Source organism: Zea mays, chromosome 4 (assembly GCF_902167145.1).
Source record: "Zea mays cultivar B73 chromosome 4, Zm-B73-REFERENCE-NAM-5.0, whole genome shotgun sequence".
In the NCBI taxonomy this organism is placed as follows: domain Eukaryota; kingdom Viridiplantae; phylum Streptophyta; class Magnoliopsida; order Poales; family Poaceae; genus Zea; species Zea mays.
The window spans coordinates 163,088,074-163,159,980 of NC_050099.1; the positions used below are offsets into that span (position 1 = coordinate 163,088,074).

The 71,907-nt window shown below is 47.1% G+C and overlaps 2 protein-coding genes and 1 pseudogene across 4 annotated transcripts; all 3 read right to left on the reverse strand.

Moving 5' to 3' along the window:
* Window positions 1–23,526: 23,526 nt before the first annotated feature.
* LOC103653942 (putative RNA recognition motif containing family protein) lies at window positions 23,527–26,123 on the reverse strand. Of its 3 annotated transcripts, none has more exons than XM_008680754.4 (5): window positions 25,971–26,123; window positions 25,475–25,593; window positions 25,321–25,396; window positions 24,865–24,948; window positions 23,527–24,778 (listed from the first exon to the last, which is right to left on the reverse strand). In XM_008680754.4, exons 2-5 carry the CDS (start codon window positions 25,585–25,587, stop codon window positions 23,840–23,842), a joined length of 1,212 nt encoding a protein of 403 aa, XP_008678976.1. In that variant the 5' UTR covers window positions 25,588–25,593; window positions 25,971–26,123; the 3' UTR covers window positions 23,527–23,839. The 3 variants fall into 3 exon arrangements, with proteins under 3 accessions (XP_008678976.1, XP_008678974.1, XP_008678977.1); XM_008680752.2 differs by having other exon boundaries at window positions 23,729–24,778; window positions 25,475–25,645; window positions 25,971–26,064; XM_008680755.3 differs by having other exon boundaries at window positions 23,729–24,778; window positions 25,835–25,982.
* Window positions 26,124–30,230: 4,107 nt separating this feature from the next.
* On the reverse strand, window positions 30,231–34,915 carry LOC100285726 (oligopeptide transporter 4). Its single transcript, NM_001158617.2, has 6 exons — window positions 34,291–34,915; window positions 34,069–34,166; window positions 31,938–32,516; window positions 31,539–31,791; window positions 31,225–31,407; window positions 30,231–31,112 (listed from the first exon to the last, which is right to left on the reverse strand). Exons 1-6 carry the CDS (start codon window positions 34,840–34,842, stop codon window positions 30,495–30,497), a joined length of 2,283 nt encoding a protein of 760 aa, NP_001152089.2. The 5' UTR covers window positions 34,843–34,915; the 3' UTR covers window positions 30,231–30,494.
* Window positions 34,916–54,308: 19,393 nt separating this feature from the next.
* LOC103655624 (polyubiquitin-like) lies at window positions 54,309–56,378 on the reverse strand (annotated as a pseudogene).
* Window positions 56,379–71,907: the final 15,529 nt, after the last annotated feature.

A 71,907-nucleotide genomic window follows, 5' to 3' on the forward strand; every position in this document is an offset into this window, starting at 1 on the left:
TTTGATGAGACTAATGGCTCTCCAAGAGAGCAAGTTGTTGATCTTGATGATGTAGATGAAGAAGATGTTCCGACGGTCGCTATACGAACCATGGCGATTGGTAATGTACGACCACAGGAACAAAAGGAGCAAGATCAACCGTCTTCCTCAACAATGGTGCATCCCCCAACTCAAGAAGATGAACAGGTTCATCAAAAGGAGGCGAATGATCAAGGGGGAGCACAAGATGATCAAGCAATGGAGGAAGAAGCACAACCGGCACCTCCAACTCATGTCCGAGCGACGATTCAAAGGGATCATCCCGTCGACCAAATTTTGGGTGACATAAGCAAGGGAGTAACTACTCAGTCTCGATTAGTTAATTTTTGTGAGCATTACTCCTTTGTCTCTTCTATTGAGCCTTTCAGGGTAGAGGAGGCCCTGCTAGATCCGGACTGGGTGTTGGCCATGCAAGAGGAGCTCAACAACTTCAAGAGGAATGAAGTTTGGACACTGGTGCCTTGTCCTAAGCAAAATGTTGTGGGAACCAAGTGGGTGTTTCGCAACAAACAAGACGAGCACGGAGTGGTGACAAGGAATAAGGCTCGACTTGTGGCAAAAGGTTATGCCCAAGTCGCAGGTTTGGACTTTGAGGAGACTTTTGCTCCTGTGGCTAGGCTAGAGTCCATTCGTATTTTGCTAGCATATGCCGCTCACCATTCTTTCAGGTTGTTCCAAATGGATGTGAAGAGCGCTTTCCTCAACGGGCCAATCAAGGAGGAGGTGTACGTAGAGCAACCCCCTGGCTTCGAGGATGAACGGTACCCCGACCACGTGTGTAAGCTCTCTAAGGCGCTCTATGGACTTAAGCAAGCCCCAAGAGCATGGTATGAATGCCTTAGAGACTTTCTAATTGCTAATGCTTTCAAGGTTGGGAAAGCCGATCCAACTCTGTTCACTAAGACTTGTGACGGTGATCTTTTTGTGTGCCAAATTTATGTCGATGACATAATATTTGGTTCTACTAATAAAAAGTCTTGTGAAGAGTTTAGCAGGGTGATGACGCAGAAATTCGAGATGTCGATGATGGGCGAGTTGAACTACTTCCTTGGGTTCCAAGTGAAGCAACTCAAGGACAGCACCTTCATCTCTCAAACGAAGTACACGCAAGACTTGCTGAAGCGGTTTGGGATGAAGGACGCCAAGCCCGCAAAGACTCCTATGGGGACCGACGGACACACCGACCTCAACAAAGGAGGTAAGTCCGTTGATCAAAAGGCATACCGGTCAATGATAGGGTCGTTACTTTACTTATGTGCTAGTAGACCGGATATTATGCTTAGCGTATGCATGTGTGCTAGATTTCAATCCGAGCCTAAGGAGTGTCACTTAGTGGCGGTGAAGCGAATCCTTAGATATTTAGTTGCTACGCCTTGCTTCGGGCTCTGGTATCCCAAGGGGTCTACCTTTGACTTGATTGGATATTCAGATTCTGACTATGCTGGATGTAAGGTCGATAGGAAGAGTACATCGGGGACGTGCCAATTCTTAGGAAGGTCCCTGGTGTCATGGAATTCTAAGAAACAAACCTCCGTTGCCCTATCTACCGCTGAGGCCGAGTATGTTGTCGTGGGACAGTGTTTCGCGCAACTACTTTGGATGAGGCAAACCCTCAGGGACTTTGGCTACAATCTGAGCAAAGTCCCACTCCTATGTGATAATGAGAGTGCCATCCGCATGGCGGAAAATCCTGTTGAACACAGCCGCACAAAGCACATTGACATCCGGCATCACTTTTTGAGAGACCACCAGCAAAAGGGAGATATCGAAGTGTTTCATGTTAGCACCGAGAACCAGCTAGCCGATATCTTTACCAAACCTCTAGATGAGAAGACTTTTTGCAGGTTACGTAGTGAGCTAAATGTCCTAGATTCGCGGAACTTGGATTGATTTATAGCATACATGTGTTTATGCCTTTGATCATGTTCCTTATGCATTTTGTTGCTTAGTTATGGTGCTCAAGTTGTACAAGCACTCCCTGGACCTCACAAGTCCGTTGCAAAGTGATGCACATGTTTAGGGGGAGATGTGTTACAACTTGACCCTTTGAGACTAACCATGTGCTTGAGTTTGCTTGATTTAGTCTCGAAGGAGGATTGAAAAGGAAAAGGTGGACTTGGACCATGCAAGACTTCCACTGCACTCCGATGAGAGGGTAACTTATTCCAAGTTCATCTTTATGATCTTATTGCTTTTTACTCTTAGTTGAAGATTTTGGTGAGGCAATGGGGTTAAAGGGCCAAAATTGATCCCGTTTTGGTGCTTGATGCCAAAGGGGGAGAAAATAAGGCTAAAGCAATAAATGGATCAGCTACCACTTGAGAATTTTGAAAAAGTAGAGTTAGAGTTTTTGTTTGTCAAAATACTCTTGTTTGCTTCTTATTATCAAAAGTTAGTCTCTTGTGGGGAGAATGGTTGATTATGGGAAATAGGGGGAGTTTTTGATACTGTGATCACTTTCTATCGGAACAACTCTCTTTATGTCTCTACAAGTGTGTTTGCCTTAGAGTTAGGAAATTGAGGTCGATTTGCAAAAACAAACCAAGTGGTGGCAAAGAATAATCCATATATGCCAAATTTGATTCAAAATAAATTTGAGTTCTTATTTGAATTGATTTTGCACTTGTTCTAGTTGCTTTATGTTGTGTTGGCATAAATCACCAAAAAGGGGGAGATTGAAAGGGAAATGTGCCCTTGGGCCATTTCTAAGTATTTTGGTGATTGAGTGCCAACGCAAGTGTTTTAGTGTTCATCTATGCAATGTGGTGGACAAAGTGCAAATCATGTCAAAAGGTATGTTTCCAGACTTAGTACTTGGTTTTAAGGACTAATGTATTGTGTATAAGTGCTGGAAACAGGTAAAGAACAATTGGAAATGTCTTGGCTCGAGCAGCCAAGACTCTGCTCAGTCTGGGAGCACCGGACTGTCCGGTGGTGCATCGGACAGTGTCAGGTGGTGCACCGGACAGTGTTCGGTGCGCCAGGCTGGCTCGTGCGAACTCGCTGCTCTCGGGATTTCATCGGTGGCGTACGGCTATAATTCACCGGACTGTCCGGTGTGCACCGGACTGTCCGGTGAGCCAACGGTCGGCCGGGCCAACGGTCGGCTGCGCGATCTGCGCAAGACACGTGGCCGATCCAACGGTCGGGAGGGGGCACCGGACTGTCCGGTGCGCCAACGGCTCTCAGGCGCCAACGGTCGGCTACGCCACAGAAGGAAAGAAATCCGCACCGGACTGTCCGGTGCGCCAGGCGACAGAAGGCAAGATTTGCCTTCCTGGAATGCTCTTAACGGCTCCTAGCTGCCTTGGGGCTATAAAAGGGACCCCTAGGCGCATTGAGGAGTACACCAAGCATTCTCTAAGCATTCCTAAGCACTAAGACATCGATTCCGCGCTTTTGATTCCTTGCGATAGCAATTAGAGCTCTAGTTGAGTTGTGAACTCATTGAATTGTGTTGTGAGCTCTTGTTGCGACTTGTGTGCGTGGTGTTGCTGTGATTTCTTGTCTTGAGTGTGTTGCTTATCCCTCCCTTACTCCGTGTTTCTTTGTGATCATCTAAGTGTAAGGGCGAGAGGCTCCAAAGTGTGGAGATTCCTCGCAAACGGGATATAGTAAAGCAAGCAAAACACCGGGATATAATAAACCACTGTGCCATCTCTGTGATTGATCTCTTGTGGTTATTGTGTTTTGTTGAGACTCCTCTCTAGCCACTTGGCAATTATTGTGCTAACGCCTAATCAAGTTTTTGTGGATTAAGTTTCAAGTTTTACAGGAGCACCTATTCACCCCCCTCTAGGTGCTCTCAGGCGGCACTCGGTTTTGATAAAAAAATGGCGTAATTGGATGGCAACTCTCCTTGCAACGACATCCTCCAAGGTTCTACTAAATGGGATACCCACAATTTTTTCGACATGCAAGAGACCTTCGCCAAGAAGACCCTTTATCCCCTATGCTCTTCATCTTGGCTATCGACCCGCTACACGAAATCATAGAACTAGCGGCGCAGAAAGGCCATGTTCACTCAATTCTCCCAAAAGCAGCGGCTTTGCGATGCTCTCTGTATGGTGATGATGCTTCTCTATTTGCAAATCCAAGTCAACAAGAGCTAACCCATATTACGAGGCTACTCCATATCTTTGAGTAAAATAGAGATCTTCCCAATCCGCTGCACAGAAAATATGGTAGCTGAAATCGGGTAAAGCTTCCCTGGTAAAATTGCAAGTTTTCCAGGTAAGTATTTGGGTTTGCCTTTGCACACCCGCAAGCTTAGAAGGATTGATGTCCAACCTCTAATCGATAAAATTGGATGCTGACTGCAAAGTTGGAAAGGAAAGGTCGTGAGACTTCGGTGAAATAAATTCTTTCGTCGCAACCAATCTATCATCTCATTGTATTCCCATCTCAGAAATGGCTAATCAAGAAAAATGACCGATGTAGGAGGAGTTTCCTATGGAAAGACCATAAACCAGAAAAGGTTAATGGAGGTCACTGCTCGGTAAATTGATTTAAGTTTTTGTCTAATCTTGTGAATGAAAAGGATTTAGATTTCGTGACTTTATCTTTCGTGGTAATGCCAAATATCAGAATCTGTGTGAGAACCTTTATGGTGGGAAGGACTTTTTGTGGCATTGTAATTCTACTCGTGACAGATCTGGTGGCATGCTTGTTGGGGGTTAATCTTCTCTCCTTCAATATTGGAGAAATAGAGGAAAGAAATTACTTTGTTAAATTTAAAATAAAAAATAAAACAATTGGTTTTTAGTGGGTCTTGGTGTCTGTGTATGGAGCGGCCAATCGCAATCTGAGAATGTCTTCCTTAACTAGTCCAACTATGTACAAAGAAACCTTACCTGTTTTTATAGGTGATGACTTTAATATCATACGTGCACCTCATGAGAAGAACAATGCTAATTACAATGATCAATGGCCTTTTTTTGTTTAATCTGTGATGCCTTTAATTTGAGACAGTTAGAACTTTCTGGTCGATTGTATACTTGGGCCGACAACCTACGACTTGCAACTTTCAAAAAAAGTAGATGGATCCTATCTTGTATAGTTGTATGGATCAAGGTTTTTATGGTAAAATGACCAACATAAAAAGAAACATTGTTTAGTTAAATACTCCTTTCGTCCCAAAATAGAGTTTTTTCTAGCTCTCTTTTTTCCATCCACACTCGAATGAATGACAATGAATATAAACATACATATAAACTACATCCATATATTAACTAACAAATAAATATTTAGTCTAAACTTAAAATAAATTATATTTTAGGACGAAGGGGTAGAACATTTTGTGTCATCTAAAGGATCAAGGCGAGTTGGAAATTCTGAACTTGGACAAACATAACAAGTGCCTTCAAAGTGAATAGTTGTTTAATGTGCAGTAGGCTGATTTCTCATCGGAAAATTTTGAATCAGCTCACATTCACACACCCCTTGTCACACCCGGATTTCGGGGCACCAAGACCCGGGCGCAAACATAATCACCAGGTGTGCTGGGACCAAGTCTCACACATATGATGAATCATGGCACAGGATCGAATGTCACATCTTGATATATAACCGGAGTTCTATACAAAATAAATAATTACATTATAAGGAGAAAACGGTCCAGCAACCCAAAGTTGACTGGGAGACGACGACCTAGACCTCTCACGAACTCGTCACAGCATCCTTCATGCGCCTCATCCTGTGGTACCTGTTCTTGACCTGTGGGGGGGTGTGAGACAGCAAGAGTGAGCTCACATACGTTCATCGCTCAGCAAGTTGTGGGGAATAATGTGAATGAACTCGCCAAAGGTGGGAGCTCATGTGAAGTGTAAGGCTTACCAAAGAGGATGGTTAGAGCTGAGCATTGCTTTTAAAGTTGGTCAAAATTTTATTAGCAGTTACTAAGTATAAGTAAATACCAAACCCAATTAAGTAGTAGAACAAAAGTAACAACATCACCTGCGATGCAATGCATATGACAAATTGAATTTAGTTCCATAAATTAATCATGTGAGGGTCCGAGCTGCTCATGACCGTGAGCACGGCTAGTATACCAGTTTTACACTCTACAGAGGTTGCGCATCTTTACCCACAAGTCATGTTACCCATCTGCCAAGGGATCGCGACTTCCCATACACCTCTACCGAGGAGGCGAGGCAGGGTAACACTACGAGGCCTTTACAAAGTTCCACTAGCTTCAGAAAACCCGCTACAGTTTATAGGAAGCTCCAATGCAGGAATCCCTTGCAGGATCGCCATCGCAGCAAAATCCTCCCGAGGGCCTCCCTACACTGACCACTCCCCTACTGCCCTTGCCCCTTTTAGGTAAGGTAGTCTTCCACTAGCTTTCCTAATTAATCGGCCAAGGGCGTCCCATTAAACCCTTGTGGTAGCACTGTTTTCCTGGGTGGTCGCTCCATGTTCCAATTAACATAATGATCTTATCATGAACAGTAATAATAAACAAATAATAAAAGTATGATCATGAATAATGTATCTTCATACCCAAAACCACATAAAGCACTAGCAAGTACTACCCAAAAAGTTCAGTGGTAAACAAGGTATAAAGATAGACAAACTAGGGTAACCTATTGGGTCCCATCAAAATTAACCTATGCATATCATTATGATTAATTAGAACATGAGTGGGTAAAAAGAAGTGATCAAGGGCACAACTTGCCTGGGACTTGAGATTCCAGGTACCAGGATGATCTTCAAATTCTCGTGACCTCACTGCTAGTCGTAGTAATACAAACATACATGGTATAGGCAAAATTAACATCACACCAAACATAAGAACAACTGAATAATAATAATCTACGCGTTGCTACGAGACTAACGGAACTTGAACGGATCAAATCAGAGTTAAAACGGAGGAGATACGAATTTCCTAAGGTTTTATGTATTTGATACGAGGTTAATTAAGAAATCAATTTTAATACCATTTTCATGTTAAAACAGAGACACAGGGTGATAAACAACATTATTACAAAATTATAGAAACTGAAATGGATTAATTTGGACTTAGTATGCATTTTCTATGAATTAAACAAATTCTAGCATTTATTTTTGCATAAAAATCATTTTCTAATTCCTTTTATCTGATTTATTAACTCCTTGGACTGGGCGCACAAAACCGGAGGACTGCAGGGGGCTCTGCGCAATGCTTCCTAGACTCAAAGAACAGCACCCGAGGATTGCGGGTTGTTTTCGGGGAAACATAAGGGCTCTTTAATAAAAATGCGTCGCGAAGGGGTATTCTTGGATCTCAGCCGTTGGATTCCGGTTCTGTGGCCCAGATTAGATCCGAGCCCCGGTAGGCACTAGAGCCACAGGATCAGCGATCTACGGCCCTAATTCCGCTGGGTGAAGGGATACACTGGATCAGATCGGGACCGTAAGTCAGCGATCCTACGGCTACAGACGTCGCATGGCAAAAACCAATCTAGGCCGTCCAAGACCCATCAGACGGTCCGCACCCTTCTTCTCTCCCACGCGAACAGCCGAGCACCCAAGAACACGCGCACGGCAGCGAAGCGTCGATGTGCTCCCTCCGGCTACCCCACAATCCCACATCTCTGTATAAATCCGAACGCGACAAGTGTTACACAACGTGGGAGGTACGACGGACACGATGGAGGGGCACTCACCTCGTTTCACGGCGACAACAGGTCTGGCCACGACGCCTTGCGGTCCACGGAGGAGCTGCACGACCACCGAGCAATTCCGAGCACCACAGCGGGTCAATCTTCAATTAACCTCACACACAACTCCGCTAAGGTACGAACCACCACCGTATAGCTCAGTTGAAGCCCGACTCTCGCCGCTGACGGGAATCCGCAAAGGTGTCCTCTCTACCTCCCCGCGTCTGGCGACGGCGCGGTCCGTCGAGATGCCGAGTCGCTGTGTCCCTCGTATTCGCGCACGGCTTGAGCACCCGGTGGATTCACGAGTTGGATGACACAGGGCACGGCGCGGGTCCTTATAGACGTGGGCGCGGATGGCCGAGTCAGCCAGGGCCGAGATTTTCGGCACGGCAGGTACCGCCTTCCGCCATGCCAAAATCACCGGCGGATTTCCAGCCGAGCGCGCCGTAGAAGTTGTTGAGGGGAGGAAGGATAGAGCTGACGGAGTCCGTGCGCTAGGTTGGGATGAATCCGACCTACGGGTCCCACCTGGCGGCCACCACGCGGAGGCTGACGGGGAAGTGGTCACGCAAGCTGGCACCAGGGAGCCCGCGTCCGCGAGGAAGACGGCGATTTCTGTTTCGCCCGAGCGCGCGGATAGGGATGAGTTGACCTGACGCGGCGGTCCCACGAGTCAGCGTGGAGCACGCGCGGATGAGTACGTAGTTGCCCGGGAAACCGACATGTGGGCCCCACGCGCCAGTGAGTCCGGGCGCGGTGGCGATGGGCTAGCGGGGAGAGCACGGGTAGTGGGCCGAATTGGTTAGGAACCGGCCCAAACAGCATTTTGACCTTTTTCTTTTTATTTTCCCACCTTCTTTTCTTCATTTTCAATTTCAAACTCATTTAAAATTTAAATTCCATTCTTGTGGCCATTTTATACTTAGGTCTATATTGTGCCATTAAAATACTGACTTTGAAGATACATATTATTTATATATATATATATAAATTTCTATATTCTTTCTCTTTCTTCTCCTTTCACAATTCAAACTCCAATTTGAATTTAAATTTGATTTCTATGACAACTTGTCTCCAAATTAAATATCCCACTTGAATATGACATGAGATAAATTAATCTATTTTTAAGAAATTTTATTTGGTGATGGCTAATGCTTTTCCCCTTCTCCACATTTCTTTAGAATTTTTGCTTTCCAACAATAGAATTTAAATCCATGCGTCTATTAATATATTAACAATACCTTTATTTTATTAGCCACAGATGCACAATCAAGTAAAACTCCGCATGATGCCAGGTTTATTTAGATGTCATTGGTTATTAAATCCCCCTTTTGATGGTGTTTATTCACATGTGATATTAAGTAGAGATGGTACACACATATAGATAAAGGAAATATTCTCTCTTCATACGATTTCTAAATTTAGGTGTTACAAATCCTACCCCCTTAAAAATAATCTCGTCCCCGAGATTACTAAGAAGAGGAACATAGTTAGTTGGGTTTGCTTCAAATTGGTTACAGTACCAATTTCCTTTTTTTTCAAGTTCTTTAATGGGTATCTCTTATGTCTAGCCCTCTACTTGGCAAGATGAGAGATGGTTATGATAAGAAAGACTAGGTGTAAGAAAGACTCCATCCTTCTTGTCGATGTGGATCTCCTTCTTCTGGAGTCTGATTTAGGAACCATCGGTCTTGGTGTTAGATACTATCATCCGAGTTGGGATAACAATTGTGGGTACATGGGGTAGGTAGGTTAAACAGAGTTTTGCTTTGCTTTTGAGATAAATGGGTTGGGAAACCTATAACATAGGTTAGGTCGTGATTTCACGGACGAGTTGGTCTAAGACACCAATTTAGGTTTAAAACCCATTTATAGGAATATGGTCTAATCTATGTTACTAGTATTAACGAAATTGTTTAAGTAACTCCTTTTAGATTAAATCATATTATATTAGGTAGGATCTAGATTAGATTGGATATAACTAGATTAGACTAGTTAAAATCTAATTAATTTATTTTGGACTAGATCATGGTTGTTACTCTAGAGTGGGATATATATGCTTATTAGGGCAAGATGAATCCATAAGGATAAGGTAGTATCTTTTGAGATCAGTTAGATCTATTAAGATGAGATAAATTTTTTTTTAAGATAAGATGAGATAGATACGGAATACTAGATATTATATATATATATATATATTTAGGGGAATAATCTAGTTTATCTAGTTACTTTTGTAAACATTTTTTTATATGTATATGCAGATGTGATTGTGGACATTACTCCACAACTAATCACACTCAATCAAAGATCCAAATCAAACAAGTATCATAAGAACAAACATTCAAGCATATAGATACAAAAAAAATAGTTTTGATTTTGTTCCTAAGAGTAGGTCTCCTATTCCTAAAGTCACTTTAGGCACAGGATTTCAAAGTGTGAAATCCACTTTTGTCTTTAGAAGGAAAAGGTAAGAATAATCAGAGTAAAGCGGAAATAGATGAGAAAAGATTAAGAAGAGTTTAGAAAGAATCGGAGTAGCAGAGGTAAGTAGACAATGGTTGTCCAGTTCTATCTAGGTTTCGTCCTACAGTCAACATCCCTCTGATACCACTTCTGTCACACCCGGATTTCGGGGCACCAAGACCCGGGCGCAAACATAATCACCAGGTGTGCTGGGACCAAGTCTCACACATATGATGAATCATGGCACAGGATCGAATGTCACATCTTGATATATAATCAGAGTTCTATACAAAATAAATAATTACATTATAAGGAGAAAACGGTCCAGCAACCCAAAGTTGACTGGGAGACGACGACCTAGACCTCTCACGAACTCGTCACAGCATCCTTCATGCGCCTCATCCTGTGGTACCTGTTCTTGACCTGTGGGGGGGGTGAGACAGCAAGAGTGAGCTCACATACGTTCATCGCTCAGCAAGTTGTGGGGAATAATGTGAATGAACTCGCCAAAGGTGGGAGCTCATGTGAAGTGTAAGGCTTACCAAAGAGGATGGTTAGAGCTGAGCATTGCTTTTAAAGTTGGTCAAAATTTTATTAGCAGTTACTAAGTATAAGTAAATACCAAACCCAATTAAGTAGTAGAACAAAAGTAACAACATCACCTGCGATGCAATGCATATGACAAATTGAATTTAGTTCCATAAATTAATCATGTGAGGGTCCGAGCTGCTCATGACCATGAGCACGGCTAGTATACTAGTTTTACACTCTGCAGAGGTTGCGCATCTTTACCCACAAGTCATGTTACCCATATGCCAAGGGATCGCGACTTCCCATACACCTCTACCGAGGAGGCGAGGCAGGGTAACACTACGAGGCCTTTACAAAGTTCCACTAGCTTCAGAAAACCCGCTACAGTTTATAGGAAGCTCCAATGCAGGAATCCCTTGCAGGATCGCCATCGCAGCAAAATCCTCCCGAGGGCCTCCCTACACTGACCACTCCCCTACTGCCCTTGCCCCTTTCAGGTAAGGTAGTCTTCCACTAGCTTTCCTAATTAATCGGCCAAGGGCGTCCCATTAAACCCTTGTGGTAGCACTGTTTTCCCGGGTGGTCGCTCCATGTTCCAATTAACATAATGATCTTATCATGAACAGTAATAATAAACAAATAATAAAAGTATGATCATGAATAATGTATCTTCATACCCAAAACCACATAAAGCACTAGCAAGTACTACCCAAAAAGTTCAGTGGTAAACAAGGTATAAAGATAGACAAACTAGGGTAACCTATTGGGTCCCATCAAAATTAACCTATGCAGATCATTATGATTAATTAGAACATGAGTGGGTAAAAAGAAGTGATCAAGGGCACAACTTGCCTGGGACTTGAGATTCCAGGTACCAGGATGATCTTCAAATTCTCGTGACCTCACTGCTAGTCGTAGTAATACAAACATACATGGTATAGGAAAAATTAACATCACACCAAACATTAGAACAACTGAATAATAATAATCTACGCGTTGCTACAAGACTAACGGAACTTGAACGGATCAAATCGGAGGAGATACGAATTTCCTAAGGTTTTATGTATTTGATACGAGGTTAATTAAGAAATCAATTTTAATACCATTTTCATGTTAAAACAGAGACACAGGGTGATAAACAACATTATTACAAAATTATAGAAACTGAAATGGATTAATTTGGACTTAGTATGCATTTTCTATGAATTAAACAAATTCTAGCATTTATTTTTGCATAAAAATCATTTTCTAATTCCTTTTATCTGATTTATTAACTCCTTGGACTGGGCGCACAAAACCGGAGGACTGCAGGGGGCTCTGCGCAATGCTTCCTAGACTCAAAGAACAGCACCCGAGGATTGCGGGTTGTTTTCGGGGAAACATAAGGGCTCTTTAATAAAAATGTGAAAGTCGCCTAGAGGGGGGGTGAATAGGGCGAAACTGAAATTTACAAATATAAACACAACTACAAGCCGGGTTAGCGTTAGAAATATAAACGAGTCCGCAAGAGAGGGTGCAAAACAAGTCGCGAGCAAATAATGAAGGGTGACACACGGATTTGTTTTACCGAGGTTCGGTTCTCTCAAACCTACTCCCCGTTGAGGAGGCCACAAAGGCCGGGTCTCTTTCAACCCTTCCCTCTCTCAAACGGTCCCTTGGACCGAGTGAGCTTCTCTTCTCAAATCAAAGCCGGGAACAAAACTTCCCCGCAAGGGCCACCACACAATTGGTGCCTCTTGCCTTGATTACAATGGAGTTTTGATCACAAGAACAAGTGAGAAAGAAAAGAAGCAATCCAAGTGCAAGAGCTCGAAAGAACACAAGCAAATCACTCTCTCTAGTCACTATGGCGTATGTGGAATTTGGAGAGGATTTGATCTCTTTGGTGTGTCTAGAATTGAATGCTAGAGCTCTTGTAGTAGTTGGGAAGTGGAAAAACTTGGATCCTATGAATGGTGGGGTGGTTGGGGTATTTATAGCCCCAACCACCAAACTTGACCGTTGGCTGGAGGCGTCTGCTCGATGGCGCACCGGACAGTCCGGTGCACACCGGACAGTCCGGTGCCCCTGCCACGTCATCACTGCCGTTGGATTCTAGCCGTTGGAGCTTCTGACTTGTGGGCCCGCCTGGGTGTCCGGTGCACACCGGACATGTACTGTTTGATGTCCGGTGCACCGGTATGGGCAAGTCTGACGTCTGCGCGCGCTGCGCGCGCATTAAATGCACCGCAGAGAGCCGTTGGCGCCGAAGAGAGCCGTTGCTCCGCTGGCACACCGGACAGTCCGGTGAATTTTAGCGGAGCGGCTGCCACGCGAAACCGAGGCTGGCGAGTTCCGGAGGCCGCGCTTCCTTGGAGCACCGGACATGTCCGGTGCACACCGGACAGTCCGGTGAATTATAGCGCGCCGGCTTCCGAGAAATCCCGAGGGTGAAGAGTTTGAGTCTGAGTCCCCTGGTGCACCGGACAGGTACTGTTCACTGTCCGGTGGCACACCGGACAGTCCGGTGCGCCAGACCAGGGGTGCCCTCGGTTGCCCCTTTGCTCCTTTATTGAATCCAAAACTTGGTCTTTTTATTGGCTGAGTGTGAACCTTTTACACCTGTATAATCTATACACTTGGGCAAACTAGTTAGTCCAAAGATTTGTGTTGGGCAATTCAACCACCAAAATTATTTAGGAACTAGGTGTAAGCCTAATTCCCTTTCAATCTCCCCCTTTTTGGTGATTGATGCCAACACAAACCAAAGCAAATAGAGAAGTGCATAATTGAACTAGTTTGTAAAAGGTTGCTTGGAATTGAGCCAATAAAACTACTTACAAGATATGCATGGAATGTTTCTTTCTTATTTAGCATTTTGGACCACGTTTGCACCACATGTTTTGTTTTTGCAAGTCCTTTTGTAAATCCATTTCAAAGATCTTTTGCAAATAGTCAAAGGTAAATGAATAAGAGTTTGCAAAGCATTTTTAGGATTTGAAATTTTCTCCCCCTGAATCAAATGCTTTTCCTTTGACTAAACAAAACTCCCCCTAAAAGATATCCACCTCTTAGTGTTCAAGAGGGTTTTGATATATCATTTTGAAATGCTACTTGCTCCCCCTTTGAACACAATAGGATACCAATTGATAAATACTTCTTTGAAAATACTAAGTTTTTGAAATTGGTGGTGGTGCGGTCCTTTTGCTTTGGGCTCATTTCTCCCCCTTTTTGGCATGAATCGCCAAAAACGGAATCAGTAGAGCCCTTAAAGTAATTTCTTCCCCTTTGGTCAAAAGTAAATGAGTTAAGATTATACCAAAGACGAAATCCGGTCCTTTTGCTTTTGAGCTTTTACTCTCTCCTCCAAGGATGAAGTCCTTTTCTTTGATGCTCATTTCTCCCCAAGGAATAGAGAGTTGCTCGGAGTGATGGCGAAGCATGAGTTACGGAGTGGAAGCCTTTGTCTTCGCCGAAGACTCCAATTCCCTTTCAATATACCTATGACTTGGTTTGAAATAGACTTGAAAACACATTAGTCATAGCATATAAAGGAGATATGATCAAAGGTATTCAAATGAGCTATGTGTGCAAGCTTAGCAAAAGAAATTTCTAGAATCAAGAATATTGAGCTCATGCCTAAGTCTGGTAAAAGATTGTTCATCAAGTGGCTTGGTAAAGATATCGGCTAATTGATCTTTAGTATTAATGTAAGAAATCTCGATATCCCCCTTTTGTTGGTGATCCCTAAGAAAATGATACCGAATGGCTATGTGCTTAGTGCGGCTATGCTCGACGGGATTGTCGGCCATTTTAATTGCACTCTCATTATCACATAGCAAAGGGACTTTGGTTAATTTGTAACCGTAGTCCCGCAGGGTTTGCCTCATCCAAAGCAATTGCGCGCAACAATGTCCTGCGGCAATGTACTCGGCTTCGGCGGTGGAAAGAGCGACCGAATTTTGCTTCTTTGAAGCCCAAGACACCAAGGATCTTCCCAAGAACTGGCAAGTCCCCGATGTGCTCTTCCTATTGATTTTGCACCCCGCCCAATCGGCATCCGAATAACCAAGTAAATCAAATGTGGATCCCCGAGGGTACCAAAGCCCAAACTTAGGGGTATAAGCCAAATATCTCAGGATTCGTTTTACGGCCGTAAGGTGGGATTCCTTAGGGTCGGATTGGAATCTTGCACACATGCAAACGGAAAGCATAATGTCCGGTCGAGATGCACATAAATAAAGCAATGAACCAATCATCGACCGGTATACCTTTTGATCCACGGACTTACCTCCCGTGTCGAGATCGAGATGCCCATTAGTTCCCATGGGTGTCTTGATGGGTTTGGCATCCTTCATCCCAAACTTAGCAAGAATGTCTTGAGTGTACTTCGTTTGGCTAATGAAGGTGCCCTCTTGGAGTTGCTTGACTTGGAATCCTAGAAAATACTTCAACTCCCCCATCATCGACATCTCGAATTTCTGTGTCATGATCCTACTAAACTCTTCACATGTAGACTCGTTAGTAGACCCAAATATAATATCATCAACATAAATTTGGCATACAAACAAGTCATTTTCAAGAGTTTTAGTAAAGAGTGTAGGATCGGCCTTGCCGACTTTGAAGCCATTAGCAATAAGGAAATCTCTAAGGCATTCATACCATGCTCTTGGGGCTTGCTTGAGCCCATAAAGCGCCTTAGAGAGCCTATAGACATGATTAGGATACTCACTGTCTTCAAAGCCGGGAGGTTGCTCAACATAGACCTCTTCCTTGATCGGTCCATTGAGGAAGGCACTTTTCACGTCCATTTGATAGAGCTTAAAGCCATGGTAAGTAGCATAGGCCAATAATATGCGAATTGACTCAAGCCTAGCTACGGGTGCATAGGTTTCACCGAAATCCAAACCTTCGACTTGTGAATACCCTTTGGCTACGAGTCGAGCTTTGTTCCTTGTCACCACACCATGTTCATCTTGCTTGTTGCGGAAGACCCATTTGGTTCCTACAACATTTTGGTTAGGACGTGGAACTAAATGCCAGACCTCATTCCTCGTGAAATTGTTGAGCTCCTCTTGCATCGCCACCACCCAATCCGAATCTTGGAGAGCTTCCTCTACCCTGTGTGGCTCAATAGAGGAAACAAAAGAGTAATGTTCACAAAAATGAGCAACCCGAGATCGAGTAGTTACCCCCTTATGAATGTCGCCGAGGATGGTGTCGACGGGGTGATCTCGTTGGATTGCTTGGTGGACTCTTGGGTGTGGCGGCCTTTGTTCTTCATCCTCCTTGTCTTGATCATTTGCATCTCCCCCTTGATCATTGCCTTCATCTTGAGGTGGCTCATTTGATTGATCTTCTTCTTCATCAACTTGAGCTTCATCCTCATTTTGTGTTGGTGGAGATGCTTGTAAGGAGGAGGATGGTTGATCTTGTTCATTTGGAGGCTCTTCGGATTCCTTAGGACACACATCCCCAATAGACATGTTCCTTAGCGCGATGCACGGAGCCTCTTCTTCACCTATCTCATCAAGATCAACTTGCTCTACTTGAGAGCCGTTAGTCTCATCAAACACAACGTCACATGAGACTTCAACTAGTCCAGTGGACTTGTTAAAGACCCTATATGCCCTTGTGTTTGAGTCATAACCAAGTAAAAAGCCTTCTACAGTCTTAGGAGCAAATTTAGATTTTTTACCTCTTTTAACAAGTATAAAGCATTTGCTACCAAAAACTCTAAAATATGAAATATTGGGCTTTTTACCGATTAGGAGTTCATATGATGTCCTCTTGAGGATTCGGTGTAGATATAACCGGTTGATGGCGTAGCAGGCGGTGTTGACCGCCTCGGCCCAAAACCGATCCGATGTTTTGTACTCATCAAGCATGGTTCTTGCCATGTCCAATAGAGTTCGATTCTTCCTCTCCACTACACCATTTTGCTGAGGTGTGTAGGGAGAAGAGAACTCATGCTTGATGCCCTCCTCCTCAAGGAAGCCTTCAATTTGAGAGTTCTTGAACTCCGTTCCGTTGTCGCTTCTTATTTTCTTGATCCTTAAGGCGAACTCATTTTGAGCCCGTCTCAAGAATCCCTTTAAGGTCTCTTGGGTTTGAGATTTTTCCTGTAAAAAGAATACCCAAGTGAAGCGAGAATAATCATCCACAATAACTAGACAGTACTTACTCCCGCCGATGCTTATGTAAGCGATCGGGCCGAATAGATCCATGTGTAGGAGCTCCAGTGGCCTGTCAGTCGTCATTATGTTCTTGTGTGGATGATGAGTGCCAACTTGCTTCCCTGCTTGGCATGCGCTACAAATCCTGTCTTTCTCAAAATGAACATTGGTTAGTCCTAAAATGTGCTCTCCCTTTAGAAGCTTATGAAGATTCTTCATCCCAACATGGGCTAGTCGGCGGTGCCAGAGCCAACCCATGTTAGTCTTAGCAATTAAACATGTGTCGAGCTCAGCTCTATCAAAATCTACTAAGTATAGCTGACCCTCTAACACACCCTTAAATGCTATTGAATCATCACTTCTTCTAAAGACAGTGACACCTATATCAGTAAAAAGACAGTTGTAGCCCATTTGACATAATTGAGATACAGAAAGCAAATTGTAATCTAAAGAATCTACAACAAAAACATTGGAAATAGAATGGTCAGGAGATATAGCAATTTTACCCAAACCTTTGACCAAACCTTGATTTCCATCCCCGAATGTGATTGCTCTTTGGGGATCTTGGTTTTTCTCATATGAGGAGAACATCCTTTTCTCCCCTGTCATGTGGTTTGTGCACCCGCTGTCGAGTATCCAACTTGAGCCCCCGGATGCATAAACCTACAAAACAAGTTTAGTTCTTGACTTTAGGTACCCAAATGGTTTTGGGTCCTTTGGCATTAGACACAAGAACTCTGGGTACCCAAACACAAGTCTTTGAACCCTTGTGCTTGCCCCCAACATATTTGGCAACTATCTTGCCGGATTTGTTAGTTAACACATAAGATGCATCAAAAGTTTTAAATGAAAGATTATGTTCATTTGATGCAGTAGGAGTTTTCTTAGGCAACTTAGCACGGGTTGGTTGCCTAGAACTAGATGTCTCACCCTTATATATAAAAGCATGATTAGGGCCAGAGTGAGACTTCCTAGAGTGAATTCTCCTAATCTTGCTCTCGGGATAACCGGCAGGGTATAAAATGTAACCCTCGTTATCCTGAGGCATGGGAGCCTTGCCCTTAACAAAGTTGGACAATCTCTTAGGAGGGGCACTAATTTTGACATTGTCTCCCCTTTGGAAGCCAATGCCATCCTTAATGCCCGGGCGTCTCCCATTATAGAGCATGCTACGAGCAAATTTAAATTTCTCATTTTCTAAGTTGTGCTCGGCAATTTTAGCATCAAGTTTAGCTATATGATCATTTTGTTGCTTAATTAAGGTCATGTGATCATGAATAGCATTAACATCAATATCTCTACATCTAGCACAAATAGTGACATGCTCAATGGTAGATGTAGAGGATTTGCAAGAATCAAGTTCCACAATCTTAGCATGAAGAATATCATTTTTATCTTTAAGATTGGAAATTGTAACTTTGCAAACATCAAGATCTTTAGCCTTAGCAATTAAATTTTCATTCTCTAATCTAAGGCAAGCAAGAGATACATTCAATTCATCAATCTTAGCAAGCAAGTCAATATTATCATCTCTAAGATTGGGAATTGAAACATTACAAACATGTGAATCAACCTTAGCATTTAAAATAGCACTTTCATTTCTAAGGTCGTCAATCATCTCACGGCATGCGCTTAGCTCACTAGACAATTTTTCACATTTTTCTATTTCTAGAGCATAAGCCTTTTTAACCTTAACATGTTTCTTGTTTTCTTTAATTAGACAATCCTCTTGGGAGTCCAAAAGGTCATCCTTTTCATGAATAGCACTAATCAATTCATTTAGTTTTTCTTTTTGCTCCATGTTAAGATTGGCAAAGAGAATACGCAAATTATCCTCCTCATCACTAGCATTATCATCACTAGATGATTCATATTTAGTGGAGGAGTTGGATTTAACCTTCTTCTTTTTGCCGTCCTTTGCCATGAGGCACTTGTGGCCGACGTTGGGGAAGAGGAGTCCCTTGGTGACGGCGATGTTGGCGGCGTCCTCGTCGTCGGAGGAGTCGCTTGAGCTCTCGTCGGAGTCCCACTCGCGACAAACATGGGCATCGCCGCCCTTCTTCCTGTAGTACCTCTTCTTCTCCTTTCTTCTCCCCTTCTTGTCGTCGCCTCGGTCACTGTCACTAGACATAGGACATTTAGCAATAAAATGACCGGGCTTACCACATTTGTAGCAAACCTTCTTGGAGCGGGACTTGTAGTCTTTCCCCCTCCTTTGTTTGAGGATTTGGCGGAAGCTCTTGATGACGAGCGCCATCTCCTCATTGTCAAGCTTGGAGGCGTCTATTGGTTGTCGACTTGGTGTAGACTCCTCCTTCTTTTCTTCCGTCGCCTTGAATGCAACGGGTTGAGCTTCGGATGTGTCGCCAAGCTCGTTGATTTTCCTCGAGCCTTCTATCATGCACTCAAAACTTACAAAATGCCCGATAACTTCCTCGGGGGTCATTTTAGTATATCTAGGATTACCACGAATTAATTGAACTTGAGTGGGATTTAGAAAAATGAGAGATCTCAAAATAACATTTACCACTTCGTGATCGTCCCACTTCTTGCTCCCGAGGTTGCGCACTTGGTTCACCAAAGTCTTGAGCCGGTTGTACATGTGTTGTGGCTCCTCCCCTTTGTGAAGCCGAAACCGACCGAGCTCCCCCTCGATCGTTTCCCGCTTGGTGATCTTGGTGAGCTCGTCTCCCTCGTGCGCGGTTTTGAGTACATCCCAAACCTCCTTGGCGTTCTTCAACCCTTGTACTTTGTTATATTCCTCTTTACTTAGTGAGGCGAGGAGAATTGTTGTGGCTTGTGAGTTGAAGTGCTCGATTTGGGCTACCTCATCCTCATCATAGTTCTCATCCCCTACGGATGGTACCTGTGCACCAAACTCAACAACATCCCATATGCTTTTGTGGAGCGAGATTAGATGAAATCGCATTAAATCGCTCCACCTAGCGTAATCTTCACCATCAAAAGTTGGTGGTTTGCCTAATGGGACGGAAAGTAAAGGTGTATGTTTGGAAATGCGAGGGTAGCGTAGGGGGATCTTACTATACTTCTTGCGCTCTTGGCGCTTAGAAGTGACGGAGGGCGCATCGGAGTCGGAGGTCGATGTTGATGAAGTGTCGGTCTCGTAGTAGACCACCTTCCTCATCCTCTTGTGCTTGTCGCCTTTCCGATGCGGCTTGTGGGAAGAAGATTTTTCCTTCTTCTCTTTGTGGTGAGAAGAAGATTTCTTCTCCTTCCCTTTGTTGGAGGAGCTCTTCTTCTTCTCCCTCCTTTTGGTGTGGGACTCTTCCGATGAAGTGCTCCCGTGGCTTGTAGTGGGCTTTTCGCCGGTCTCCATCTCCTTCTTGGCGTGATCTCCCGACATCACTTCGAGCGGTTAGGCTCTAATGAAGCACCGGGCTCTGATACCAATTGAAAGTCGCCTAGAGGGGGGGTGAATAGGGCGAAACTGAAATTTACAAATATAAACACAACTACAAGCCGGGTTAGCGTTAGAAATATAAACGAGTCCGCAAGAGAGGGTGCAAAACAAGTCGCGAGCAAATAATGAAGGGTGACACACGGATTTGTTTTACCGAGGTTCGGTTCTCTCAAACCTACTCCCCGTTGAGGAGGCCACAAAGGCCGGGTCTCTTTCAACCCTTCCCTCTCTCAAACGGTCCCTTGGACCGAGTGAGCTTCTCTTCTCAAATCAAAGCCGGGAACAAAACTTCCCCGCAAGGGCCACCACACAATTGGTGCCTCTTGCCTTGATTACAATGGAGTTTTGATCACAAGAACAAGTGAGAAAGAAAAGAAGCAATCCAAGTGCAAGAGCTCGAAAGAACACAAGCAAATCACTCTCTCTAGTCACTATGGCGTATGTGGAATTTGGAGAGGATTTGATCTCTTTGGTGTGTCTAGAATTGAATGCTAGAGCTCTTGTAGTAGTTGGGAAGTGGAAAAACTTGGATCCTATGAATGGTGGGGTGGTTGGGGTATTTATAGCCCCAACCACCAAACTTGACCGTTGGCTGGAGGCGTCTGCTCGATGGCGCACCGGACAGTCCGGTGCACACCGGACAGTCCGGTGCCCCTGCCACGTCATCACTGCCGTTGGATTCTAGCCGTTGGAGCTTCTGACTTGTGGGCCCGCCTGGGTGTCCGGTGCACACCGGACATGTACTGTTTGATGTCCGGTGCACCGGTATGGGCAAGTCTGACGTCTGCGCGCGCTGCGCGCGCATTAAATGCACCGCAGAGAGCCGTTGGCGCCGAAGAGAGCCGTTGCTCCGCTGGCACACCGGACAGTCCGGTGCACACCGGACAGTCCGGTGAATTTTAGCGGAGCGGCTGCCACGCGAAACCGAGGCTGGCGAGTTCCGGAGGCCGCGCTTCCTTGGAGCACCGGACATGTCCGGTGCACACCGGACAGTCCGGTGAATTATAGCGCGCCGGCTTCCGAGAAATCCCGAGGGTGAAGAGTTTGAGTCTGAGTCCCCTGGTGCACCGGACAGGTACTGTTCACTGTCCGGTGGCACACCGGACAGTCCGGTGCGCCAGACCAGGGGTGCCCTCGGTTGCCCCTTTGCTCCTTTATTGAATCCAAAACTTGGTCTTTTTATTGGCTGAGTGTGAACCTTTTACACCTGTATAATCTATACACTTGGGCAAACTAGTTAGTCCAAAGATTTGTGTTGGGCAATTCAACCACCAAAATTATTTAGGAACTAGGTGTAAGCCTAATTCCCTTTCAAAATGCGTCGCGAAGGGGTATTCTTGGATCTCAGCCGTTGGATTCCGGTTCTGTGGCCCAGATTAGATCCGAGCCCCGGTAGGCACTAGAGCCACAGGATCAGCGATCTACGGCCCTAATTCCGCTGGTTGAAGGGATACACTGGATCAGATCGGGACCGTAAGCCAGCGATCCTACGGCTACAGACGTCGCATGGCAAAAACCAATCTAGGCCGTCCAAGACCCATCAGACGGTCCGCACCCTTCTTCTCTCCCACGCGAACAGCCGAGCACCCAAGAACACGCGCACGGCAGCGAAGCGTCGATGTGCTCCCTCCGGCTACCCCACAATCCCACATCTCTGTATAAATCCGAACGCGACAAGTGTTACACAACGTGGGAGGTACGACGGACACGATGGAGGGGCACTCACCTCGTTTCACGGCGACAACAGGTCTGGCCACGACGCCTTGCGGTCCACGGAGGAGCTGCACGACCACCGAGCAATTCCGAGCACCACAGCGGGTCAATCTTCAATTAACCTCACACACAACTCCGCTAAGGTACGAACCACCACCGTATAGCTCAGTTGAAGCCCGACTCTCGCCGCTGACGGGAATCCACAAAGGTGTCCTCTCTACCTCCCCGCGTCTGGCGACGGCGCGGTCCGTCGAGATGCCGAGTCGCTGTGTCCCTCGTATTCGCGCACGGCTTGAGCACCCGGTGGATTCACGAGTTGGATGACACAGGGCACGGCGCGGGTCCTTATAGACGTGGGCGCGGATGGCCGAGTCAGCTAGGGCCGAGATTTTCGGCACGGCAGGTACCGCCTTCCGCCATGCCAAAATCACCGGCGGATTTCCAGCCGAGCGCGCCGTAGAAGTTGTTGAGGGGAGGAAGGATAGAGCTGACGGAGTCCGTGCGCTAGGTTGGGATGAATCCGACCTACGGGTCCCACCTGGCGGCCACCACGCGGAGGCTGACGGGGAAGTGGTCACGCAAGCTGGCACCAGGGAGCCCGCGTCCGCGAGGAAGACGGCGATTTCTGTTTCGCCCGAGCGCGCGGATAGGGATGAGTTGACCTGACGCGGCGGTCCCACGAGTCAGCGTGGAGCACGCGCGGATGAGTACGTAGTTGCCCGGGAAACCGACATGTGGGCCCCACGCGCCAGTGAGTCCGGGCGCGGTGGCGATGGGCTAGCGGGGAGAGCACGGGTAGTGGGCCGAATTGGTTAGGAACCGGCCCAAACAACATTTTGACCTTTTTCTTTTTATTTTCCCACCTTCTTTTCTTCATTTTCAATTTCAAACTCATTTAAAATTTAAATTCCATTCTTGTGGCCATTTTATACTTAGGTCTATATTGTGCCATTAAAATACTGACTTTGAAGATACATATTATTTATATATATATATATATATAAAAATTTCTATATTCTTTCTCTTTCTTCTCCTTTCACAATTCAAACTCCAATTTGAATTTAAATTTGATTTCTGTGACAACTTGTCTCCAAATTAAATATCCCACTTGAATATGACATGAGATAAATTAATCTATTTTTAAGAAATTTTATTTGGTGATGGCTAATGCTTTTCCCCTTCTCCACATTTCTTTAGAATTTTTGCTTTCCAACAATAGAATTTAAATCCATGCGTCTATTAATATATTAACAATACCTTTATTTTATTAGCCACAGATGCACAATCAAGTAAAACTCCGCATGATGCCAGGTTTATTTAGATGTCATTGGTTATTAAATCCCCCTTTTGATGGTGTTTATTCACATGTGATATTAAGTAGAGATGGTACACACATATAGATAAAGGAAATATTCTCTCTTCATACGATTTCCAAATTTAGGTGTTACACCCCTCTAGACTCTAGTTGCCTGATCGGTGCTTCACCCTCCCATACTTCTTTTCCCTAAACAAGATAGGAGCAAAGTTGAAAAAAAATAACTAAGATGATACTTCCAGCACAGATGGTAAAACAATTTGTGTTAAGAAATATAGAAGACAGCTCAAGTTGTAGCTTCATGGAAATAATATTCAAAGAACAATAAAATGTTGCTACTACAACTTTATAACCTCTATTATGCTCAGAAACGACATTGAAGGATATCAAAATCAACAGCAAGAGCTGAATAAACTATTGCCCGAAAGCAACACTAAAGGGTGAAAAATTTAGCTGAAGAGCTGAACAAAACTATTTATGCAAGAAGGATGACAGATCCAATAGAAAGAGCTGAAATGAACTATCATCATCACCCCCAATCTAGATTTACAATAACATATCATAGAAAACCCTCAGCAGAATCAGGCTTCTTGGGACTGTTGCTAGAGTTCCCGTCAATAGTGGACACGGTGACCGGAATAGTGACAGGGCTTCCTGGGACATGACTGTTTGCAAATTCACCTTCGCATTGATTATGCTCTCGCTCACTTTGCTCTGTCATTAGAACGCTATCATGAACATTGGCCTTGGATACTTCACTCTCGTGGCAGCTAGGATTCTTCTCAGCTGTATCCATGTTTTCTTGCATGTGAGCTACTACTGCTATTTCACCCTCGTGATTTTTATGCTCCTCTATACCCGTTTTAGAGTTACCTGCTACATTAGTCATTTGACGTTCACCCGCCTGATGCTCACTCTCCTGACAAGTCATTTCAGGACTTTCTTGAACAGCGTTCTTTGCAGAGTCATCTTCATGGCGCTTCCACTCTTGCTCATCCGCTTCAGAGATTTCAAGCAAATCAACTTTTGCGGTTTCACCGCTCTGATTGGCTCCCTCCTGCTCAGCCATCATCCTTTCCTTTATCGACTTGCTAGCATCAGTTGTAGTGGTTGCAACCTTGTTGTAGGCATCAGTTACCCATGCTGCACCTGTAAGGATATACCTGTTACTCATGATGGCAGAACTAGCAGTAGAGACAGTCTGTTCGGCCGCAGCTAATGCTGACTTGGTCTTCTCTGCAACCTGGTACTTCTCATCCATCTCCTTCATTTTCTCATTCACCACTAAGGTCCCGGTGCTGAACTTCTGGCTTAAGCCCATTGTCCTGTCAAGGGAAGCGACTTTGGCAGTTGCAGTTGATGTGAGCTGATGCTTTTCATCGAAAGCCTTTGCTTTTTCAACGGCGTCCATGCCGAGAACAAACCCTTTGGCTAACATAGAAACTGCAATATCCTCAGCCTTCTGAAGAGCAGATTCCATGCCACCAGTGTTTTTTGACTGATAATGCAGTTGGTGGCATTAGGAGTCTGAGCTTGTTAAAAGAAATTTTGCTAATGGGGGATTTGAATGTAACATGGTTCTACCTCTAGATCAGCTAAAACAAACGCCGGTAGCTTGTAATCGGTGGCTGGTGTGATGATGACAGCCATATCTTCTATAGTCGCTCCCTGCATTAAAGCACGGATTTACGTAATAGAGTTCATAAGTGTAGAAAGGTTACCTTTAACACAATGTTAGGTAAAAGACAAGAAAATAAAATGAGATGGAAAATATAGTAGTTAAAGACCAATAACAAGAACACATCATACACGGCAGTTTCATGGAAGAAACCATGTATGCAAACTGCATATTCATATTAAGTTCAGGACTCTCAAATCTAGAAAAAGAGAAGTAGTAGTAGTAACCATCTCTCATTCAACAAAATCAGTGGATATAATACTAAATTTGCAGGCCCTTATTTCATTGGCAAAGTGTATGAAGATGATCATCGTCATAAATAATTTGTAGCAGACAGTAGAAACCAACGCAAAAACCTATACCGTAAGAAGCATAGCCCTCTCTGCTCCTTGATTATCTCTGAACGTGATGTAGGCAAATTGTGACCGCTCATCACAACTGCAAAAGCATTCCAGGTCAAATCATGCATGCGCTTATGCTACCGAAATATATCATGGAGATGATATTGGCACTAACCTTTTCAATTCTACATGCACAATCTCACCAGAAAATGAGAAGAACTCACTAATATCTTGCTCTGATGCTTTAAGTGAGACGTTGTGGACCTTTACCGTGCCTGTGCCTGCCATGGTCGCCTTAAAAAAATGTTGGATGACAAGAATTAATCGGCACTTTGATCGACCATGCCTAGTAAAGTAGTAAGCGGGATGAATACACAAGGAATTTCTAAAATGACACAGTTTTTAGGAAATATAAACTGACTGAATCTACCAATGTACAAGGTTGAAAAATCAACGCATTGGCAAACAAGACAAATGAACAAGATTCAGACAAGTGCGCCAGGATCCCCCTAGAGCATCGATCAGCTACACATACCAATCTGCGACCAAGCTAATCCCCAAAATGCGACATTAACCACGAGACAGACAAAGAGAATAACACGCTGAATTAGTTTTGCTACGGATCGGGAATTTTCGCAGGGAGCCAGCGATTTCAAAATCTACGCTCTCACCTCCACGGACGCGATCCCCACGGCCTCGCCCTGTGTCTGGGAACGCGATCGAAATGGGGTGGCAGAAATGGAACCGCCTCGCGCGCATTTTGCTGCCGGTTTCCTAGGGCTGGTTGGAGCAAGGAAGGATGGTGCCTAATTCTGGAGAGCTATGACGTGGCTACGTCAGGGAACAGATGCTCCTAGGCCGTAGCCTAGTCATGGGCCGGTATCAGCCAAGCCCATTTTCTCAGAGGCCAGGGGGCCATCTTCCTTCCGCATTGGACCCCCACCCACGGCTTGGAAACCCTCCCTCGTCGCAGTCGGCGGTGCGACGAGGTGAGCACAGCGGCGCAAGGATGGCGAAGGCGGCGCTGGCAGTGAGAGGACAGAGGAACGAAGAGTCTCGCGAGCCTAGGCCTAGCTGTTTCGAATCATCATTGGTATCTCGTACCTCAGATTCCTTTCATTAGGTCCGCTCTCCGCTGCATGTTGGCAATGGCTAAATGGGCGTCGTCTGTTCTACTAAGCTGTTACTCTATACTATGTCTGACTTGTTTCTCTATGCGGACTGCAGAACAGATATACTGGAACTAGCTAATTGAAAGAGAAGTTTTTCAGTGTGTATGAACTGCCACTTGAATTATTGAAAAGTTGCTGGTGGTCTTCTTAATTTTTTTAAAGAAAAGAGGCACGAGAGTGTGCCTATTTCATTGAAATAGGAGGTTCGTTACATCCATGCAGCCGGCCACAATCTAGCTTTAGATTAGTATGGATTAGAATTAAATCCATGTCACAATTCATACCCTAAAATAATTTAAATTTACTTAAATTTTTTTATTCGATTAAAACTATTATAGATTATAACTCAAGGGTTTAGAAATTTTTTAAACTATAAAGTGCATAGATTTTATCCGTAGCTTATTAGGTATAGAACAAATCCATAAAGATATTGCACAAGATTATATTAAAATCTATGGTTCAAAAGAATAACTAGTTTTGAGAGATAAATGGATTAAATAATCGATTTAATCTCACTATAGGAATTGAGTGTGATGTATGGAATTCACCCAATCCAAACCCGGATTAAATCCATGATAGGATTTTTCCCTTGTAACCGAACAACGTCTTACAATAATCTGTTACAGCTAATCATGTGTAGATAAGCTATCTAAACTCTTCCCGAAACTAATCTAGGAGCTCATCTGCTGGCATAGTTTCGTTGTTGTGCTCATGACTGAAGTTTCCTTATTTCTAAGTATTCGGTCGTTCCTTTCATTCTAAGTTTCTCGGGATACCATTAGGGCAACAGATCAAATTGCTTTTACATCGTGCGTTGTGGACGTAGGATGTCCACCATTCTAAAGGTGTCGATGTCCATAACCGTCGCGTTATCGGGTGCAGTTCCTACTGCTTTGTATAAATTGCGATTTGAGCCCATACTCTTCTCGTGTATGTGCACTCCGCCATCAGGTGATGTGCCGTTTCCGGATATCTATGACACAAATGGCATATCGAACTATGTTGTCATCATCTTCTTGCCAGCCTGTCCGTCGTCCACACTCGCTTCCGTATGATGAACCACGCGAAAAACTTGCATTTCGATTGAGCTCACGCCTTCCAATAGAATCTAGATTTGGTATTGCATGTTCCTAACAACTGGGCCTTGTATGCCGATGATGTCATGTACTTGCTATTTGCTGTTAGTTTCCACGTGACTTTGCCCTTCTGACTAGGTTGCAGTTCAATAGTTTGCGCCATGCTTCATAAGGCAACGATTTCCTCTAGTGTATGGTCAACCCACGTCTTGGGTTGATGTCACGGATCCACGTCTTCATAGATCACGCGAATAGATACGGTTAGGGTCGAAAAAAAGCTCACGAGTCTAAACGAGCCCAAGATAAAAATAGATCGTTCAAACAACGAGTCGAGTCAAGCCTGAGCGAGCTCGAGCCAGCTTAATGATACGGTGTTTTGTTTTTTTATTTTTACGTCATTAAGTTATTGATTTTTTATGGACCCAACCTAATGCTAGATATAGTCTAAAATATGTTCCTAGATTTTTGGTACATATTTTCTATTTTGTATATAATGAAAATATACATTTTGTGCTCTAGGAGCATCTTCAAATCAGTGTCATGTCTTAAAATATAGAGCTCAACATATAAAAAACAGTTTCAATAATGTCCTATTTTACAAATATTTATCACGAAAATATAGGGCACACCATGAAGTGACACAAATGTACTACACCTAGACTAGTGCTCTATCCTTGTTTTATACACCATTCTCATTATTTTCTTTCCTATAAATATAATATACTTTCTAAAATACATGATTTAGCGCTTAACTGTTGAAGCGCAATTTGTTTCAGTGCCCTACTTTCTAAAATACATGATTTAGAGCTTAATTGTTTGGAGCGCAATTTGTTTTAGTGCCCTAAATACTTTAAATGGTGTAATATTTTAATTTTTGATGCACTATTTTAAGTCATCTTGTTGGAGATGCTCCAAATGAGACTTGGTGTGGCAGCTCGTGAGTCTGAATGAAACTGATCCGAGTCTAATCTCCCGGCTCGTAATATGACCAGGCCAAGCCGAACTTGGCTCAACTCGTTTCCAGTCCTAGATGTGGTGTAATGTCTTTTGGGTGTCTCGCCCCTATGCCCATGCGGCAGTCCAGAACCTTATGGTTCGGTCATTTTCTATTTTGATGGTTGTTTGTACATGCCGCGAAGAAGAGGGTTGTACATTCCTGTTTCTGTCGCGGGAACCGGTGTACGTGTACCCAACCAGGACTTTCCTATAGATACAGATTCATGACAGCCATCTCAATCCCACCACTCTGGATCGTTATTCGAGGTTCAACACAACCAGCCGACCATCCCTCCACAACTCTTACGCCCTATTCGGTTAGATCGGATTGTGGCTAGAAACTATTCCATCTAATCAATACTAGTATAAATAAACTTATTATTCCAATCAGAACGGTTGCAATGGAATCGTTTCGGAGTAAACGAACAGGCCCTTAGGCAGTGTTGTCCTTTCCCAGTTAACTTCGCGCTTTCCTCCCGATATTGTATTGTTTCCTGTTGAGTTTGTGATCCAAATTCTGAAGAAGGCGGCCAAGTTGGCGAGCGAAGCGGAGGCCCGTCGCCGGGAGGCTTGGGTTTCACCTCTATAAATATTTTTGTAAGCCGCAGGAGATACCCATCTCAATTGTAAATCTCCTGCGATCTGTAACCACCCAAAAATAGTGAGAAGTTGCCGGCCGGCGCCCGTGGTTTTTCCCCCTTCACTTTGGAGGGGTTTTCCACGTTAAATCCGTGTCTTCTCTGTGATTGATCCTATTTGTGTCGCATTCATTTATAACATTTCCTACCCACAGGAAGCGTTGTCCGAATTCTGTCAACCTTCTCTATAACTTTTCTTGTTGGTAAGGCAAACCCTTCTCGCTTGTGTGAGATTTTTGGCGTTCCATGTGGACAACTTTCCGGCAACCTTATCGATTAAGGGTTGAAAATCAACTCTTCTTAGCCTCGCAGTTGATAAGGGTAGCATAAGGTATTTGATTGGAAAAGGTTGACGTTTCGTCGGCAAATCACAGAGTAGCTTTGCAAGGTCGATATTTGAGGAAGCGATCGGAGTAACACTGGTTTTGGCTATGTTAGTCTGCAGGCCTGTCGGACGCTCCGAATTTGTCTAGAATATCTTTTGACAGTACAAATGTCGCTACAAACTGGTTTGACAAAGATTACTGCATCACCCGCATACATAGATATTATGAGGCGGGCTGCTCTGCAACTGATGCGATTGAGAACGCCTCTCTCGGTTGCCGCATCAAGAAGGTGATGCAGGGGGGTCATTGCTAGCACAAATAGGGAGTGGTGGTAGAGGATATGGCCTTGCCGAAGACCTAGCCTAAATAGGAGCGGGGGATGCCGTTTAGAAGAATTGCGGAGGTAGATGACGATGCATGGTCTTTGGAGGTAGGTGTTCTTTAGAGATTCAGTAAATTGTAGCGGTCAGGAATGGAATAGTATTGATAGCATGCTTTTTTGTGTAACATCTAAATAACTGGAGCCTCGAATCTTTGTAGTTTGCACTAGTGTTTAGTTCTTGCCATATCTTCCTTCTCGTCATCTCCTGCATCTCCCTGGCTCGCCTATAATCGGTTGTTTGCAACATTTTCTGTACGCGAAATATACTGTCATGAACACATGCAGTCTGTGCCCTTAATTCAGTACTAGTTGCAAACCAAATAGTGTGAGGCGCGTGGTTTGGATGGTATTATCATAGGACGAGAAATTTGTAGCATTTCAGGAGGGACTAGCCTGCTGCTTTGCATTGCCCAAAAGGATCAACCTATTCCCATTGTTTTCTGCAGCTGATAAATACATGAGAATATGACCTTTTTTACACATAAGAGAAGTGTCGCATTACCCTCCACATATACACCACAAATCTAATGGCAGCATAACTGCAAACCGATCACTGCTTAACCTGTCGATGTACCTGAAGTGAAGACATCAAACTCCAAGCTCGATCAGAACACTGGGCAGACGCCGTCACCCAAGTCCACCCCTTTCGCGGTGGGGCACCTGGCGAGAGGGCAGTGCTCTCCTGCGGTGCCCCACCAGTCGATGCTCTTGTTCTGCATGGTCAACGAGAAGTACAGCACCACCCCCATGAACGCGACGCCGGCGTCGAGAGCGGCGGAGAGGATGTAGTTGTACCGCGTCCACCACTTCTTCCGGTACCGGAAGACGAAGAAGTTGAAGACGGTGCCGACGAGCAGCCACGAGTTGTAGTTGACAGCCGTCGCCGGGGGCATGTAGGCCGTCGCGCCGAAGAGCACCGGGAGGTTGATCAGCGGTATCCACCTCTGGCCGGGAAACGTCCTGTGGAGGGCGTACACGATGACCGGGCCCGCCGCGCCGATGAGGAAGAACCAGTTGAGGGCGCCGTAGTTCCCGTCTGGCCCGAAGATGCGCCGTGGACCCACGAGGCCCCAGATGACTGACGCGTCGAAGAAGACGCGGTCGTTAGGACATGTCCAGGGGCTGTCTGGTGGGAGTGAGTCGGAGCAGATGCCGTCGATGGAGCCCAGCAGCCACCATGCCGTCCCGATGTTCACCGTGCCAGCCACAATGGTACCGACAAACTATTTAAATACAGTAAGTGGATATTAATTAGCAGTACTTTTTTATGCAAGCCACCCCCTTCATTCATTTACAAGAACACTACATTGAGGGGGTTCTTTATTTATTAATTACCTGGACAAGGAACATGGACTTGGGAGGGATCTTCATGTAGTGGCCAAGTTTGAAGTCCGAGAGGAAGGCAACAGCCTGTGCCATGCTCATGTAGCCATAGACTTTGAAGCAGACGACGGCGATAGGAGAGCCCGGCATAATTAGACCCATAGCATACTCAGTGATCACATTCAGACCTGGCGTCTGCAGAAGCAGAAGACATTTATTTTGGAGGGTCTGTCAGCCATTCTGTACATAGATTGTGACCATGCATGCATTTCAATATATATAGAACATATATATAGAACATGCGATGCGAGCCTGTTATTACTTGCCTGGTTGGTCGTCGCAGTGATGATGCTGATGGGAAGTGTGAAGACGAATGCCATGCCACATGCGAAGATGAGGCCCCACCATGGGAGCTGTACCTCACGCTTCAGCACGGTACAGAGGAGAAGGGACACTACAATTGATAGCGCCATCAACGAGTAGAACCACCATGCTGGGATTTCGCTGTACCTCTCCATCAGCTTCGTGTGGATGTCAGGCTTCTCCTTCTGCGACGATCTGAAACGGTAGTAGATTTCCCTGGACATTTGGCAGCACCCAATTCCAAACAAAAAAAGGAACTTATTAGAATTAATCATGCATTTCAATTCATACACACCACATGTAGCTATAGCTAAGACTCATTTTTTATCTGCTCGTGGATCAACTGGAGATGCCATACGTACTTTCCATAGAAGAGCCCGACATGAGTGATGGTGGCGGCAATGGTGGCGAAGCTGAAGCCGTAACTGAGTGCAAAGAACACGCTGAGGCTGACTTTGCCGTTCTTACCATAAGCGTCCAGGTCAAGCTCAAACCGGTTGTTCACGATCGATTGGACGTCGTAGCTGCTGCCGTTCGACATGAACAGGTGCGAGGAAAAGATGGGGAACGTCTTGGCGCTGTACAAGTCAAACCCCCAGTACGCTGCAGGCATGATGACGTAGACGAAGAACACGTAGCCAAAGAAGATGTTGGCGGTAGCGAAGAAGGGCGAGATGAGGGGGCTGAAGAGGAAGGAGGAGACGGTGGACCAGTCGAGCGTGAAGGCGCCGAGGCCGAGGCCGCTCATGCCCGACCCCAGCTGCTGCGCCGTCACGGACCTGGAGAAGACCCAGCACACCCACGAGATGGACGTCAGCGTCGGGAAGAGGTAGCCCGGCACGGCGTACCAGGCGAAGCTGCACGCCAGCACCACCAGGAAGAACTTGGAGCGAGAGATCTGGCGCGAGGCTTTGGCGGATTCGTCCTTCTCGTGCAATGCCCTAGTTCAAAAAAAAACAAAAAAAACGAAGACACGTGATCAGTGGTACTGTTACTAACGATCATCCATTTTGAAATCACTTAACAAAAAATTAGAATGATAAAAAAATGTGTCTTTTATAATTATCTATTTCATATAAATGTTAATGCTATTTTTTTTATAAATCTAAAAAAATGAGTTGATCTAAACATATAGGATTAGATTATCTTTGGGTCAGAGGTAGCACGTTTCAGTTTTCTCTGCCTCGCATTATACTGTATGTGTGTGCAGCCGACAGTCTCTGAACTGATCAGCTAGCAACCTAGCATATATGATCTCGGATCCCTTCGCAACGGCATAACGTAACCACTAACCTACATGGTTTGTTTAGTTCCGATTCCCATCCAAACCCACAGCATCTTCTCTCTTTTTTTATTTGCTGTCAGTATGTAAAGCAAATCCAAGTTGGAGCCCATCGCGCGCGCGTATGGGCAGGATCAGGAAGGCTGTAAGCATGTGCAAGTGCAACTGTGCAAGGCACCTCTGCGCCTTCCCAAGGCACGAGCAGTGAGCTTCTGAAATCCAATCCACCCACTTGCCGACTCGATCGCACACACACAGGTTCGTGACAGACATGCAACGCAGCTACAGTACGCAAGGTCTCCGCCCCTGGCCTGCCCCTCCAGTCTCCTCCTCTCGGTCAGAACTCGCAGAGGGTAACGTACAGGGTCGTATTCGCGCAGAAACCATGCAGAGTGTTGTCAAGAACTGTCAGAAAAAAAAAACGAGGCGGAAAAAGACGCCCAATCGCTGTCCCCGTGGACTTGGGAGTCCATGGAAGAAGGAATCCAGCGAGGGAACGAACGCTACGCGCGTGCGTGGGGCATGCATGGAGCCAGAAGGCTGCTTTGGCCTCCTCCACTGCGGTCCTTGTCATGGGGACTTTAATCATTGGCGCGTGGGGGCGGTGGGGACATGTGGTCACAGGTCAAAATTTTCTTTCCAGCCACTGAACGGTGTAATAGTCGGGGATTCCATGATGATCTAGCATGTATCAGCGCTTGGGCAGCCAATCCATAACCCATCACTGAAGCACAGCCGCAAACGGGAGGGAGTAGCATGTGTTTGGTTCCAGTCTTCCAGAGTGCACTAGAACAAAGCCACTTCACTCTTAATTTGTTGTTGTTTGGATTGATTTTATATACGAACTATTAGAGATGATCTTATTTTAGTACTTAGTTATAGGTTAATAAATACTAATAATACTCATGCTCTGTGCAAAGCTAAAAAAAATATATTTACAGGTACTGTTAGACTAGATGCGCTGTGCAAACCTACGGATGCGCACGAGGCGCCAATGCGTGTGCAGCTGTAGGATTTACCAACCGCAACCAGAGGTGAAGAACAGTAAAATTTAAAAATGCCAAATAACGCGTTGGTGGTCTCGCGGCGCGCGCCTTCCGAAAATCCAACCACTAACGTTAACCAAAACCCAGCTGAAGAACGCGGCAGTGAAATTTTACTGGAACCCAAGTAAAATAGCGTAATAAGGATTAAAAAGTGTGGTGGCTCACCGGAAGAGGGAGACCTGGACGAGCGTGCCCGGCCACCACATGTGCGCCGGCTGCACCACGTACTTGCGCAGCAGCCCTGCCCACCCGTACCCGAGCACCTTGAAGCCAGCGAGCCATTGAAGCGAGAGTGAGAAATTCCATGCAGTTAATTAACTGTCAGCTAGCTGATATATATGGGGGGGATGAGAACGATAATAGAGCTGGCCTGGTCGTAGCATCAACCTGCGTGGTGACGACGAGGAGCCAGGCGGTGAAGAAGGAGATGTGGCGGTGGTAGAAGGCGCGGATGATGTCGATGATGGCGACGGCGTAGGCGCTGCCGTTGCCGAACGCGAAGCCGGCGTTGGCGAAGATGGAGATGAGCACGTGCTCCTTGACGTTGAAGGGCCCCGGGTTGAGGCTCCACTCCCCGCCGCCCAGCAGCGCGGGCGCCCGGAACCTGGCGCGCGGCAGCGCGCGGGCCATGAAGTGGCCCAGCGGCAGCGACGCCACCTGCACCGTGATCTGCGTCACGATCAGCGGCTCCGTCCGGTACGAGAAGAACTGGTTGAGGAAGCTCATGAGCGCGCACGACAGCAGCCCGATGCTCCACATCCGGAACGTCCACACCGGCAGCGACGGGTCGTCCGTCGACGGCACCGTCAGCCGCACCTGCTCCACCGGCGAAGTCTCCTCCTCCTCCTCGTGGCCGCCGAGGACGATGCCCTCCTCCTTGCCGCCGACGCCGGCCTCGGCCTCGGCTAGGCCGCGGTGGTCCGTGCCTATCTCGCCCATTGCTCGTGATTGCTTTGCTTTGGGGTGAGCAATAAGGAGAGAGGCGCGCGCTGTCTCGAGCGTATATATCGAGGCTTTGAGTTTGAGCACGGTGACGCTGAGTTATCGCTAACAATTTTGATCGACGACTGGGACCGGGAGGGGCGTCATGCCGTGCTTCCTAGCCCGTGCTATCTGGCCGCCATTTATGACGGCGAAAAAGAAAGTGCTGTACTCCGGCCGTATTGTTCACTGAATGGGAAATCCATGGAATCTCGTACTGATTGAATCTTTACTTGTCGATATCCAGATCCTTCAGCCTTTTCTCCATGTGAAGCCACAGTGTGCCAGCGAGCTTGCCGCGCGCTAGATCACGAGACGTAACGGCGCGCAGTGGTTCGACAGGCTCACGCGGGACCGGGGCAGGCTTGTAGTTACTCCACACAAATTATTACTCGTAATATAATATTCCCATCCAAATTAACTATTTAAAATCCACACCGCTCTCTGGCAAATGTAGGAGATCCACCCCTTTCCTATCCGCTTGGAAGATACTGGTACTACGTTGGGCTACATTGCTAATGAGTAACTTGTCCAGTTGTGTTATGTCAGTCCCTAAACTCTTAGGGCGCACACGAGCAACAATTGACCTATCTAGGTGTTGTTTGGTTTGCTGTCTAACTTTTCACAGTTGTGGTAAAAATTTTCTCCTTCTACGTAGGTCTCACTCATCGATGACCGGTAAAAATGTGGCAAGATTCCTTTAGACGTGACAAATTGTGGCGCATAATTTAAGCGTCTAACCTTAGACATCTTAGACAAGTGTGGCATGAAATTGTGTGGCAATTTTTGACATCATAGGTATAGAACCAAACAACCGCCTAATTTTTTTATCTCGCTCGCGTCACCCGTTCGACTCGGGCAGCTAAAGAGCAACTACTTAGCCTAAAGCCTCCAGCTTTTATTTGGTATCTATTTCTCCATCCAAACTTGTTGAAAACATCGACATCCATCCTTTAGTGGAGTTATATCTTCCTCTTTGGATAGTTCAAACCATTGCTTGATCCGGTGTATACCCTTTTGAAAATGACCTGCAAGAATGACATAGATAGAAGCGGCCTTTTCAAAACAATGTCATTTCTATCCAACCAAATTGTCTAATATAGAGTTGCAACCCTTATTAAAATATGATCTGTAAGCTTAGAAGAGAAAGTCATCAACCAATAGCCAAACATATGAGCTACCATAGTAGGTGGTTGAATACTGAAGACAACAAAAATTGAACTCCAAAAGGACCTTGCGACATGACAATCAAAAAGTGATGTTGAACAATTTCCTAAGAGCTACAAAAGCAACACTTAGTGTAATCATTCCTCATGGCCCGATCCTTGATAATAAAATAGTTAATATGGTATTCAAGAAAAGTTGAATTATCAGAAACCAATTTATGAATAGAGACAATTTTTGTGGCTTCAGGAATATAAAGAATGTTGTCTATATTAAGACTATGACTACAGGTATTAACAACTGATTCACTGATGTGACTAATATTCATACATGCTCTATCAATAGTGCAGATTTGATCATGTCCCTTCTGCTTGTCGATCCTACACCATTTTATCAAGTTTGCATGAGATGTGATTTATAGCCTCGATATCTGTGTACCAATTGAAGTCTATACCATAGGACGTGGTAGTCGCCCCTGCATATCTATCATCTGGAACATAATTTTCATAAAAATGATATTCTATTGCAATATGATCCATTTTGTCGCAAACTTGGCATTGGGGTATTTTCTCTTATTGTATGTCACTTCTTGGGACACGTCCACCACTGCGCCCGTGACCTCTTAGACCGTGGATGCCTCCTTGAGTGTTTCTTTGACACGTGCACCTTCTCACTCGTACTTAGTTGCATTGGTTATTGCATGGTAGTTGGTGAGTGGCATCAGTTTCATGCGTTGCTCAGAGCTCAATAGCTATGAATACACCTCGTTGAGGGTGAGATCATCCCTTGTAATGAGGGTGGTGATGACTAGGTTGTACTCGTAGCCAAGGCCGATAAGGATGTAGACGGTCGGTTGGCTTGCCCATGGATGTCAGCTTGTCGCCTAGACGTGTTTGGTGACGGAAAGATCTCCTTTCTTAGTAGTAGCAAGGGAAATCCTTGAATTCACGGAGCATGCCCTTGTTGTGGAGGTGTAGTTTCCTTCGACAACTTTCTAGATTTCTATGGCGGTTCGATATATCGTGACTTGGGAGAGGATATTTCTGGTTATAATGGAATCATAAACGTGAGAACTTGCTGGTCTATTATATACTATGCGTGAAAGGGCGGAAGTAGGGGTTGTTGCACTATCGGTGAGGTAGAATTTTTAGCCTAACTTTTCGGATGATCCCAAGCACTCTAGAGAGCATGATTGCTTTTGTTGAACTTCAAGAAACAACTTGGCGAGTGTGAGAGTATTGATGATGGGCATAGAGGGACTCACTACATAAGAGATGAATGGACTGCACAAGATATGTCCCTAGAATAAGTTATGTGTTGGCTCTGAATACCGTGAAAAGAAATTAGAGGGCAAATAGATTGAAACGTCGTGAGTTCCTGAAGCCAGCGCATCTATGTGTTTATATAGGGGGTGACAATAAGTGGTCATCATTTTTACAAGTTTAAAGATAAGAAAGGTTTGGTTTGGCTGTTACATCTTTCTATGTTTATCTAAACCAAAATAAATATATATTTTACTTTTATAAAGTACAGGCGATCGTGTTTATACAAAAAAAAGGAATATGTGTAATTAAAACCTAAGTTTAACTCCTCCATTCACAAATTAGTACTAGTTTTAGCTCTTGATTTTTTTCCTATATTCAAATATGCAAGGATAAATCTAGACATGTATACGAAACACATACGTATTAAGTACTGTATGAATCCATTTAAAACACAAAACGAATTTTAATTTAGGACAGAGGGAATATTATTTTACATTTCACGCTCTGCAGCACCGATCCGGTGTTAGCGTCGCAAAACTGAGGTTCCCATACATGGAAAAACCAGGCCGAGAAAAGCCGATTGTCCAGCCCTGTATCCGCATCGGCGGCGTAGGTCCGACATACTGCACAATTTGTTGCTGTTTGAAACTTGACTCGTCTAGAACTCCAAATCCCAGGACTCTTGGTTCTCTCGCTTTGCCCTCATGTGAATGCATGGCGTGCCAATTCTCGGCGAGAAAAAATGCACTGCTACGGTTCTGCTGTTCCGTTGGCTTTGGGTTCCGTGATACCGAATCGCGCTCACAGTCATCGTCTCTATCTACGTATACTTCGGGACGACGACCGCGCGGGAATGACGTTGTACGTCGCAGTCGCACACTCGCACTCGCACCGCATTAATCGCACACGAGCGGCAAGCTAGCAGCAGCCTGGATCCAGATCGCCGACGGGAACGGGGACGTAGTTCCCAAGATGGGGGAGATGTAGTGTAAGGCGCCCCCCATGATTGGCTGGGAATAAACTAATATAGTAGGATTGATATCCGGTTTGTCTACACTGTTCTTGTTCTAGCTTGATTCCATGCATGTTTCCATTGGCGCTGGGTCTCTGACCATGGCTCCAGAGTCCGGACCGAGGCATACCCCTATGAATTTTGCGGTCCGAGAGAATCCCTTCAAATCTGCAACTCCGTCAGGATATGGATACGGATACAGTCAAGGAAACTGTAGGAGTGCGGCCGTGTGAAGCTAGCAGCTGTGGCACGGAATACTGAAGCCACGCTGATGGGTAGGGCTGGAAAATTAGCACGAGGCTCGCGAGCCGGCTCGAGCTCGGAGCGGCTCGGCTCGGCTCGGAGCGCCTCGCGAGCCTCGAACGAGCCGAGCCGAGCCTCTTATTCGAGCTCGTTTTTGTAGCGAGCCGAGCCGAGCCAGCTCGCGAGCCGGCTCGCGAGCCTTGCAAAAATGATCAATTTATGGAATAATAATGAATATTAGATAATTTTATGGATAATACCTCATTTTTTAGTCTTTGATGATGAATATATAATGTTAATTCACCAAATAATGCAACGATAAGTACCAGAATATGGCTCGCGAGTCGAGCCGAGCCGGCTCGCGAGCCAAGGTCGAGCCGAGCCGAGCCTCCTTCGCCAGCTCGTAAAATGGACGAGCCGAGCCGACCGAGCTCGTACAGTCACCGAGCCGCACCGAGCCGAGCCGAGCCGAGCTCGGCTCGGCTCGGCTCGTTTCCAGCCCTACTGATGGGAGAGCACTTGATGCGGTTAGGCTGTACGCAGTCGAAGACTGCATGGCCTGCGCTATCCACTATAGCGTAAAACAACTTCTGCAGCGGAGACTGCATGGAGTGCGCTATTTTGCAGTGGCAGTGGAGGAGCGGTATATCAAACGTTGTACGGATGCAGTGCGCTATCCACTGTGCCGTGAGGTTGGCCAGCAAAAACGCGGTCACGTGTACATAGGAGAGAATTAAAAAATGATATAATACGTAGTAGTTGGTATAGGGTTGAGATATGAAGTAAATATGACTGCGGAGGTTTATGGTATAGAGTAGAGAATCTTGCTGACAAGAACAGAATATTCTTTTTAGAGTAGAAATTTAGAGTTGTATGAGTGCAGATAGCCTTACGTACGCTGATGCAGTAGTGTGGGTGTGGCACGTTTTGAACTGCAATCAAAATTATTAGATTACTAGACTAGTAGTAGTAGTGTATGTTTAACTTGTGGCATTTGAAACAAATAGTACCTCAGAGGGGAGCAACGCACTTGCGGCAGCGCCGCAGCGGCCGACTGGCCATTCTCCTTCTCTCCCCTAGCTACCACGTGCCACATCACACATATGCATCGTGGACAATGTAATTAACTAACTGTCCAGGGGCAGACAAGTTGACGACTGACGAGAAGGGGGAAGCGAAACGGAAGGACTCACCAACGGACGCTGGCGCTGCCACGAACAGTCAATTATCCCCTCTCCTTCAACAGGGTTGCAGACAAAGCACTCGCCATCTCCTTTCCGTTTCCCTCGCCCACTGACGTTGACGCAGCATGTTTGTTTACAGCCTGGAAATGGGGAACCACGTACACAGATTTGGAGGAGCCGCGGCCCTGGACTTCCGCGGCGCGCTCGCTTCACATTGGGTGTGCTTGACTTGTAGATGGAGCTGCATCTTCATCCTTCACGAACTGTACGTACGAGCTTCCGGAGTTGGGAACGACGTTCAGCGTTCGCAGCGGGCTGGTGGAGGACGTCATGCCTAGTGCCGGAATATGGGCTCGGCTTTTTAAGTTTTTGGCAGGGCTTTTTAAGGCTTTTTAACGTCATGCTTTTTAAGGGCCCCTTTGGCAGGGCTCCTAACGGCTTCGGCTCTGGCTCCTCTGACTTTTTGGCTTCTCTAGAGGAGCCAGAGTCGTTTTATAATTCATTTGGCAAAACAGCTTCTCACGAGGAGACAGTGGCAAAGACTGTAATTTCGTGAAACATTATTGTGTGCCGGATAGAAGGAGCCGGTAGAAGCTTGTTTTCTCGTGCTTCGGCTCCTAATAGCAAAACGGCTTTGGCTCTTTGATGGCTCTCGGTGAGGAGCCGTTTTTTTAAGACCGTTTGGTACGGATTCACGAAGAGCCAGAAAAAGAGCCACCGAGAGAGCCCTGCCAAAGGGGGCCTAAAAATAGGAGTTCAAAGTACGGTCCGATCTGAAATAATATGAGTTCGGGCTAGCACGGTCCGAAGTCTGACATGAGCCGGGCCTTAAATTCTGACCCCGTCGGGCCCCAACATAGCCCGCACTGATAGGCTGGGCTAGCACGGCCCGAAGTCGTACTTGGGCTGGGCCTCAAATTCCGACCCGTCGGGCCCCAACACAGCCTGCACAGATGAGTCAGGCTTGGGCCGACGCGGCCCAATTAAGCCCAATTTGTATAATTTCTTCAATTTAGTAAGATATCGACTTTATATTGTTGTGGTATTTGGAGTTTATGTGATCGAATGATGATAGGGTTGTTTAATATCTTTAATTTAGTAAGCTATGGACTTTATGTGGTTGTAGTGTTTTGCTATTAAGCGGTCAAATATACGGGCCGAGCTTGAGCCGGCACGGCCCAACATGGTTTAGAGCCGAGTTGGGCCTCTGTTTTTGCACTTCGGGCTAGCACGGCAGAAGCCAAAAGTTTTTTAAGCTTTTCTGGCTTAAAGCCGTTTAGCACGATGGTTGGGTCAGGCTGGCCCGGCCCGACCTAATTCCCAACACTAGTCATGCCTGTACATGCATCTCTCTCGGCCTGGCATGCCGAATTTTTTGTATTTTAACCCTACTTTTGAAAAATATTTACGTTTGGACCCCCAGAAATTTTATTTGCAATTTTGGACCCGATGCTCGGCGCCATAGCCTGTGGCGCCGAGGTAACACAGCTCGGCGCCACAGCCTATGGCGCCGAGGTCTGACGTGGCAGCAACGGCTACCTGCGCCCAGGGCTGACGTGGCGGCGACGCGGCCTCGTAGCTCGGCGCCACAGATCTTGGCGCCGAGCTACGGACGCCTATAAAACAGTCGCGCTGCTGGCCGAGAGCAGCACAATTCCTCTCATTTCAAAACTTCATCAAATTTATTTGGATTCAAAGATTCGAGGTGGTTTACTTCGTAGACCAAGGTATGGTGCCCAACTGATTTGTTTTGTATATTGGGTTGTTAGTTTCATAGTTGCTCATAGTTTCATGTTTGATAGTTTGTGTAAACTTATTATATTATCATTTCGATTATTAGTTTCATAGTTGCTCATAATATATATAGTATCATTAATATGATGAGTATATTTTATTTGATAGTTTGTGTAAACCTGTTATAAAGCATATTAGGTACAAGTGATAATTATAATCGTTTATTAGATGAAAGACATGTACCGAGAGGTGTTGTGGCAGAAGAGAGGTCGTCCTCGGGAGTTATATCCGGACGTATCTAGTAAGGATGCTCCTGTTCCTCCTGAACTCCCCGTGCCTAACTGTGACTGTGGCAGACTGGCTTGGGTACATCAATCACAACATCCAGACACGACTGCTCGCTGCTACTACCTTTGTGGCGGTTTGGACGTACGTAGCTTATAACATGTCACTTAATTTTGTTCGCATTCATTATTTTGTAGATGTGTAATGGTGCTTCTTTCCATTATTTTAGGGGCATCAGAGGTGTTTCTTTTTCCAATGGATCGACGGTCCTGATAAATTTGACCCTCGATATCTTATTTTCGTTAATTGGTTGAGTGGAAGGACTAGTCATGACCGTTTTAAGCGTTGGGTACCTCCTCCCCCCGAATCCTCCACCAATGACGAATGCGGAGAAGGAGGTAGCAACAGAAAGACGGATGGACTCACCGCCTCGATGCGATTGTGGAGACCGTGTTGTCATCGACGAAGACTATGAGAAGCAGTTCTGTTGTCCGAACATTGATTATGTGAGCCCATCGATACGCTAAATGTATGAACTAGTTATTTTTTACAATAAATTACTAATTTTTTCTCCTGTAGCCATACGGGTGGTGTAAGTGTCGTTTCAGAGAGTGGTTGTATGGTCCTTTGTCCCATTGGCCAGAGCCAGAGGTAAAGGAAAAGAGATACAATCAGTGGGCGGAAGAAGAGTTGAAATTTGATCCAGTACTCTGCAAATATGGTATTGAAGCTAAGTATGGATTAGTTCCTTCCGAGCTTGGTGTTGGATATTTTTGTGGACATATGGTCGATTACGATGAGGTTGGTATTTTTTTGGCACCAGCTGTAATGTTATAGCGGTACTTACTTTTTTTTGTAGGAGACGAGGAAATGCAGTTGGAAGAGTTACGACGACAAAGGAGAGGTGATGCGCACAATAGAGTCCAAGAGACTAATGGGACAGAAGATGCGTTGTGGATCTCAGCTCGTCGATTCGTACATTAACGATCGCATACGTGACATGCGTAGGGAAGCAAAATCTGCCTTTTATGATAGCCCGACGCGTGCAGAGTATAGGAGGTTGAAGGCGGCAGATGAGAAGAGAGCACAGGATGCAAGGGAATGGGAAGCGGCTCAAGCCGAGAAACAAATGTTGGATAATCTTGCTGATCGCCTCAATGGAAGTGAGTGAGAAAAATGATACTATAATTATGTTAGTACAATTTATTTATCTTGACTTTGCTAACTTATTTTGCTCATTATATTTGCAGAGATTGGATGTGGCGTAAACTATTTGGCCGATGAGGCGCATGCAAGATATGTTCAGGATAAAATGGCGACGGTTGAACTGATGGAGGAGGAGGAGGACGACACATCTAGATTGAGTGAGCTTATCGCTCTCGCAGAGGAAGGATTACATGAAGAAGAGGAGGACGACACATCAAGGTTGAGTGAGCTCATCGCGCTAGCTGAGGCAGGATTACGTGCTCAAGAGGAAGAGGATGAGTTTATGTCTCAGGCCGCCGAAGAGGTAGAGGCGGCTTATTACAAGAAGAAGTCTGATGAGGCTGAGGCGGCCAGTGTCGTCGTCGTCGTCGTCCTCGTCGTCGTGGGCCACGTCCTCAAACGTGTCCCGTGTCGATCGCGAGGAGCTCAGTCCTGCTGTAGATGGTCCAACTGCACAAATGGGAGGCTGAACGTCCTGCTGCATACGAGGCACAGGCAGTTGCACGTCAACGCTCGCTAGAGACCGGCATCCACACCGAGTCGTTGCACGACGAAGACGACATGATACTCTCTGTAATCGAAATATTAGTTACAGACATATGTTACAACATACAAATAAACAAGTTTTCTTTTAAACATTGATACTCACTGATAGTAACGAAAGCGTAGTACTATCTGAAGTTCTCTGTGAGATACGCTCAAGTTCAACAATAGATACGAGCATAGAGTTTCCCTATTCACAAGTTAAAACATTAGGATGCTCAAAACTAGGCATAAAGCATTGAATTGAAATCTCTAATTATAGTAAAGAAATAGTTACCACTCTGTCAAGGATTGGAGCAGCCTCAATTTGGGACCCGTGCCGAGCAGCTATGTCGAAAGCTGTGTCTTCGTCGTCTAACGATTCTTGCTCGGCATAGTCTGCAGCTGTCCACTGTCCCTTCAGCTTGCACCTAGTCACACCAGCATACCAAATCAAATACCTCTGAAGTTGTAGTTTGTGTGCGCCTGTTCGTTCTCATAGTTAAGATCCCCCTGCTGTTCCCATTCATCAATGTAATCACGGTGGTGGGTCTCGAAGTCCGTGACCTTCTTCTGTCTCTGTCTGTCGAACCTACAAAAGTTAGAAACATATATTAGTAACTCATTCAATATTTGAATTATTAGTTAGAATAACAAGTGCATGTAGTCACTCACTTATGAAGTTCTATTGAAGTCGAGAATGGCTCCGCCGGAAACTCCTGTCGCAATCCGAACTGTCGAGCAACTCTGTGGGGCAAGTGGTACTCAACAGCATAAAAACAGATGAGGGGACACCTCATTAGGTAGAGGTCCTCGTCTATTGAGCACATGCTGCTCAACTGTATGCTGGCGAAATATGGATCAAGATACGGTTGCCAGGTCACCTGCAAAAGTTTTAGAAAGCACATGTAAGTTTATAGTCATTTTACCAACTGTTTAAGGAAAAAGATAAAAGTAGACAACTCACCATCGAAGGCGTAAGTGCGTCGAGCTCGTTTGAGTACTCCACGTAAGCACGCTGGTGTCGTGCGAATAGCTCCTCGACCTGGTCCCAACGGTAAGCAGTCGTGGGCTTAAGCCGATGTCCGGCTACCATGAACCACTCACGAGGAGCAAACTCTTTGGGCCGCCCGACGGGTATGTGTGCCCACATCCACAGCTGTAGTAGGTAGACACATCCACCTAAGCTAGCGGTCCTCGACGAATGACGACAAGCCTCGCAAAGTTGCCTGTACAGGAAGGCCAACATTGCAGAAGCCCAGCTGTAACCTCCTGTCGTATCCCAGTCAGTCAGGCAGGGCAGAAACATCCATGACGCGATGTCGCCTGTCGCGTCTGGAAAAAGAACTGAACCAAATAGGTGGAGAATCCAAGCTCGACAATGGTATCACACCGTCTGCTCGTCTGCACCAGGTGGACACTGCCCAAAAGCCTGCCTAAGCCAGGTCAGTGGGACTCTGGTGTTGTGGCTACCTCGTAGGTCATCCGGAAGCAGTCTCCCAAGAAAGGCCTCCACCCTGTGCCTCCATCCGCCTGGTGATGCCTGACCAGTCACTGGACGACCAGTAATGCTGAGACCAAGAATCTTCTGGCAATCTTCAAGCGTCACGGTCATCTCACCGCAGGGAAGGTGGAAAGTGTGAGTCTCTGGCCACCACCTATTGGAAGACAAACGAATACAAAATCATTAGTATGCAAAGTAGATTTGATAATTGTAAATATTAAACAACTAGAGAAGTCTTTACCTGTCGACCATAGCCGTCAACGCCGCTGGGTTGAAAGTGGGCAGCCAACGGCGAACCTGGTACGATACGACGTCCAAGCCAGCCCTCTATAGGAGAGGAGTGTACCTCTCATCGTACCTCATCTCCTCCAGAAACCGGTCGTGGGTCCGGACCCGCAGAACGGGCAACATCTAGCAATCAAAAGAATTTCATTAGTCAAATATATGTCGCATATGTTAATTCGAAAATTTAATATATGTGCAAAATATTACCTCTCCCTCTGCGGTGAGGCGGCCCCTGTAGTGCTCGTCGTAGTGAGGGTCCAGCAAGTGAAACTACGCCATCCTGCAAATTAAGATATCAACATATTAGAATATAAGTTGTGTACAAAGTGTAACAAAAATATCGACATATTAGAATAAAAGTTGTGTACAATAAAATATTTAAATGTATCACACCTGACTAAGTGACCAAATGCATGTACGTGAGTTGTGGCCAAGTCTACCGCATTTTCCGCATTCATTCTGCTCTGGGTCCACGAGAAAGGGGGACGCTCGACCTCTCCTACTGCGACCGGAAACCTGATCCATAACCATGTTGCACCGGCTCCTTTTCCTACTACCACGTTTGTCCCATCGATGCGCTGGATCAGCAACGTATACCGGACCGGTGTACGTTGGCCATTGTGACTCATCAAGAAATGGTTCAAAACGAGGGCTCCAGGTACGTACTAAGCTCTCTACACTGAACTCAGAAGGTATTCTGCTCTCAAATGCAAAGTTACGATGACGTGCGGCCGCAACATAATGAGAACATGGAAAATGGTATTGTCTAGGTTTACCACAACCGCACGAGAATGCATCAAGTAACACGACATGTGTCCTCGAAGGTCGCACCTCATCGTCGGAAGTTATGTCGCCTAGTGTTGTTACCTCGTATTTACCCAACTCCTCATCAAAGCATTGTACCTCATGTCTATGGGCACGTTCCTTTGCATTATTAAGGTGTGATGTTGGTTTAGGTGCCCATCTCTGCCCCCGCGTCTGCATTTCCTTGGCCTGCGCGTGTCTATCATTAAACCATGCCACAAGCCTATAAAAAGTGAATGTTACTATAGCATTGACTGGCATGCCCCGTATACCCTTGAGCACACTGTTAAATGACTCGGCCATGTTGCTAGTCTGAAACTCGAACCGCCAGCCACCTTCGTCGTAGGCCCTTGTCCATTTCTGCGGTTCCCTCAGCAATCCAGCAATCCAGTTCTTACCTTCACCATTTGTTGCATCTTTTAGTTCCTTCAACTTATCCTCGAAAAACGAAACCTCCAACTGTCGACATACACTACACGACGGTTGATCTTTAGCGACCCTTATTAGGTACCAACTGTTGGTTGCTAAAGGTTAGGGACCGACGGTCAGTCGCTAAATCCTTTTGTAGCAACGGTCGGTTGGTCGCTAAAAGTTTAGAAATTTAACAACTTATGGTTGGTCACTATAGATGTCGTCGGGGACTAGCGGTGGGTCGCTATAGAGCAAGGATAACTATCAAATCTTATAGCCTGAACGTACCTATAGATGTTAGTGACTAAAAATTAATTAAAACAAGTAAACATTGATCGCTAAATTGCGTGGTGATTTATTTCTTTTTTATATTGCTTGTATGTTTATTTCATGGTTTGTTTATGTATGGACATGACTATAGTATGCAACTATGTTCTTTGTGCTTATATGATATTAGATTCGAGTTGAAAGTCGTTTCAAATCCTACATAAAGAGTATGGATAAATCATGGATCACAAGTGAATGGTTTTTAGGGAGACAAAGGTTTATAAACAAGGGGTGAATGATTTTCTAGTTTTTTATGAATTTTTGAGTAATTTTTAAAAAAGTGCTTGTTATTTATTTACCTTTGGAATGATTTTTGATTGCTTATAATTAATTTTTTGGATATTTAATAAACATTTCTTGTTAAATGAAAATCCTAGTAAATTAATAATATAATTATTAGTCCCAAAAATAAATATTTTATTTATAAATAGTTTTGAGTTAATTGTTATAAATTTTATGGTTATTTAAAATTATATTTTGAAATTAGAAAGGAATTAGAAAAGAAATAAAAAAACTAACCTAACCTAAGCCCATGAAACCGACCATGCCCCAACCCTAGCCGCCACTACCCTGCTCCCTCTCCCAAGCCGCCGCCACTCCTTCTCCCTCCCCCTTTCTCTCTCTTCTCTCTCTACCGCCCACCTCTCTCCACCTCCTCTCCCCAAGCCGCGCCACCAGGAGTTCAGGAGCCGCCAGAAGCTGCCATCCGCCCGCCAGGAGTTCAGTCAATCTCCTGTCTCCTGAGAGCCACCGCCCGCCGAGTCCCGCTCGCCGCTCGGTCGCTCCCGTCAGGCGCTCGATCTCCTCAGCGCCGCGCCCACCCAGCCACGGTGGAGCCACCCTTCGTCCCGTCGTCCGGCCCTCAGTCCCTCACGCCCTAGCTTCTCTGCCATTTCCGGTCAGCCCCTCACGCCCTAGCTTTCCCATCAGGCGCTCGGTCGCTCCCTTTGCCACGCGCTCCTAGCTTCTCTGGTCGGTTCTTCCTCCGCCATTTCCGGTTGGATCCTCCTATGGTATGTGCATCATAATCCGTCACTTTTATCGTGTTTTTTTGTTGTCGAGGATAAATAGATCTGACTGTCGTGACACTTCTGATCTTGTTTTTCTATCAATGCCGCAAAGAGGAATAATGAGCAGCGTGGAATTAATGCCCCTAGTATAATTTGTGATTTGCAGGGAATATTTTAACTTCTGCTGCAACCGGTGGTGCAATCAGCCATTCACACATTGTGTTGTTCATTGAGCCATCGAGGCATTATTGGTGTGGTTCATTGAGAAAGCGCTAGCTGTCACCTGTATGCAAATTTTCATGTAAAAAAAAAGCTGACTAGACAATAGCAGTTCAGTAGTGTAATGTTGATCATTTGGTACAGATTGATGCTGATTATTTACTGAAACATGAACATCTATTTTATGCAAAGAAGTTCTCAGTGGACATAATTTTTTTTTAAAAGAAGAATTTTACTGTGTATGCAATCTCGATCTGCCTAGTTCTGTAGAGATTACTAATGATTCAATGAATGGCTTGTCGATCATTTGTTTGAACTGGATGGAGCGTGTAAAAAACTTGATCAGCATTGGAGGAACTGGCAATGGCATCATAACCAAGAAGAAAATTAGGCTTCCAAATTTGAGATGAAGACGATGACTCAAACTTGAGCCATGGAGGTGTTCACCAACAGCCAAATTTGATTCAGGTTTTCTCACTGTCTTTTGTAAGATGACAGTCGAATCGAATTTGATCGAATATGTACGTCAGTTTTAGTTTGATTTAGGTTTCCCTTTTGAACATATCAATTCCTCTGAATCGAATTTCAGTCTCCAATCTAGAAGATTTCATGTGTTTTTAATGTGATTTTACAGTCGATGCTGCAGTTTGGTTTGGTGATTGATGTGTATTGTTTCTGCAGTGTAGGAATCAGTGGAAGGGTGTGGTGGAGGATGCACGGAGGGATGGGAGCAACGGGCACTGGCCTCTAAGATGGAGGTGAGCATTGGAGGCATGTGTATTTCCTTGCATATGCATCGAAATATTTTGGTCCTTGAATTTCATTAGATTAGAATACTTGTTGCTCTTTGATCATCTGATGCTCAGAAGCAAGTTCCTTATAGATTGTTCCTCTTCGCTTGTTTATATGCCTCCAGTTTTGTTGTGGTGGAGTGTGATTCCGATCCCATAATGCTGTAGAAAAAGAATATGTTACCATGATTTCTGCATGTCCTGTTTTTTTATGAGCCATTGTCACTTCGAAAATGGAAGCTGCTTTTATGGTCATTTCATTACATGTTTATTTTTATGATATTATGACACATTGCTGTTTTTCAAGTAAACCTAATTTGTTTTAAATTGTTCACGAGACTATTCTTCCTGTTGTATCCATATCTTGAGTTCTTGACATACATGTAATGTTAGCTAAGAGTGCTACTTGTGCGGTTGTGCCTTTCATTCTTTATGCTTATTTTTGTTGTGCATGAGTAGCAATTTTAAGACTGATATATTGTTTTATATTTCTAGGACAAGACTCTGGTAAGGAAAAGATTGATATCAAGCAACAACACTCGTGTCAAGGCAGAGTCTGGCACCTGTTAACGATGATGAGTTTAGTGCAACCTCAGATCATGCTTTGTATCTGTAACTGGTAGAAACAAAGTTGTTGCAACATCATCCATTGTTGATGATTTGTCAGAGGTTGACATGCCATCAAAACGCAGGAGGCTGTTGAATCAAGACACAAGACTATCTAGAGCAGAATACCTTGATGACAAGAACTCATGTGTTACTGGTATATCAGCAGAAGGCAAACTTCTTATGGATAAGAAAAAACTTCAAGCTGGATTGATGTCGATGTGGTGCTTTTGTGACTGATCATCTTTAGAGCTTTTGTGAATGATCTAGCTAGCTATCTGTAAATGATCTAGTTGTGAATGATATTATAATTGTGATGCTTTTGTGAATATATAATTGTGGTGCTTTTGTGTTTATGTGATGGATCTATGACTATGGTATACTGATTAACTGTGTATGTCTTTATGATTAATGTATAAAAATCTGTGATTTGTGGTGCTTAATTAAATGTATGTTATTATTAATAACAACTGTAAAAAGGGCGACTTTCTGTTGGTTGCTAAATGTATAGTATGCCGACTTACGGTTGGTTGCTAAATCTATAGTACAACAACCCACGGTTAGTCGCTAAATATATAATATTACCAACGGTCGGTCGGTCGCTAAAAAGATGTCGGTCGCTAAAGCCTTTAGCGGCGGCACTTACAGCGACCATCCTTATGGGTCGCTAAAAGTTTTTAGCGACCAACTGTAGGTCGTTGAAGGCCGTTTTAGCAACCAACCGTAGGTCGCTGTAAGTGAACCGTCGTGTAGTGATACCTCCTCAAAAAGGGGGAAGTTAGCCTTAAGTTAGCAACCAACCATCCTTATGATCCTTTCGAAGAAGATTTTCTGCTAGATGTCGAGTGCACCATCTGTGGTGCATGGGTGCGTAGCCAGAAATCTGCTCTTGCACTGCATTAAGAATACCTTGGTGTCTGTCAGATATGACACCAACCTCGTGTACAGGGCCTACAACATGGATGCGTACAAGCCGCAAGAACCAAGACCAACTATCTCTGTTCTCCCTCTCCACCAAAGCAAATGCCAAAGGAACCAGTGCGTTGTCTGCGTTGCATGATATGGCAACCAACAATGTGCCCTTATACTTCCCAAGCAGAAAAGTACCATCAATAGAGAGCACGGGACGACAATGCCTGAAGGCCTATACGCACTGCGAGAAACACCAGAAAGCACGAAAAAAATATCTCTCTGCCGTTCCTCCATTCATTAGGTTTGGAGATGTACTCGTAATGCATGCCTGGGTTTTTTGCTTTGATTGCATTGAACAATGCTGGTAACTTCTCATAACCCTCCTCCCAATCCTCGTATATCATCTTCCATGGTCGCTGCTTTGCCCTCCATGCTTTCCCATATTTGATCATGTAACCAAACAGCTCCGAAGTCATGGTCATAATTGACTTCACCTTCAAGTTTGGCTGACCCTTCAATATCCCCAATATCCTTTTCGCAATCAGGGTAGATGTCAACTGACGATGCTTAGAGCTCAGCTCTGTCTGGGCACAAGTGTGTGGACCTACAATTTTGGTGATCTTAAACTTTCCGGTGTCCTTCTGCCTTCGGGCACATACCCTCCAATTACATTCCGACACCTCGCACACAACAGTGTAACGACGCTGTGCATACGAATGTCTCACCTTGAACAGCCTCTTGCGGTTCACAGAATATTTCTGTAGCCATCGTCTCAATGTAGGCAGGTCCTTGAAAAGTAAGCCTACCTTAATCTCAATGCTGTCGACGTTATCCGGAGCCTCTAGCAGTTCATCATCACGTCCTTCAGCATATGCACGGGTGGAATGACTTAGACTGCTAAATTCATGTACTGCAGGGTCACGCTCCGGACACAAATGTCTTATGAGTTCAATTTCTTGCTCGGTCATTTCTTGAACCGGACGGTCATCATCAGAATCTAAGGCCCGTGCAGCCTCATATGGCTCCTCCTCATCCTCAATCTGAACATCAACACTATTAGATGCCCTGCATATGTTGTCCATATTATATGACACAGGCACATCAAGATAAGCACCATTATCGATTTGTGGAGATCCTGCATCGGGTGGAAGCAAGAAATACCACATTAAAAAGTCTAATCAAACGAAACAACGATGGATATGAACAACGTGTCAAAGACACTTACTAGGATGATCCTGAACTGGATCCTGGGTCAATGGGATCTCTTAGGGGGTACCACCGGATTAGAAGCCCCATAAACGCCAGGAAGAGGACGAGAAATCCCATACTCGTGCGGCCCTGATTGAGCATCGGGCACAACAACCACTTCTTCCGGAAGCTCTACTAAAGGAGCTTCAATACGAGATGCATTGGGAATTTGTGGAGTCAACCCGACTGGAGCATCACAATGAGTAACAGATAACGGCTGAACAACCACATCCAAACATGGTGGAAGCATGGTCTTCACGATTCTTACATATCTCACCCAATCATCTTCTGAGGCAATGGAGATCAACCGTCGGACAACTGTTCCATATGTAATATGGGACAACAAACCCTGAATTGATATTCTAGGGTCGTTTATGTCGCAACTAATCTCCTCACAAGCTCGAGCGAAAATCTTGTCAAAAGATGGTCTTTCATCGAACAACATGGTCACGATCTTCATACCATCAAAAGTAACATTCCCATACGCATCTATCCCCACGCTTCCTCCATGATATAGTGTCACTAGGGTGTCCATCTATTGCAAAAATATATTACTAACTCAATATCCATTTAATATGGTACCTGACTAACACTATATAGTAAAAAAAATTGGGCAGCACCTCCCCTATATGGTCAGGTTTCTAAAACCTGCAGATAAACCTTCAGCGCGATGGCTGAACATATAAAAGTACTAAATAAACCCTAGGGTAAATAAATGCTAAACAATGTTAATAAACACTAGCTACTACCTTACAAGTAAACCACAAACCCTAAACTATGCTACAAAATAAATGACTACTCACTAACGACTAACTAATAACTAATACCTAAACCTAACTCATTACTAACCAATAAATACATATATCAAATAAATGGCACATGACATGAGAACTAATTATAAATAACTAAAAACAAACTAAACATTAACACAAAAATACATATAAAATATTTTAAAATTAGTAAATACATTACCTTGAGCAGAGGGTGGCGGGGCGGGCGGCGTGGCCAGCAGCAGAGGACGGCGGGCCGGGCGGCTCGGGCGTGGCGGCGCTCGAGCGGCGCGGCGAGGGAGCGGCTCGGACGTGGCGGCGCTCGGGCGGCTCGGGCGTGGCGGCAGAGGGGCGGCGAGGGAGCGGCTCGGGCGTGGCGGCAGAGGGGCGGCGAGGGAGCGGCTCGGGCGTGGCGGCGAGGGAGCGGCCGTGCCTGGGAGCCGCCGGCGAGGGGCGCTCGGGCGGCGCAGTAGAGGGGCGGGGCGCTCGGGCGGTGGCGCGGCGGCGCTCGGCGATCACGGCGGCGGCGCGGCTGCGGAGGCTGAAAACAGAGTGTGCAGAAAACCGCGGCGAGAAGAGAGCCGCACGACTTCATCCTAGCTCGGCGCTAAGATCTGTGGCGCCGAGCTAGGTGCCACGCGGCCTGCCACATCAGCTACACCACGTCATAGCTCGGCCATAGGCGGTGGCGCCGAGCTAAGGGTCCAAAATTGAGATTAAAATTTCCTAGGGTCTAAACGTGATTTTATTCTTATTAAAGGGCCAAAATACAGAAAAATCGGCCTGGCATGCATGTAGGCCGGTTGGCGTTGGCCGGATATGCAAGGCAGCGCGCAGTATCTGCGGCAACTTGCGAGCTGTATCTCGGTTGCAAGCGAGCGCCGCGCCGAGGTCAAAGGCCATACAGCCATACAGGTCGCTCGTCTATCTTTGGTCGTTCATGTAATGTAAGGCCCGGCCCGTTTGATTTCATTAGTCTTAGGACTAAAATTTAATTTAAGAACTAAATTTTAGTCCCTATTTTGTTTGGTTATAGAGACTAAACAAATTCTAAATACATTAAATACAACACATAAAAACACATAAAAGATCAAAATGTCCTTTTTTATTTGAAATCAGTTTTCTAGTAAGGGTAATTGAAGTAAATGTTGCTCTTTAGTCCCTTTTAGCATCCATGTAAGGGGCTAGAGACTAAAGTCAATTAATCCCTACTTTAGTCTTTTCGTTTGGCAAAATAGAGATTAAACGAGACTAAAAATCAGAGACTAAAGATTAGTCCCTCTAACCAAACGAGACCTAACTAACTATTTTAGTACGATTTTATCACAGATCTTCACAGCACGTACGCGTCAACGGTCAACCCCCGGCCAAGTTGCGATCTCGGGAGCGAGTGTCTGTCTGTATCGGCTGGTGTGACACTGACACACGTACGTCTGCTTGCCTAATCAGTAATCACCCTAGTACAGTTAGGGTTGCTAGTTTCCAATTTTCAAGCCAGTCCAGTCCAGCGCCATTCTCATTCGATCTCCGCACATGCATGACAGTGACACTAACGACAAGTAGTCTGTCCTGCTTTCAAAGGAGGAGCATTCCTTGCGTCCACGGGAAACCAAACCACGCGCGCTGCGCATCACAGAGATATGGTAAAGACGTCAAAGATACTCTCTCTCTATATGCCATAGAATTAAGTCGTCGCTTATCACCTGTCTAGCTAGGGAAGGCATGCCCAGTACATGCAATAATACAGATCGTCAAAATGTCAGGCTCTCCAGCGAACATTTCCAGACCAGAACACTGCCACGCGCAGCGCGAACGAACCGGGGCACGGCAGATGAATGAATGGATCTACCCTAGACGTCTGCTTTAAGCACTTGTACAAGTGGATATGTTTGTCCACACAAGAAACATCCCTACTCCCTCAGTTAACACGGCCACCACGGAGGCGCAGCCGCGCACGACGAGACGAAGAGTGGATTAATTCCTTCTGGATGTTGTGATCTGCCAAGGTGCGCCCTGCTTTTCCGGCGAAGATGAGACTCTGCTGATCTGCAGGAATCCCTTTCCTTGTCCTGGATCTTGGCCTTCTCACATTGCCAATCTTGTCAGAGCTATCCACTTCCAATGCGTGATGGTCTAGCCAGCAGTCAGCGTCTTGACAAAATGTTTGCATGCCCCCGCTAAGACGCAGGACAAGATGAAAGACTGGATTCCTTCTGGACGATGTTGCAGTCAACCAAGGTGCACCCGTGCCCTCTGGCTGCTGCTTGCCTGCTTGCCAGCAAAGATGAGCCTCTGCCGGTCTGAGGGGATGCCCTCCTCCTTGTCCTCGATCTTGGCTTTAACATTGTCGACGGTGTCTGAATTCTCAGCCTCGATCAACCAACGGTGATGGTCTTACCAGTCAGGGTCTTAACAAAGAATCTGTACGCATCTGTTTCAAACAGGCAGAAAGACATGTGCTTTTACGTAGAGATATAATGTGTAACTGAACATGCTGACTGAAAGTTTGCAAGCATGTGTGTATGTGGCTTACTAATGTGTTATTACGATTTTTTTACATCCCATCATGGTCGTATGAATAATAATAAAAAAATACTATTAACACAGACGAACCGTTCTGCACCCCAGCGAGGGCTTACAAGAAACAAACCGCAAGTACTTGTACTGGGAAGGATACGTAGGACCGCATAACAAGCGTCATTTTCAAGTAGAATAGATGGGTAACTGGGTACGTAGAAGCTACAGCCGACGACAATATTAGCACGATAGCACTGTCCGTGATTGGATAGCGCTACTGGACTTTGCAGTTTGGCCTGGGTAGCTTGCTAATTATTTACGTAACGCGGTTGTAACTTGGTTATATATATATTATATAGCTAAATCCTGCTATGCTTGATATATGGTGATTTTGAGCTAACGGTTGTAACGTGGCTGCTATATGGCCCTAATTTCTGTTATGCTTAGTGGTGATTTGGATCTAGTGTTGTACTGGTAATAGGCACTGTTGTATGCATCAGTGTTGAATTTGCCGCCATTGTAACCTTTGTTCCCGCCAAATTTTGAATCGGGAAAGCTGTGTATGTATGGTGCCGCTGCTGATTGCAGCTGCTTGTTGCCGGCTGGATCAGCTGCAGACAACTGTTTGGCAAAAAAAATCACGCGCCAAAAATAATATGTGTGAGCAAGAACATGCATGTGGGAGACATGCATCTATAAGGAACAGCTCTAGTTGGTTCTAGACCTAACAAACCCCGACAACGCTAGACTACTACTACTGCTCCAAGTAAATAACGCGAGATGAAATCACAGGTCGCGACCAACCAAATAATAATAACTCGGAACGAAACAGGTTTGTTTCGGCGCAGTGCAAACTGCTAAGCGCATTAAACGAGGAGGGATCCGGTCTCTCTCTTCTATCCCATCCGGGCCAATTTTTTTATGCCGAGGCCCATATGGTGTGATCCGAAGCCCAGAACAAACTCATGCGAGGGCCCATGGGGACGGATGATGTAGCCACCCCTAGCAGACCAAAACACTACTGAATCGAGAAAATTGGAATTATGCCATTATGAAACTTAGGATTCGCTCGAATGCCATTATGAGAACATGCTTCGTTGATATGCTATTCTCAAACACTGGCTTACAGACAAAATGCCATTTAGGGGGTTATTTGAAAAATCAACGTGTTTTACTATGTTGTCAGCAGTTGATCAGACAGTTTTACCCCTACCCCTATAACCAAAAGGGCCATTCTTTTCTCTCCTTTTCTTATCCTCTGTCTCGTTAATGATGCGTGAGCATCCGTTTCACAGATGAATGAAAATGAAACGGATCGAGAAAGGTTGGAAATCTGACCTCTGAGCCAAAGCAACCAGGGAAGATAATCGCTGATCCAACGGTGCTTGAGGTTTACCTGCCACATCGCAGATGTTGTAGGCAATCCTTGCTCCCCTGACGGCCATCGTCTTGTCCATGAGATTCAGGCCCGTCATCTGCAAGTCGTTCTGCTCCTCCCCGTCATCTGCAAGCCGTTCTACTCCTCCCTGTCATCTGCAAGTTGTCTACATCGTCGGCCGCGTCGTGAGGGGCCGCAGCTTCGGCGTCCGCGGCGCAGTCGTCGTCCCTATCGACGGGTGACAGCACGGGACCGGCGCTGGCAGGCGGGCTGAGGCGGCGACGCCGCCCCCGCAGGAGGAGCAGGCGAGCAGCTGGTCGCGCGCGAGACGGAGCACCCTTTCTGTTAACCTTTCTGTTCGTCTAGCTCAAGGAGACATATAAAAGATATGGATCATGAGAACATAAAGCATATGAATTATATAAATCATATAAATACGATAAACATATAAACTGACTGAACAATTGAAAATAAACAGATAGTAATATAAACAGCATGACTGTAAAATTAAAACAGACAGATCTATCATATTATAATAAGACAAAACAGATAAGATAAAATCATTCCTACATATGAAACAACATAGATAAATATATGAAACATATATAATCTCCAGAACACAAAACAGTAAGTAAATAAACTGATCATACCCTCTCATGCGCTCTGATGATCCAGATCCTTGGCCAGCTTCTTTTGTCATGTTGGAGATGTTTTGGGCAGTCGCGTAGACGCTCCCCAAAAACCTAATTGCCGATCCCCCGTGCAAGGTCTCGAACGGCACCGGCTTCGGAGGCACCTGCCATCTCGCTTCTCTGTGCGCGCAGAGTCACAAGATGGAAATACCCTCACTCAGCGGCTGGACTGTGATTCTGAAAGTGTTTTCTCGCGTGTTCCGAGTGACAGGGGTGCTCCTCTATTTAACCTCTCGCAGAGGGAAGCTGAAGGAGAAAGGTCGCCGAGTCACGCCAAGAGTCGGCCAGCTCTAGCCGAGTCATGTCATGAGTCGGCCAGCTCTAGCCGAGTCATGCCATGAGTCGGCCAGCTGAAGGAGAAGGGTCACTCGGCTGGCTGACGAAGAGACAGGGTCACTCGGCTGACGAAGAGACAGGCAACTGAAAGGTTAACGCGGTTAGTGAGTGCTAAAAATTAACACAACCACACCACGCCCGCTCGCCTGCCTGGCCTCGCCTCGCCACGCCCGGCCGGCGGCGGCGGCGGCGCGCGCGCGCGTGTGGCACACCCTTATCCATTTCTTGACTTCTCAAGTTAAGTGGAATAAATCCCACCATATAAGTCAAGCCAAAAGACCCTTGGACTTCCAATGTGGTACTATTGGTATTCTCCACCATTACACACCTTAGAGTTTATTCAATAAATGGGCCAAGCCCATAAAAGATCCAACAATCCCCACCAAACTCTAGGGTTTGTAATGATGAAGTATCAGAATCACAATCCTTTGATATACCAGTGTTTTGATGGAGACTGTTAAGTTGAACATCCATCTAGAATAAGAGTTTCACTCATTCACAACTGAACAATGGACTATGCCTTGAATTGACAGTTTTGTGCAAAATAAGATTCACTCAAATCCTTTGCTGATACTAGGCTGCAAAAGGGTATTCCCGCTGTTTAGAAGCATATAAGTCACACTTCAGTGCCTTTCATGAGTATTTAGGGATTACCCAAGTCCCATAGACTGTGACTAGCAGTCTGACTCATATAGGTGTATTCCTCAAAAGATGTTCTGTAGGACAACATCTCACCTTTGTAAGACTCTTGGAATACATTAAGGTAAAAACCATCCTGCCTTACAGATAGGAAAGATGTGCATCAGAAATGAGTTAAGGAAGGGATCTTTCCTCACAATCTACTCCTAGCTTGTTTCTCCACTCTACTTCACGGGATCTCCGATCACATAGAGCAGGATACCACTAGAGTAGATTTCACATGGGTCTGATACCCATTTCCCTCGATGCACTTTCTATCACATTGCGTGATAGACCCTTAGTGAATTGATCTGCCAGATTATTCGATGTGTGGACATAATCCACCGTTATAACTCCGGAGTTTTTCAACTTTTTGACAGATTTCAATCTCCTCTTAACATGCCTTGTAGACTTCATGTTATTCCTAGAACTGTTAACCTTTGTAATCACCGTTTGGTTGTCACAGTTCATGGAAATAGCCGGTATCGGTTTTTCAACTACCGGTAAGTCCAATAGAAAATCACGAAGCCACTCGGCCTCAGCCCCAGCAGTGTCTAATGCTGCGAGTTCTGCTTCCATTGTAGACTTCGTTAAGATAGTCTGCTTGCAAGACTTCCAGGAAACAGCGCCACCTCCAAACAGAAACACATATCCGCTTGTGGCATAAAGCTCATCAGCATCAGAAATCCAGTTGGCATCACAATAGCCTTCCAGCACTTTTGGGTTTCCGGTATAATGAATACCGTACGTCATAGTACCTTTCAAGTACCGCAACACTCTCTCAAGAGCACGCCAGTGATCATCTCCTGGTTTCGACACAAACCGACTTAGCTTACTCATAGCATAAGAGATGTCTGGCCTTGTTGCACTTGCAAGGTACATGAGCGAGCCAATGATCTGGGAGTATGTCAATTGATCCCTTGCTATTCTCCGATTCTTTCTTAATAGCACATTGGGGTCATAAGGTGTTGGAGCAGGATCACAGTCACTAAAACCAAAGCGACTCAATACCTTTTCCACATAATGGGATTGTAATAAAGTTACCCCACCATCAGCTTCTCTAACAAGCTTAATGTTTAGAATGACATCAGCTTCTCCCAAATCTTTCATTTCGAAATTGCTCGATAGAAGATTTTTAACTTCCTCAATCACATTGAGATTTGATCCAAAGATCAAGATGTCATCAACATAAAGGCACAGCATAACAGACTCACCCCCACCATACCGATAGTATACACACGTGTCAGATTCATTTACAACAAAACCAGTTGTTGTAAGAGTATTATCAAACTTTTCATGCCATTGCTTAGGTGCTTGTTTTAGGCCATACAATGATTTTATCAACCTGCACACCTTGTTCTCTTGACCATCCACAATAAACCCTTCTGGCTGATCCATATAGATCTCCTCATCCAACTCTCCATTTAGGAAAGCTGTCTTAACATCCATCTGATGAATGATAAGACCATAAGAGGCTGCCACGGCTATTAATGTGCGAATTGTAGTCAATTGAGCCACTGGTGAGTAGGTATCAAAAAAATCTTCACCCTCCTTTTGGGTATATCCTTTGGCCACAAGCCTTGCCTTGTACCTCTCGATTGTACCATCAGGCCTAAGTTTTTTCTTGAAGATCCATTTGCAACCTATAGGTTGACAACCATAAGGACGGTCAATGACCTCCCAAGTTCCATTAGACATAATAGATTCCATCTCACTCCTTACTGCTTCCTTCCATAAGTCAGCATCAGGAGAGGAATATGCCTTGAAAGGATCACGATGCCCAAGAGGGGGGGTGAATTGGGCTTTTCTAAAAATCAACACTAATTAAAAACTAAGCAAGAGCTAATCAAGAGCCCAACTTCACCCCAACAACTAGCACTAAGAATATAATACTAGAAATGTAACAATGCTAAGACAATACTTCAAATACTTGCTAAACAAATACACAATGTGAAGTGCTTGAATTAAGTGCGGAATGTAAAGCAAGGTTTAGAAGACTCCTCCAATTTTTCCCGAGGTATCGAAGAGTCGGCACTCTCCACTAGTCCTCGTTGGAGCACCCGCGCAAGGGTATCGCTCCCCCTTGGTCCTCGCAAGAACTAAGTGCTCACTACGAGATGATCCTTTGCCACTCTGGCGCGGTGGATCCATCGAGACCGCTTACAAACTTGAGTTGGGTCACCAACAAGATCTTCACTGTGATCACCGAGCTCCCAACGCCACCAAGCCGTCTAGGTGATGCCGATCACCAAGAGTAACAAGCCGTAGACTTTCGCTTGACCAAGAGAAGCCTAATGCAAGTGGTGTGTGCTCTAGGTGGCTCTCGCTAGCGCTAATGAGGAACAAACGCGGATTAAGATTCTCTAATCTCCTCACTAGGCTTTTGGTGCTTGCAATGCTCTAGCAATGTGCTGGAATAAATGTGGAGTGCAAGACATTGAATATGGTGGGTGGAAGGGGTATAAATAGCCCTCACCCACCAACTAGCCATTACAGGCAACTTTCTGCGCACTGGCGCACCGGACAGTCCGGTGCGCCACCGGTGCGCCAACGGTCGTTTCCAACGGCTAGTTCTGACAGCTAGCCGTTGGACTCATGGCACACCGGACAGTGAACAGTCACTATCCAGTGCACACCGGACAGTCCGGTGCGATGTCCGGTGCGCCACTAAAATTCAACTCTAAAACAGGCGCTCTCGGGTTTTCTGTGGAGGAAGCTTCTTCCTCGGACCATCCTGGCCCCACCTGACAGAGGGTGCACCAGACAGTCCGGTGCACACCGGACAGTCCGATGCCCCCAGGGACAGAAACCTTACTTCTTGTTTTTCAGCTGATTTTCAAATCGGTTTTCATTCTAACTTGTGAGTGAGTTCTAGAGTGACACCTAGCACTGTATGTGAGTGTGATTGTGCACCAACACTACACTAGAACTCTCTTGGTCAAACTACTCATCGACAACCCCTCTTTATAGTATGGCTAAAAAAGAATAAAAGACCTAACTAAATCTCGAGTGTCCACATCTCCTTGACACTTGGACTCCGTAGACCTTTGCCTTTTGTTTCGTCGTTTTAGCCGTCGCTTCGAGTTCTTATCTCCGGGATTGTTTTCACCGTTGTAGTACTTCTACCTGTCATGCGACCTAACTTACCATTTGTCTCTGCAGAACACATGTTAGTCACATATAATATTACGTTGTCATTAATCACTAAAACCAACCAGGGGCCTAGATGCTTTCAATCTCTCCCTTTTTGGTGATTGATGACAACCCTACAAGTTTTGTGAGAGTAGTTTGTTTTGAAGTTTCTGTCAATAGAAAGAATGGTTAGTTATACTCAGTAATCTTTGACAGAAAGAACGTGTACCATAATAATAAGAGTGAGCGCATACACATCATAAGATTCTTGTTCATATAAAAGTGAAGTTAAATCAATGAAACAAGAACTAGAAGACTGGTGATAAAATATAAGGTGAAAACATAATACACACAGTCAATCATAAGCAACGAGAGTATATGTCGAGTTTGTGAGCCAAAAACATCAAGCTAGTACAGAGAGTAGCAAGCACATATATTACATCAAAATGACTCTCTACTAACTCTCTAACTCCCCTAGCTCTCACAACTCATATCTCTGCCCCTTTGGCGTCAAACACCAAAAGGGTACCCGAACCTAAACATCTGAAGCAGGAGGAGGCGGCGGGGGCGCATCCGGTCGCAGTCGAGGCAGCAGAGCGAACGCCGGCGGAGGGTCAGAGTCAGTCTCGGATCCAGGATCTACGATAGAAGCTGGAGCTGGTACTGACTCGGACAGAGGCCGCGCTGCAGGAGCTGCCGGAACAGAAGTGGTCACAGATACTGCCACATCAGTAGTGGTAATAGCAGATGCTGGTGGCACTGGCGACTGCGGGCAGACAGAGCTGAGAACCGGAGAGGTGAACGCCAAAGTGACCGGTCGGAGCGGAGAAGTACCAACAGGGGGTCCTGACAAAATCGATGGCACAACTGGAGCGTGAAGCGGAGGAGGTGGAGCAGACTGAACCGGAGGTACTGAGACACCAGACTGCTGTAGCATAAGAGCCATGAATGCCCTACTCTCAGCCCGATCCTGAAGTAGCTGCTGCTGAAGCGCATCCTGCCTGTCCTGCATGTTCTGAAACATCGAGAGCATCCTCTCGGATAACCGGGCCTGCTCGGCTGCCAGGTGAGCCTGCTGCTGAGTGATAGACTGGAGAATCGAAGCAAGAGCAGGGTCCATAGCCTGAGGGGTAGCAGGGGCAGCACTAGAACTCCCAGCCTCATGATCATGTGAGCGTGGAGGCATAGGAGGCGAAGGAGGAACCCCAAAATCATCATCATCATCATCAACTGTTGTAGCCTGAGTGTCGAACTGATGAAGAGCTGCATCCTCGGCCTGAGAGTCAAAAACAGGAGCAGAAGCTGGCACAGGAATCTCAGGCGCAGGACGGTAGAATCCAAAAACGAGGCGTGAGGCCTCAAGTGTGCCCTGAAACTGAGGAGGCTGAATCAGCTGCGCAAAGATGTGGCACAAGTAGTGAGCATAGGGCAACTGTCGACGAGCACGAATCCCATCCAAAACGGTGTCCTCGATCTCACAAATCAGGAAGTCCACAACGTCAAACTCAGAGTGAGAGACCAGGGCACCAAGGAGCCAAAGCTGAATATGTGTGGTAGCCTCCCTGTATCCCATCCTCAGCAGAAGAGTCCGTCTGATAAGCTCATATAAATACTTTGCTGCTGTAGTAAAATCTGCCGGTGAACGTCGCGACCCATCTGTGAAGGGCGGGCGGAACAGAGACGCGACGTGAGCTGTACCTGGAGCCACACCGCCGTGAGGGCGACGAGGAGGGTCAGAAGTGTCGTAGCAGAGGCTGTGAAGACGAGTCGTCGACTCGGGGAATCCAAAGAGCTGGCGGATCTGACTGGCAGTAATGGTGACATCCTCTCGCTCAAAACGAAAACGCATCCAGTGATGATCCGGGTCTATCTGTTGGAGCGAAGGCAGAAACGCCACCCTTCGCTCGAAGTCTCCGCTGCTCAGCCGCTACTCTGACAGAGACAAAGCAGGCAGGGACACCCTTCGCTTGATCGGCACCAGACGAAGACCGGCGACGAAGGCATCCCACAGTGCGGCCTCGTCCAGCTCAGAGGCCCACGTGCGATCCGGCCCATTGTAACGGGCCCTGCGTGGCCGCCGCGTGTTACGGGCCTAATTTGTAAAGGCATCCCTGTAATTACAGTCTGTAACCCTGCTTTATGGGAATATTCTGGGGATAACCTAGGTAGCTGAGGGCACATGCGTCCTTAACACAAGGCGCTGGGTGTTCAGGTACCTATAAATACCCCCACACAGTGCCCGTGAGAGGCCTGGTTAACAGAGCTATTTGCCATCCCACGCGTAACCCTACTGTCTACACTGTTCACCCCTGTTGGCCTTCTTGCGACTGATAGCAAGTTCCAACATTTGGCGCCCACCGTTCGTGCTACAACAAAACCACCCGCGATGGCACCCAAGAGAGCTAACCCGAAGGCTGACGAGGCTGCGAAGGCAGCACTGCTTGCCGCAAGAAAGGGCAAGGCCCTCGCCCTCACCCAATCCACCCACCAAGAGCCCACTGAAGACAATGTTCCCCGCACCTGCGAAGACGACACCTTCCGCACCTGCGGGCCCGAAGGACAATCGCTGCCGCCCCCAGGCTTCGCCCCACTGGAAGGCGCGGACCTCACCGAGGACGGCGAGGTCCTCGGCGTCTCAACAGAAGAACAGCTACAGCTGCGCGCCCTGCGCTTCAAGAACCGCAATCTCCAGAGGCAGAAAGAGATACTGGAGGCCAAGCGCCAGCGTGTGTCCGCACTAGCCAAGGTGCGGCAAATGATACGCGACGAGGAGCAGAAGGCCCAAGACCTCGAGCGCGAGATCACGCTGATGCAGCGCGAAGGCCACCTTGGCCTACAGCAAGAGCCACCCCTCCAGCAGCGCGCACAACCGGAAGACACGCGCGAAGGCCACCTCGGCCTGCAGCATGGTCCACCCCTGCAACACCGAGCGCAGCCGGAGAACCCGCGTTTCCCCCAGCATGACTACACCTTCCAGCACGGCGCGCCATTCCAAGGGGTCAACTACCTCGACGAGCGAAGTCCCCTGGCGCCACACCTGCAAGTGACGCCTTGGCCAGCTAACTTCCGAGCAGGGACCTATCCCAAGTACAACGGCAGCACCGACCCGGCGCAATACATAATGAGTTATCAGGTCGCCGTTGCATCCGCCGGAGGGGACGACGCCACAATGGCGAAGTCTTTCATCATCGCCCTAGAGGGCCCAGCACTCACCTGGTTCACCAGATTGCCTCCGCTGTCCATTGATTCATGGAGAAGTCTCAGGGACAAGTTCCTGCTCAACTTCCAAGGGTACCGCCCAGACACCGACGCCTTGGCCGAGCTCTCGCTTTGCAAGCAGCTGGAAAAGGAGACTCTACGGGAGTATTACCGCAAATTCTTAACACTCAAGTCACAGCTGCCCTCCGTCGATGATCAGATCGCTATCCACTACGCCATCAGTGGCCTTCGGGCCGGCGTCCTCTACAGCCACTGTATCAGAGATCCACCCAAGTACCTCCAGGAGCTATATCAGCTCTTTGAAAAATATGCCAAATCCGAAGAGCTCCACCAGCGCAAGGTTGAGTCACAGCGCAAACCCAAAGATGCCCCGCAGTCCAGCCGCACGTGGACGAGGACTTTGCAGCCAGACTCCGGTCGAGATGGCCGCAGTCAGCAGCAAGTGCACAACATCGCCAACCAGCAGCCTACTGCTGACCCCCCTCGCCGCCAGGAATATCCCCCCAGGGCCGCGGAAATGGAACTCGTGGCAGAGGCCGAGGGCGCGCACAACCGCCACGCCGATTCTACTGCCTTTTCCACGGCGAAGACTGCGCCCACCAAACCAAAGACTGCCCCGAAACGAAGGCCACCAGAGACAGAATGGCGCGGGCGCAGCCAGCCGACAATCCCAGAATTGTCGCGCATAATTACCAGCCACCCCCTCCACCATATATCCACGCTCCCGCCCCGCACCCACCGCACCACGCTTACCAACACCATCAGGAAGTACAAATCGTACCTCCTCCACCCCCACCTCCACACCAGCAGCATCAAAACATCCCCATGCCCCAAAGCAGGAAGACTTCACCGATCAACCATATCGCGGAGTCATTCACATGATAACAGGGGGGTCCAGCACTGACTTCGACACCAAGCGGCAGAAGCGGGACCACTTCCGCAACATCAACCATGTCGCCATCACTGGCCCAGTCGTGCAGACAAAGTGGTCCCACATACCGCTAACCTTCGACGCACGAGACGTCGACCTGCGCAGCGCCCCCCACATCGACGCTATGGTCATCAATTGCAGCGTGGCAGGCTGGGACTTACACAAAGTCCTAGTCGACAACGGCAGTCAGGCGGACATCATCTTCCTCCACGCCTTCGACCGCATGGGTATAAGCCACAGCCTGCTCAAGCCTTCGGACAACCCGTTGTATGGCTTCGGCGGCAAGGGCACCTTTCCCGTTGGCAAAATAGAGTTGCCCCTCTCCTTCGGTGTAGCACCCAATGCCCGAAGTGAGCAAGTAACCTTCGATATTGTCGACATGGTATATCCATACAACGCCATCATGGGCCGGGGCTCCATCAATAAGTTCGAAGCTGCCATCCACGGACTGTACCTATGTATGAAGATACCAGGTCCGCTAGGCGCTATTACGATCTACGGCAACCAGCAGACGGCGCGCAACATAGAGCGGGACTTCGTGCCTGGTCAGAGGAATGTGCACTGTCTCACGACCCAGAGCGAGGTCCCTGCGCCCGCCAGCCCAACCGATAAGCAGCATGACAAGGCACAGTTGCAGAGCCAAGACGGGACCAAGACTGTCCCCCTCGATCAGGCCACGCCCAAGCAGACAGTCACTATCAGCGAAGACCTTACCTCACATGAAGAAGAGAAGCTTCTCTGCTGCCTGGCCAAGAATAAAGATGTCTTCGCCTGGTCCGCCCTCGACCTGGTCGGAGTCAGCCGATCCATAATTGAGCACAGCTTGGGAATTGACCCTTCGGTGCGACCAAAAAAGCAAAGGCTTCGCAAAATGTCCGACGAAAAGACAGAGGCCGCCAAGGCGGAGGTGCACCGCCTCCTAGAAGCTAAATTCATCGAGCCAGTGGCTTACCCCACGTGGCTCTCCAATGTCGTAATGGTGCAGAAAAAAAGCGGGAAATGGCGAATGTGCATAGACTTCACCAGTCTCAATAAGGCCTGCCCAAAGGACAATTTCCCGTTGCCGCGGATCGACAAAATAGTCGATAGCGCGGCCGGATGCGAGGTCATGTCACTCCTCGACTGCTTCTCTGGCTATCACCAGATATACATGAAGGAGGAAGACAAGGCTAGCACCAGCTTTATAACACCCTTCGGCACTTATTGCTTCATCAGAATGCCGGAGGGACTCAAGAATGCCAGGTCCACCTTCTCCAGACTCACCAAAACAGTACTCGAAGGGCAGGTTGGCAGAAATATATTTACATATGTGGACGACATCGTCGTCGCCAGCAAGAATAAGGAGGACCATCTCGCCGACCTCGCCGAGACATTCGCGAACATGCGAGATGCACGACTCCGCCTGAACCCGGAAAAGTGCGTCTTCGGTGTTCGCCAGGGCAAGATATTGGGCTACCTGGTGTCACACCGCGGCATCGAGGCCAACCCAACCAAGATCCAGGCCATCGTCGACATGTCGCCTCCGCAGTCCGCCAGGGACGTCCAGCGTCTGACAGGCAGATTGGCCGCTCTCAACAGATTCATCTCTAGGTCCGCCGAGCGAAGTCTCCCCTTCCTCAAAACACTCTGCGGTGCAAAAGACTTCGCCTGGGGACCGGAGCAAGCAGCGGCCTTCGCCTCACTAAAACAGTACCTGTCGGAGCTGGCCATCCTCACAAGCCCCGACTCCTCGCTCCCCCTACTGCTCTATGCCGCGGCTTCGCCGCACGCGGTCAGCGCGGCACTAGTGCAGGAGCAGACAGTTGAGGGTGCGGTCAGACAGTGCCCTGTTTACTATGTCTCCGAGGTACTGACACCGTCCAAGTGCAACATGACAGAGCTGGAGAAGATCGCCTATGCAGTCGTTATGTCCTCGCGCAAACTGCGCCATTACTTTGAAGCATTCAAGGTCCGAGTCACCTCAGACAGGGGACTCGGCGAACTCTTCAGAAACCCGGAGGCTTCGGTGAGGATTGCCAAGTGGGCAGCCGAACTTTCCGGCTACCACATCAGCTTCGAGCCCAGGACAGCCATCAAGTCACAAGTCCTGGCAGACTTCGTCGTCGACTGGACTGGGCCAATAACACAGCCGGACCCGTCCACAGAGAAGGTTTGGACTATCCATTGCGACGGCGCATGGTGCCATGCGGGGGCAGGCGTCGCTGCAGTCGTCACCTCACCAGCCGGAGTCAAACACAGATATGCAGCACGCCTCAGCTTCGCTCTGGAATCCGACAGATGCACAAACAATATAGCAGAGTATGAAGCGGTCATCCTCGGCCTCCGCAAGCTAAGGGCCCTCGGAGTCACCACATGTATCATCAAAACAGACTCCAAGATAGTTGTCGGCCAGGTCGAGAAAGACTATGCAGCAAAAGACCCCGCGCTCATGCAATACCTCGCGGCCATCCGAAGTCTCGAGAGACAGTTCAAGGGATTCACCTTGCAGCATGTGGATAGGGCCAAGAACGAGGAGGCCGATGCATTGGCCAAGGCTGCCGCCAGGGGCGAGCCCTTGCCCTCCGACGTGTTCTTTCACACCATCGGCACGCCAGCCGTCCGGAGCCCCGAAGGGCTCCAAATAACTAATGACAGCGAGGGCCACCGCATAGTCAACCTAATCATGATCGAAGACTGGCGGGCACCAATAACCCTGTTCCTACAGGGGTACTATCATCCAACCGACGTCAGTGAGGCCAAGCGCCTCAGACATCGAAGCCGGGACTTCGCACTGATTGAGGGCCAACTCTATAAGAAAGGGGTCAGTCAGCCAATGCTTAAGTGCGTCACCGAAACCGAAGGCATGTAGATCCTACGTGAAGTCCACAGTGGCACGTGTGGCTCGCACGCAGTGCCAAGGGCCCTAGCTGCCAAGGTGATCCGCCAAGGGTTTTACTGGCCCCGCAATGATCTGCGCCGCAAATCGGGTCACAAGGTCCTGCGAAGCCTGCCAGAAGTTTTCTCCTCGGTCAGGCAGCCCCTCGCAGTATACAAAGCTGATTGCCCATACATGGCCTCTCCAGCGCTGGGGCCTGGACATTGTCGGGCCCCTGCCCACCGCTCAGGGGAACCTTAAGTTCGCCTTCGTAGCCGTCGAATACTTCACCAAATGGATCGAAGCGAGGGCTGTTTCTACAATCACATCAAAGACTGCCCAAAAATTCTTCTGGCGGAACATTGTTTGTCGCTTCGGAGTACCCTCTGAACTAACAGTTGACAACGACAAGCAGTTTGACAACCAGGACTTCAAGGATTTTTGTTTCTCCATTGGCACCAAGCTAGCCTTCGCTTCAGTTTATCATCCGCAGTCCAACGGGGTCGTGGAACGAGCCAATGGGAAAATCTTCACAGCTGTCAAGAAGATGCTCCTTGATGAAAAGAAGGGCAGATGGACCGACTTGTTACCTGAGGCAGTCTGGGCACTAAACACGACTGAATGCAGGGCTACTGGGTTTACTCCCTTCCGACTTCTATACGGATCGGAGGCCATGACCCCACAAGAAATAAAGCATGGGTCCCCGCGAACGGTTCCGTCAGCCGTCCCCGACGTGGACGAGCCAACTTCAAAAGATCTCATTGACGGAGACCGGGTCTTCGCCCTACAGGCCCTAAACAAATACCAAGCCCAGACCAAAGCATGGCGCGACCACGCAGTCATCCCGAGGGAGTTCAGCGAAGGGGACCTCGTACTCGTCCGAACAGCTCGTTCGGAGTCCAGGGGCAAGCTGGAGCCCAAGTGGGAGGGCCCCTTTATAGTCAAGACAAAAGCTTCCCCCAGCGCTTACAGGCTCACAACGCCAAACGGCGAGGACCTGGAGCACTCCTGGAACATCGACAACCTCCGCAATTTTTTTGTTTGACTCATCAGGGCTGATTCTGCCCTTGTAATTCGCCAAAAACAATCTTGTACCGGCCCGCACTCTTTTCCTCCCGGGGGGTGAGGTTTTTAACGAGGCGGAGCCATGTAATATATGTGTGAAAAATCCCCCGCAAAAACATGCGTCGAAAAAAGACCGCGACGACGGTCTTCGACATTCGACCAATTCGAGGTCACCGCGAGGCTAAGCGCTAGCCACCCTCGCGTGCGACAAATCCGCGCAGAAGTCGCCTAAGGGTGCAGCCGGACTAGCACAACAAGTGCGAAAAAACCCCGAAGTCTATCGCGAGGACTATCCGCGCAGAAGTCGCCTAAGGGTGCAGCCGGACTAGCACAACAAGTGCGAAAAAACCCGAAGTCTATCGCGAAGACTATCTGCGCAGAAGTCGCCTAAGGGTGCAGCCGGACTAGCACAACAAGTGCGAAAAAAACCCGAAGTCTATCGCGAAGACTATCCGCGCAGAAGTCGCCTAAGGGTGCAGCCGGACTAGCACAACAAGTGCGAAAAACCCCGAAGTCTATCGCGAAGACTATCCGCGCAGAAGTCGCCTAAGGGTGCAGCCGGACTAGCACAACAAGTGCGAAAAAAACCGAAGCCTATCGCGAAGGCTATTCACGCAGAAGCCGCCTAAGGGCGCAACCGAACTAGTACAACAAAAGCAGAAACGACATCATCAAACCATCCGCGCTAAGACCGACTATAATCACACCAGCACAGCATAACAAACCATACCAAGACAAGGTACACAACGCCTTCGCAGGCACAGGCAAGCGAGGGCACACGACTTCATCTTACAAGCCTTTACACATATACAAGCGAGGGCACCACACTCTACATCGGCTCAACCTTAGGAATAATTCCCATCTCCCTATAATTAAATAACATTATCCTAAGCTCCTCACCCGCAAAAAGACTCCGCAATTCCCGTTCCCCCGTACTCGCGGCGGCGGGCAAAGACAACAGTTCCTGCCGACCAGCCCTACTCACACGAAGCCGACCCCTTTCCTCCGTACTAACCCTACGCTTTGCAACCGCCCTTCGCCGTCGGCGCCCGGTGCTAGGACCTGGCACATCTTGCGCGTCCGCGGCATGTGGCGAGGCCTCCGCCGCGGCCACGTCCAAGGCCGCAAAATAGTCCAAGCCCTCCTTCGACGACTCCTCAGTCCACTCAACCGAGCTCCTAGAGTCAGTAAAATCAAAAAACTCAGATGCAGATCCACCATATTCATTACCACCTTCCGCGGTCGAAGCCGCCAAAAATTCAGTAGTAGCGGTTGCGTGCGCAGGCCCAAAATCTTGAACCTGCGCAGCAACCAAAGTTCAGCAACATATCCAAAATTCCCCAACCCTATACACCCACTACGCCACCTGCGAAGGCCCTGGCGCTGCGGAAGCCTCCACCATTGGCTCCGCCGCTGCTTCCGCTGTTGTTTCTGCCGCCACCGCCGCGGGATCTTCAGCACTCGGCGCAGCAGCCGCGGGGGCATCAGGTGCGCCTTCAGCCACCTTCGGGGGCAGGTCTTCGCCGGCCGCTGCGGATGTGGGGGCATCCGGTGCGTCTTCCACGGTCTCCGGGGTTGGCTCCAGGGCGACCCCGGACACGGCCTACGCAGGGGTCGGCTCCGGGTCAGGCAGCGCGCTGTTCAACGCCCCGAGGTCGTCCACCCGCTCGCCACGCAACGCCTAAGACAAAACACGCAAAATTCAGCAAACACACGCACACCCCACATCCAACAAACGCCAAACAAACGAAAATGTTACCTGAGCCATCGCCGTCTCCGCCCGCTCCCTGACCACCTCGCGACCGTGCGGCCCCCACATCCGGTCGTAGAGGGCCCCGGCAGAATCCTTCACCACGAGGTCTTCAACCTTATAGACATCTCGATCAAAATCTTCATCCGCCTGGTCGAAGACCTCGAAGTGCCGGCACCCTTCGCAGGAGAGCGCGTTCATCGCCCCCTCGTAGGTGACCAGGGAGGCGTACGACATGAACCCCCCCCCACGACAGCGGGGAGTTCCTGCAGTTCTTCCTGCACCCATTCCAGACAGCGAAGCCCGAACTCTCAGTCCGGCACTTCGAAGTCACCGGTCCGCGCACCCAGCTCACGATATGTGCTCACAAGCTGTGTGCGCGTCCGTTCGGCCTCCGCTCGCATCGCGGCCTCGGCCCGCTCCACGCGGCTCTCCAGGGCGATGAGCCGCTCCTGCAGCTGCTCGGCGCGCTCCCTGGCAATATTTCCCTCCGCTCGGGCCAGCTTGGCCTCCGCCTGCGAAGCTTGCGCCTTGGCGAGGGCCTCGTTGGTCTCCCTCCTCTCCCCCGCCAATTAGCGCCGGAGGTCAGCCTTCTCTCCCTCCAGTGCGGCCACCTTGTCCGCCAGCTTGCGGCACTTGCTGTCGGCGGCCGATTTCTCTCGGACGGCGTCAGCATGTTGTGTCCGAAGTCTCTCGACTTCGGCAGACACAACTGTCGTGAGGGCCCCCGACGCCGTGCGGTTGGCAAAGTCAGCCACCTGCACAACACGCATAAGACCACGACCCCGTTAAAAAAAAAGAGAGAGAGAGAGCGAAGTCCGGCTCAGCGGACCTGACTTAGCGACTCCACCACCTCCTTTAGCCGGCGGGACGCAGCGCCCGCCTCATCCCTCACAGCCGCGAGGGCCGCCACCTCGCCCCCGGCGCTAAGAGCCCCGCCCTTCGCCTTCGGCGCTGCGGCAGCAACCG

Excerpts from the sequence above, each read along its gene's own strand:
- LOC100285726 (NM_001158617.2), bottom strand. The coding sequence starts at position 34,842 with ATGGGCGAGATAGGCACGGACCACCGCGGCCTAGCCGAGGCCGAGGCC. Across the intron at positions 31,792-31,937 it reads GTCGGGCTCTTCTATGGAAA|GGAAATCTACTACCGTTTCA; the intron begins GTACGTATGGCA and ends CCAAATGTCCAG. Across the intron at positions 31,113-31,224 it reads AGTCCATGTTCCTTGTCCAG|TTTGTCGGTACCATTGTGGC; the intron begins GTAATTAATAAA and ends GTATTTAAATAG.
- LOC103653942 (XM_008680754.4), bottom strand. The coding sequence starts at position 25,587 with ATGGCAGGCACAGGCACGGTAAAGGTCCACAACGTCTCACTTAAAGCA. Across the intron at positions 24,949-25,320 it reads AGAGGGCTATGCTTCTTACG|GGAGCGACTATAGAAGATAT; the intron begins GTATAGGTTTTT and ends GCTTTAATGCAG. Across the intron at positions 24,779-24,864 it reads TTGTTTTAGCTGATCTAGAG|TCAAAAAACACTGGTGGCAT; the intron begins GTAGAACCATGT and ends CTGCATTATCAG.